The 62,096-nt window shown below is 41.5% G+C and overlaps 1 protein-coding gene and 1 non-coding gene across 2 annotated transcripts; both read right to left on the reverse strand.

Moving 5' to 3' along the window:
- Positions 1 to 2,009: 2,009 nt before the first annotated feature.
- Stam2 (signal transducing adaptor molecule 2) lies at positions 2,010 to 49,794 on the reverse strand. The gene is made up of 14 exons (XM_052182481.1): positions 49,436 to 49,794; positions 27,498 to 27,582; positions 26,295 to 26,370; positions 26,093 to 26,191; positions 24,926 to 25,072; positions 23,017 to 23,086; positions 22,152 to 22,341; positions 17,451 to 17,545; positions 15,231 to 15,313; positions 15,004 to 15,091; positions 13,534 to 13,588; positions 9,371 to 9,521; positions 6,253 to 6,419; positions 2,010 to 3,684 (listed from the first exon to the last, which is right to left on the reverse strand). The coding sequence occupies exons 1-14, from the start codon at positions 49,473 to 49,475 to the stop codon at positions 3,456 to 3,458; spliced, it is 1,575 nt and encodes a 524-aa protein (XP_052038441.1). The 5' UTR covers positions 49,476 to 49,794; the 3' UTR covers positions 2,010 to 3,455.
- Positions 42,241 to 42,347, reverse strand: LOC127686477 (U6 spliceosomal RNA). Its single transcript, XR_007978109.1, has one exon. It is a non-coding gene; the product is annotated as a U6 spliceosomal RNA (small nuclear RNA).
- Positions 49,795 to 62,096: the final 12,302 nt, after the last annotated feature.

The following is a 62,096-nucleotide window of genomic DNA, read 5'->3' on the forward strand; positions in this document are numbered from 1 at the left end:
TTCCAGCTTCTGAGGTCCCTGGCAGCCTTTTCTTTCCTCAGAGCAGTGCAGCCTGTCTCCTGCACGCAGCCTCACTCACTGAGTCCTGCCCTTTCATCTTCTTATGAAAAAGGCATCATTGCTTCAGACTCCATCCTTTGTGGGAATGGTTCTGCTCATTTACCTTCAGACCACTTCAAGTAAGGTCACATATGACATTCTAAGTGAGTATGAGTTTGGGACACTTCATTTCACTAAATCGTGCAAGCTACATAAAAACAAACAAACAAAAAAAAAAAAACTACTCAAATTCAAATTTAGCTTCACAAATTTACAACTTACAGTAATTTTTCCTCTGGGGAAAAACAAAAACCCAGAAACTTTATTAAGAAAACAATGAAGTCAAACAAAGCCACAAAATCAACCTGAGTCCTCCCTTTTATCTATGAGCCAAATTTGAAGTTAATTAAGAAAGAAATCAACCTTTTGGTGGAATCACTAAGTTGGTGCTGTGTTATTTATAATTTATTAGCCTTAAGAACAACATTGGTGTTACACTACAGCAACAATTCAACAAAGCCTGACCCAGGAGTAGACGGGAGTCTTACACTATGTCTTTCACTAAGAAAAGCTTTTAAAGAGATGCCAGAAGTGGAAAGGGGTTCAGCGGTCAGTACACAGGCACCCACAATCGGCCCTAACTCTAGTCCCAGGGGAACTGATGCCCTCTTCTGGCCTGAGTGATATGCATGCAGACAAAACACCTATATACCGGAGACACATAAAACGTCTTTAAAAGTCAGAAAGCTCCCTAAGGCCATCTTCCCCCATCTTGCAGTGTTGAAGGATGAAGAACAAACTCTATCACTGAGTTATATCCCTAAACCAGCCATATTTACAATTTTTCAAAATGTAGATGAAACTTTATTATCATCTTCAGTATACAGTACAATCATTAGTCAAATATCAAGTACTTGAAATAGCATAATGGAAATACATATTTAAATGCTAAGCAAAAAGATAACATGTAGATAATTTTGTAAGCAAATTACCAAAAAAAAAAAAAAAAAAAGACAATGTTGGCAGACTGTTGACTTTTCAAACATATTTCTCTTAACATCCAAGGAAATGTTTTTTACTATAAAATTCTATATATTTTTGGAATTTTTCTAATATATCAAGATTTATATGAAAAATGAAATTAAAAAAATTTTGTTAGAAAACATTAAATATGAACCCAATGTAGAAATCTGAAGGTAGACTATTCCTTTGGCAGAAAATAAATAGCTACAAACATCTTAAAATAAGTATAGTTCAATAGGATCATGGGAAAATATATATCTTTACATTTCCTATTAATACTGAAATCAGATCAATACAGATTTAATATCATTTTAGGCTAACAATAACTCTGCAACACAAATTTATGAATGGAAAAAAATAAAATGTAGGAGGAAGAAATTTCTGCATATATTAAACTTCACAGACACCAATATACACTATTTATATACAGGTCACGCGGCATGTTTTATTATTCCAAAACAGCTGAGCTTTACTGGCTGGTCCCCACTTGACGAGCACGCAGTATTTACACTGACTACACAAAGCTTTTATAATTTAGACAGTAAGTGAACATGAGACTCACAAACACCAGCACGAGCTTAGTAAACACAGTTGGGAAGCGGAGGGAAGACATGTTCATCTTACAAACGTTATTAAGAGCAGCTCTGGACTTTTATGTTTATTTACTTAATTTTTAAAGAGCAGGAGGTTGTTCTCCAAACAGTAAGGTGCCGGGCTGCAGTCCATCCTCGTAAGTACATCGCTGAGTTCAGCTGAAAGGAAAAGGCTGCAGGAAAAACAGAACATGAGGGCTAAGGACTGAAAAACCTTCCAGTGTCCTGTATCTGAAAACCAGATACTCACAAAACACAGGCTTGCAGGGAGGGACTGCCTACTCTTTCTTCTGTGCCGACTATTTTATGCAGTAGTAGGTTCTAAAACAAAGAACCTTTCTTTGAAAAAAAAAATAGCATACTTATAACCAAGTATCTATAAATAGATGAATGACAAGATTTCCAAATTGTCTCCCAATGGATTTTTAATAAAAATTAAGGGCTTAAAAAATATATAGAAGTGCAAAATTTTTAAATTTTAAAAAATTAAGTTTAGAACATTTCCCAGTGTAAATATCACAGATCTGAAACATGTGCATCTATGTTTTCTAGTTTGTGTTGTGTAAAAAGTTGATACAATAAAGTAGTGTGCAAAGTTTTAAGAGAAAATCCCTATGGTTTACCACCAATTCTTACAGTCTGTGGGACCTTGTACTATGAACTAATTTAAAACAGGAGCTTTGGAAAAGCGGCCTGACCTGTCCTGTCAGCCCGTGTCCACAAACCCCTGACCTGTCCTGTCAGGTCCATGTCCACCAAACTGCTGCCTGCTGTTTCTGCAAAGGCTCAGAATTACTTCTGAGGGGATGCACGATCCCTTCATGATGACACGTGAAAGCTTGGCACCATGACAACTTTCCAATGGAGTGTCAATCACTTCAGTAAGAGAGTTAACGCCCACCTCACACTTAACACCCATGATGGTTTCTATCACATCAGATTATGGGAAGTGTCTCCTGGCTCAGATTCACTGAGAATCCCTAAGAAGTAAGTGCAGTGTCTGCATATGTGGCAGGCAAGATCCAAAGCACAGCACCTTCATTAGACATCCACCAGCGTCACTAGAAAACAATTCTGAATACCAGGGACACGAGTAGAGAGAATGCCCTTCCTGGGGAAGGCTAACATCTCATGGCGTTCCTTGGCCTTCAGCTGAGAGGACTGGCTAACTGCTTTGCAATATTCGCATTTATATGGTTTTCACTATTAATAACAGAAAACATTTTTGTACCTTCTAAATTGTTCTTTCTTCTGTACACAGTATATTCTAATTACTACTCAGCATTACACTGAGAACAAACCTGACAGCACTGCAAACACAACTGTAATTTAAGGAGCCGACAGGAAATAATGCTGGCAAGCTAAAGGCTTGCACTAAAAGATGTTCGCCTTTTAAAATTACAGAGTGTGGGAAATTAGGGGTGGGGGTCGGGGGAGTGCAGACAAAAATGTTAAAGGTCTTCAGTGCTCCTCAAAAATCACATCTTGGAGGAAACAATAGTTTCTTTAGAGAAAAACTCCACACTCCTATCTCATGCCATGTAGTGTCATACAGCTCCTCAGTAAGGACCCAGACAGAACAGCAGACTAACTCACAACATCCAAGCAGCCTTTGCCCAAAAGATCAGCTTCAAGACAACTGGACTGGAAAAAAACCCTTTTTACGGCCTTCCAGGATAAGGTTGGGTTTTGTGCTTTATTTATTCATGGTTCTTTTTGAGTGAACTTTTAATTTCAGATTAGAATCCCCAGGGTTGAGTGGCACACCCACGAAGACGGTCAGCAGGTCCTGGTGTGTCTCTAAAGGAGTGGCTGCTGGTGGTAACTTGCTTGTGGCTGTGCAGCTGGAGGCGCAGGAACTGCCACTGGAAAGCCAGCCAGCTGAGGCAAACCGGATGCCATGTTCTGGAAAGAAGACACATCTGCAGACATCCCCATGGGCTGTGGGTAGGCAGCCAGACCAGCAGCTGCCTGAGGACGAGCACTCTGGTTCATGTAAGAAGGATTGGAAACAGGGTCCTGTCCAGTGCTGCAAATAAAGTTTCACAAAGAAAATCAAGTCGCAGCAACAGATTATCATGACAAACATGCATTCCCCATTTTCTTTTCAAGTGTATATAGCCATCAGACTAGTCACTTAATTTTTTTGTTTGTTGGGTGGTAGGTTTTTTGAGACAGTGTTTCTCTATGTAGCCCCAACTGTGTTAGAACTCACTGTGTAGACCAGGCTGGCCTTGAACTCAGAAAGATCTGCCTGCCTCTGCCTCCTGAGTATTGAGATCAAAGGCATCTATCACCACTGCCTGGCACGATTTCTCACATCTACACAGGAGAACAGAACTGGACGCTGCTCACTGTGGAAGCATGGAGAGTAAATCTGGGTCTCTAGCTGACCCCAAGACAGGGAGACAGATACGAGCTCTTTGTCAGACCAGTGCAGCCAAACAGAGTGTTTCAGAGAAGTGAGAGACTATACTGAGAACACTGGAGGGGTGGCTCAGCAGCTAAGGGCATTGGTTGCTCCTGCAGAAGAACAGGCCATCTCTAACTCTACCTCCAGGGGACCTCAGATCCTATTTTGACAAGCAGTATCCAGACTGAGACTGAAGAAGACATCCTGACCTCTGGCTGCCACACATACTCATATGGGCAACAAACCAGCAAGGCAAAGGCGCCCACAGAAGCATCCCTAGACAGCACACAAAATTACAGAAAAAAGCTAGGGGAGGGAGCAAGCAGCCAGGACACAGAAGCGGCTAGAGGAGCACCTGAGACTAGCCGAGGAGACGGTGAGGAGGGTAAGGCCTCCACACAAGCACCCCGAGGAAGGCCGGGGGTAACAATGGAGAAATGCCTAGCTCCAAGTGAAAGTCAGAAATCTGACAGAAAGAAAACTGTTTCTTCTACCTAAGATGATGGTGAGCATCTGTCTGTCTGTCTGTCTGTCTGTCTGTCTGTCTATACATCCATCTATCCATAAAGACAGGGTCTCACTTTATAGTACTATGTAGACCAGACAGGCTTTGCGTGCCTCTTCATTCGAAGCACTAAAATTTTGCAATTTTTTTTTTTTCATTTAAACCTCGAGGTTCCATGCAGTGAGATGCCATCTTGTAGCAATGAGATGCTATCTTGTAGTCTCTCGTACATTAACATAGACTTTCAATAATAAGCTAAGGGAAAAGGAATGTTCACAAAGCAACAGCTGTAAGATTAGAAGGCTTATTTAACTTGCTCTCTCCAAAACCTCTTGCTCAAAGTACTGAAGGCACTGAGGATGCAAACTGCACGTGCCTGTGACTCCTGTGGCCAGTGACTGAGAAAGCAGAGTCCTGCTCAAGAGGCACCCCACACCCCCACACTTCCCTCTGACGAGAGCTTAGCACTTTCAAAAGCAGAACAGTGTGGTCTGAATTAGACCCCTGCACAGAGTGCTTTGGGATTGATTACGCATCTCTGCATTAAGCTCCTGCACAGAATGCTTTGGGATTGACCACATCTTTATATTAGACTTCGGCACAGAATGCTTTGGGACTGACCACATCTTTACATTAGACTACGGCATAGAATACTTTGGGATTGACCATATCTCTGCATCAGATCCCTGCAAAGAACACTTTGGGACTGACCACATAGACAGACTCACTGACACTTAAGAGGAAAACAAATCACACCAAACAGAAGGACTGTGCTTTTCTCCTATTTCTACTATGACACAAATATATTCAAAACATTTAATTTTAAATCACACCAAATATGTTGCTTACAAGAAGATTAATGTAGATATACCAGATTTTCCTCCATAATACCTACTGGTACTCAGAATAACAAACTGTTGTCATGTAACCCACAGATACAGGCCCACTTACTTTTTGGATAGTCCTTACACCTATCTACTCATGGACTTAAGATGAAAAGGGACCTTAAAGGGCAATTGCATATAACACTGAATATATATTCTGTAATAACGTAAATAGGAAAATTTAAACTATGATTTCCAGAGAATACTTGTACAGAAATATTAAACCAAGTCCACTGTCCAATCTTACTTCCTTTTACAGGTGACGGCAGTAATTTTTTTTAATATTTAGGAGTACGTACAGGCAAGCGTCCATAGCATAGCTTCATTAGGCTAGCTTACCACAGCACAGTTCTAAGAGCACTGTGGCATCAGTCCCTAGGAAGGACCACTACAAGATACAGACAGACTTCTTCCTAGGGTCTTAACTGTGGGTTTAAATCTTAACAACTAGCAAGGTTTAGTTGAAGTAAAGCAGCACCACTGCACCCAGTGAGAGCAGTAACGGCCAAGTTAGCTCTCCACTTAGGAGTGAGAATGGGAGCACTGGCTCGCCTCAGCAGCACCCACCTTTGAGTCAGTACTCAGGAGGCAGAGGCAGATTCATCTCTAAGAGTTTGAGGCCAGTCTGGTCTATACAGTGAATTCTAGGACACATAGGGCTATGTAGAGATGCCATCTCAAACAAACAAGCAAGCAACAACAAAAGTAAAGATTGGAAATGTTACTGTAAGGAGAAGAGTCTGTAGGTTCTTGTTCTAAAACTAGGGAAAATTAACACAGATCTCCAATACTTACCTTAAATATGGAGGTTGGATGGTGTGTGCTGTTACTGAGTTCATATTTGGAGGCAGAGATCTCAGCGAGCCCATAGGATCAGGCCCTAGGTTATAGTTCTGGGCAACAGATACTTGGTGAATGCTATGACCCAGGTAGTTTCCACCATGCGACTGGACTGGATATGTCTATTAAGCAAAGAGAAAAACTTTGCTTGTTATTTCAATGATTTAACTAAGCACACCCAAAACTTTTAAGTCATAAAAATAAAATAAAATAAATGTTTAACTACTTGGGGAACAATCTGATTCTACCGATCTTTCCACACTGGAACAAAAAGTGGAGAGTCTCCAACTTATGATATCTAATCAATGGACTTTGGCAATGTGTTTGCTGATTTTCCAGGAGTTTGAAGAAAAATAGTGGGAGCTGTATTTTTAAGTAGAAGGTTGGAATCTATCAAGAGTGCCTATTAACATACATCTTGCCACAGAACCTTCCTTTGAAGGGAAACCCATGGTTACTCCAGATCACCACAAGAATGACTACCCCAACTCCCCCCTATTGGAGAGAAGGTTGAAAGAGAGGACAGGGTGCTAAGCCCTCTCCTGCTGTGGAGTGGTACTAGCAGGTATGGTCTTGTTGTAGAACTGTGTCACTACGGGGGTGGGTTTTGAGATCTTAGATGCTCAAACCAGTGTGTGAGTGTGCGGGTGTTTTCCTGTTGCCTGCCAATCCAGATATCAAACTCTTGGCTCCTTCTCCAGCCATGCCTTCCATGATGACAACAGACTACACCTCTGAACCTGTAAGGCAGCCCCAAGTAAACGCCTGCCTTTATAAGAGTTGCTGTGGTCATGTGTCTCTTCACAGCAGTGACTAAGACACCTGCCTTCAGAAGATGACAAAGATGGAGCTACAAAATAAGACAAAGTGCATCCCGAGGAAATTTCATAAAATCACTGGATTCTTATGTAACCTATGTAATCTTCACAGTAACAGCTCGGTAAGGACACGTCTATCAGCTTACTCACAACAGCATTCAAAAGCAATCCCTATGTGTAATAACTATTATACAGTAGTAATCATTGCTCAAGTTTTATTTAAAGCAAAGATCACATAAAATCTAGGATAATAGGAATACCAAATAAACTACACTTAATGTAATGATATTCTCTTTAGCAATGACTGGCATCCATGGCTGACACAGAAGGGGTTCTGCCGCTCACCATCTGTAGCTGCACTTCCCATGCGTATCCCCTCTACTCTTAGTTCACATGGTTTTCAAAGCAGAACAGCAAGTTTTGAAATTTCAAACATTTCAAACCAACTCACACATGAGCTAATGTGTTAAGAGGCTGTGTGAGAAAAGTAAGCGTCAGAAAGCCTAACAGGAGGAAAAACCAGCTATACAGACTGCGGCCCCAAAGCCTGGCCAGGACCGCCCGCTACAGACCTGAGGCAGACATACACAGCTTCTTCAAAACAGAAGGAATCATGAAAAAACTTAAGGAATCTTTTTTTTTTAACCCAGAAGTCTAAGCTCCTATGTAGTTTTCAAGAAGTTCATAGCATGGCATATTTGATAAATGCTTCTTCTCTGGTGTGACAGTTACCACAGTAACCATTTAAAAAACTTAGCAATGATATTGTGTTACATCATCTAACTTATGCACCCACATTCTAGTCGCTCTCCTTGGTGTCTCCTTCACACACTTCACTGCAAACCAGTTCTTATAAATTAACACGAATTTTGCTCATCAGCACTTACTTTAAATTTAATTGGCCAAAATTTGACAAATGCTTTGGAATGGGGATGCTGGAAACCTTAAGTCCTAAGGTCAGCTGGAGGCACAAAAGCATGCTAAGTACTGGGAAGGCGCTGCTGCTCACGGGCAGCTTCTGGAAGTGACGGTTCACAGCCCAGAGCTAAGCTCCAGTGCACAGACTTCAGCCAGGAATCAAGAGCACGCTCTGAGGATAAAAGACGCTCACTAGCTGATCTGTAAGTAATTACTTAAGGCATCTTTGAAAGGTTTTGAAAGAAATATTTGATCTCCTGTTAAATAGTATCAAGAGGATTTTCACAGAGGGCTCTATGTAAAAGGATCCGTACTTGGGGCTGGACAGATGGCTCAAAGGCACTGGCTGCTCTTTCAGAGGACCCAGGTTCAATTCTCAGCACCCACATAGCAGTTCACAACTGTATGTAACTCCTTTCCAGAAGATCTGACACCCACATACAGACATATCCAGGTAACACGTCAATGTACATAAAAATAAAAATAAACTATATGTATGTATGTATGTATGTATGTATGTATGTATGTATGTATATATATATGTGTGTGTGTGTGTGTGTGTGTGTGTATGTGTGAGTGAGTGAGTGTGTGATCCATGCTTGATAACACAGGATTTACATCTACAACAAAAATTTATACCCCACACTTACTTGCTTACAGAGGCATACAAAGAACCAGAAACCGTCCTAATGTGTTAAAAATGAACTGGAATGCATTTGTGAAATACCATATCTAATCTTTATGGCAAACAGTATTTAGACAATCCTTCCTGAAACCATCAAAGTTCAGTGTCAAGGTCTGAACCAGAGGCCCATGTGCTGGGAAGTGTGGATGTCAACAATTTGGTATTCAAGAGCTAACTTCACCAATGAAGCAGTTCATGGTTGAGGCTGTAAGAAGGCGAGGACTTGATGGAGAAAACAGGTCCCTGGGGCTTTGGAAGGCTGACTTTGTCCCCAGATCCATACCACTCTCGCCCCAGCAGCTGTGAGGATGGAGAGCCTGTGTTCTTCCACACTACTCCTTTGACCCGAGGACAATGGAGCCAGCTGACTATGAACTGGGACATCTGAAATCACTAGGCCAGCCCAATAAACTTCTTCCTTTTAGTTGACTTTTCTCAGGTACTTTGTCACAGTGAAGGAAAATACACACGGTTCCTAGTTTAGTACATTTTTTTTTGGTTGTGAGCCTAGTCTTTAGCGGCTAAGCCATCTCTTCACATCTTTCCAGTCCTAGTTTCACAATTTTAGTCACGGGTAACAAATCTTTAATATGCTCTCAAACATTTAATTTTTTTAAAAAAAATTGAGTACTTTCTCAAAAGCAACGCTCACCTGCACTGGAAGCCCAGCTACTGTGGATGGGTAATGTGCTGGATGCAGCTTTGAGTAGACAGAGTACACAGGAGCTTCGTTCACCAATTTGTTGTATAGGTCCAGAGCTTCCAGAACCTTTACGTTCAACTCGGACAGTTCTGAATGCCTCCTGATACACAAGACAAGTATTTTCACAATAATGTGATGACCATTTAAGTTTAGTTCATTTCAATTCACGCGTCAGAAGGCTCTTTTCATATGCAATGAAAGGAATTCAGAGGGAAACTGAGAGGAGAAACTGTTGAATTCTGTCAACAGGCTAGTACTGCTTCCTAGTAACATGGAAAAGTCAGATCTACACCTCATAAACTGCAATCAATTTATAATTTGGGTGCTAGAATTTAGCTTAATATATTATAGATTTATGTCAAAAAATTTAATTACAAAGAAAAATAGTCTATGTTTCAGTAAAACTCTATGCCTTAATTATAAATCTCACTAACACAGTATATAGATGAAGACCCAGAACTCCTGAAGTCTATTATGACTTAAATAAGATTATAATGGGGGGGGAAAAGACATACACATCTTAATTAGGTCCTTGAAGGACCAACTAAATTTTTAAAAAAATATGATCAAGAAAGCACAAGTAAAGTCAATATATATACAAGCTAACAAGCTAGTCTCCACCCACTGTTCTTTTGTGTTTGTTTGTTTTGTTTCATTTTGTTTTTTGAGACAGAGTTTCTCTGTATAGCCCTGGCTGCCCTGAAACTCACTCTGTAGACCAGGCTAGCCTTGAACTCAGCAATCCTCCTGCCTCTGCCTCCCAAGTGCTGGGATTAAAGGCGTGCACTACCTGGCCTCCCAGTTCTTTATTTACTGAATGGCTTTGGGGAAGTAAATAAAACCAGGCACCTTATTGTATAACAACAAATCCAAGTAAGCATTTCCATATTCACCCAGGAAACAAACATAAAAATCCTTCTGCTTGGATACAACATCTGTCCCAACACCAGGAGTTACTGGGACCCAGGGCACAGAGGAACTCTGCCCGATCAGTGGCACCAGTTCCTTCCCTCAGTCTGAGCCAGTGGCACCAGTTCCTTCCCTCAGTCTGAGCCAGTGCCCTGAACAGACCTTGAGCGCAAACTCCATAGCCAGTCCCACAACACCCAGAGGAAGCTCCACTTCAAGGTGCTCTAACACGCCCAGAATCCCAGGATCCCAGGAGCTTGGTCACACCAGGATCTCAGGGTCCCAGAGGCAGCTTGACTCCCAGGAGCTCGGACACACCTGGGATCTCAGGATCCCAGGATCCCAGAATCCCAGGATCACAGAGACAGCTGGACTCTGAGGAGTTTTGACACAACCAGGATCACAGGAAGGACAGGCTCAGATATAGCAAGGGCAGGTAGCACTAGATATAACCAGATGGTGGGAGGCAAGCATAAGAACATAAACAACAGAAACCAAGGTTACATGGCATCATCAGAACCCAGTTCTTCCACCAAGTCCTGGATGCACCATGACACCAGAAAAGCAAGATTCGGATCATGATGATGATAGAGGACTTTAAGAAGGACATAAATAAACTCCCTTAAAGAAACACAGGAGAACATAGGTGAACAGTTAGAAGCCCTTAAAGAGGAAACACAAAAATCCCTTAAAGAATTACAGGAAAACACAATCAAATAGGCGAAGGAAATGAACAAAACCATCCAGGATCTAAAAATGGAACTAGAAACAATAAAGAACTAGAAACAAAGGGAGACAACTCTGGAGATAGAAAACCTAGGAAAGAAGTTAGGAGTCATAGATGCAAGCATCAGCAACAGAATATGAGAGAGAAGAGAGAATCTCAGGTGCAGAAGAAGATACCATAGAAAACACTGACACAACAGTCAAAGAAAACACAAAAACCAAAAAGCTCCTAATCCAAAACATCCAGGAAATCCAGGACACAAAGAGAAGACCAAATCTAAGGATAATAGGTATAGAAGAGAGTGAAGATCCCCATCTTAAAGGGCCAATAAATATCTTCAACAAAATTACAGAAGAAAACTTCCCTAACCTAAAGAAAGAGATGGCCATGAACGTAAAAAAAGTCTACACAACTCCAAATAGACTGGACCAGAAAAGAAATTCCTCCCGGCACATAATAATCAAAACACCAAATGTACTAAACAAAAAAAGAATATTAAAAGCAGTAAGAGAAAAAGGGCAAGTAACATATAAAGGCAGGCCTATCAGAATTATACCAGACTACTCATCAGAGACTATGAAAGCTAGAAGATCCTGGGCAGATATCATACAGATCCTAAGAGAACACAAATGCCGGCCCAGGCTACTATACCAAGCAAAACTCTCAGTTACCATAGACGGAGAAAACTAAATATTCTATGACAAAATCAAATTTACACAATATCTGTCCACAAATCCATCCCTACAAAGGATAATACATAGAAAACACCAACACAAGGAGGGAAATTACACCCTAATAAAAGCAAGAAATTAATCTTTCAACAAACCCACACAAACATAATTCCACCTCTAACAACAAAAACAACAACAACAACAAAAACCAGAAAGTAACAATCACTTTTCCTTAATATCATAATATGAAAATTAATATTACCAACACTTCCTAATTGATTGAAATTCAAAAGAATGAGGATTTAGAAATTTGTTGGCTGTTACCCAGTAGTCTCTCTAATTTGGTAACTGGAGAAATATGTCCAACGGACTGTTATAAGTTAAACAGCTACTTCTGTGTGGCCTGAAACATCTCTAAGTGTGTAGTGGATGTGAGAAGAGGAAGAAACAGCCCACCACAAAAATGGCCGTCTCTCCTTTAATAACATGTTATCTGAGCAAATAACAGGTGCTGTTCCTTTTCCTGCAATGATCACAAGCCAACTCTATCTTCAGAAGCATCTATCTACTGCAAAGCATTCAAATCTACAGAAATTAGGTGCGCATAGTAACAAATGTGTGACTAAGAACTGACCATAAGAACCCAGCTTGCCGATGAAACACTGACACAACCGTAGAAGGCGATAACCGCCATGCAAAAACCATCTTTCAAGATCCGATAACCCAGAGCAAAGGCTAGCTTTTACGGAATTACACTCAGGACTGGGCTACAACAAGTAAGGATAGCTGAGTCTCTGTTCCTTGGAAGACAAGGTCAAGAGCACAAAAGAAAATCCAGCAAATGAAGTTTCATATAACCAAGTACAAACTTGTAAGACATGGGGAGAGAACACAGAACTTGGAGGTTAATGTGAGTTGGAGACTGCAGAGACAAGACTGAGGAAGGATGGACCAAACGACCAAGGACAACCAGAGCACACAGAGGAAGAGTGGAAGGGCCAGCCTGACGGGGAAGGCAGTCGAAAATCAGATTTCAACAGTCTGGAACACAGTCAGAACCCGACAGCAGTGTGAAATCTCATGCTTTGTGATGGCAAAATGGAATGTACAATTTAATTTTCTAACATGGCAGTTTTATTCTCATTCCCATCCCCCATAGGAATAGCAAACTGTTACTGATTTATTCAAGAAGAGATGATTTATATTTACATTTGAGTTTGTGAGAGGAGCAAACAATCCATGAGACTAAAAGGCACCGTCCAGCTGGAAGCCGCCTGCGTGCCCTGCTCTAAGACACTGCATCAGCCAGTGACTCACTGCTTCAGAGCCAGCTTCTGCTGATACCAGAAGTGGGTACTCTTTGAGTTTTAATTCCCTTAGATAATTTTTTAGTAAAATTCTTACTTAATAAAAGCAATATTATGCTGTCATATCTTCCACTATATACATGACACCATTCCATATCAGCAAGTATTTTTCATTGGCAATGATTTCTACTATAAGATCAGAATGTTTAATTTTGAAAGTCAATTTCACATTGAAAGGCATTTCAGCTAGCTGCATTTTTATGGTCATAAATAGCATTGTGTTGAATACCACATCATCTGGTCATTGTATAGCTCCCCAGATTTCGTATACACTTCAAATGGCTACTGCCATTGATGAAAATAGTGTTCCCGAAATAAATAGCATTACCAGAACCCAGCTCTAAGAGTCTAGCAACTGAACAGGAATTGCAGTACATGTTCGATCCCACAGGCACTTTTCCCAGCTGCAAGCCTGGTCAAAACACGTGAAGAGCTTACCTATCAATCTCTTCAAGCTTTTCATCTATCATCGGACCCATCTGTTGGCAAATATCTGTAATACAGAAATAATTACCAATGCAGACAGAGACAGTGCAGCTTAAGTCACTTCCACAATCTTTAAACAAGAGACCATGCATCATCATACAAAATATAGAGAGAAGCTTCTGGCAGGGAAGAGATGATGAAAGATTTATTTATAGTACCTTTACTATCGTATATTACTATCACAGACCAGAGGCAAGGTCAACATGAGAATAAAAATTTTATCATGATCCCGGAGCCATTAGCCAAGTTGATGGGCTGTGACAGTTACCTCAAAGTCTGAAGAGTTTCTACAGAACTCTTAGCTAAGTGAGGCGAACCTGATCTGTATGTGTAAAGTGTGCACACACGTGCACAAACATTAAACAGTAAGACTTAAGATGCCTAAGCAGAAAAAGGAGCTTGCCAGACAGGCCTGGTGACCTGAATTGGATCCTAGGAACACTCACGTGGAACAGAGTCAGCTCCACAAAGATGTACTCTGGCTTTCACGTGTACACAGGGCATGCCTACCCACACATACACGATACATGTTCATGGGTGTGTGTATGCACACACACTAAACACTTCATATAACCACTTAAACACTTCATATATTCCCAAATGTAAAAATATAATAAATGCTTCATATATTCATAACCAAGCTTTTATTTATAAAAAAAAATTAACATTTACCTACTTACTGTATTTTTTTTTTTTTACAAAGGTAATCATTGGGTTTTATAGGGCTTTTTTTTTTTGACAGGGTCTCAGTCCATAGTCTAGACTGGCCTTGAATTCTAAACTTAGCCTCTTCATGCATGAATAAGTATAATCCCCCTATGCCCAGAAGCACAAAGGACTGGCATTTTTTTGTTTCTCTGGTTTATTGCTGGTTAGTTATTTGGTTAGAAACCCAAGAAGGATTCTTAAAACACAAAAGAATATCTGTTTTTGCTTTAAACTCTTAGAGACAAAAATGACACACAATCAAAAGACAGTTAATAAACTTTTACACTTTGATTTGATTTAATATGATGTGATTTTGTTTGTTTGTTTGTTTTGTTTTCAAGACAGGGTTTCTCTGTGTAGCTCTGACTGTCCTGGAACTCGTTCTAAGATCTGCCTCTCTGCCTCCTGAGTGTTAAGATTAAAGGCCTGAGCCATCACCACCTGTCTATGCTGTTTATTTCTAATTATGCCTTTTCTTTGGCCTATTTCACCAGTTTATCTTACAGAAATACAAAGACTTCTTTCGTGAAATGGATATAGGCTGTTACAATATCTTCCAAGTGACACTTCTATTATTTTATTATACAAGTCTGTTTCTCACAAGAATTTCAAATCTCAAAAAGCAAACAGGAAGCAGAAAGAACTTCAAAACACTATAAACAGGTAATATATATGTTAAGCAACATTAACGTGAGTTCAATATTAACTAAATACCTTCTAAGTCCAAGAGGTCTTGGGAGTCGGGTTTTGAATCCTTTGGATCTATGCTCTGGAGAATCTGCAGGGCTCTATCCATTTTACCCTAGAAAAGCAAACCAGGAGATGCTGAGAAGTCCAAAGAGTTACCTGCAGTAAGTGGAAAAGCACTGTTCCCAAATATTCCAAAAAGATAGTACATTTTTTTAAAAATCTTGGTAGTTTATTAAACAAAAGGTCAATACCTCGTCTATATAAACAGGCTCAGGTTCTGATTTCTTAATCTCCTCCACATCATCATCAATTACATTCAATTTGTCTGCCGTTGCTACAGAAACAAAATAAGTTCTTTTAAGTTTTTCAACATTACAACGTAGTCATTACATTTCTAAGTGGCCTATTATTATCCATAGGAAACAAGTAGGCGCTCCTTAGTCTTCACACTTCATAATCGATACATTACACAGTCATCCCTTTACACCACAATATTTACTCAGCACTCAGTCAGAGTGCCAATCCTCCTTCCCAGTGCTTAGATACATGCAGGGAGTGAACAGAATCATCCAGGGTTCGTAGGACTCACATCAAGTGGGACAGAGAACAGTATCCATGGGCACTGTCACTATTGCTGCGACTTTCTTGAAAACTGACTGTTACTACTGAGATGAATAATATACAAGGAAATAGATTTTTATCACTAAGCCGGTTTCACTGATAACTGTATGTTCCATCTACACTCTAACCTTCTATATTTATAAATAAAAATAAAACTCAACCTATATTTCCTGTTTGAACAAAATATAGACCCGACTTAGCCTAATTCTGAGTTACAATAGTATAAAGCTACAAAAAAAGTATTTCATAAAGAGGATGTTTTAAAAATAATTTATAAATATGTATATCCTGAAAACTACTTATTACAAGTTCTCTGGAGCACTGTTAGAATTTACTCAATTTTAATTAAACTTTGATGGAAACAAAATTACTACTAAAAAACAAAGTAACTAAAGGATGAGGTCCAGCAGACTCCTCCCTTAAGTATTTGTCTAGCTTTGAATTAATTACATGTAAAGAGAGCTCAACAAGACACACAGTGAGAGTCAAGACACCTTCCATGCCAGGCATGGTGGCCCAGGCCTCTAATTTCAGCACTGGGAGGCACTGGGTAGGTGGATGTCTGTGAGTTCAAGGCCAGCATGCTCTACAAAGAGAGTCCAGGACAGCTAGGACTGTTACACAGAGAATCTCTATCTCAAAAAAACAAAACGTCAAGATTGCCTTTACTATTTAAAAATGCTACAGAAGAGAGGCTGGACTCTCACTTAGGGTATTGCACATACTAGGAAGTCATTTTACTAAACAACAGACCAGTCTCTTCCAACCATGCCAAGAGGAAAATCACTGAATAGGATGTCTTCTATGCTTTATAAAGCTACCTGAAAAGTTCCCAAGGCTCCTATCAACTAAGAAAGCCAGAGAGAAAGCAATGCACTCTATATCTACGTGAGTAAGTCTCCCCTCACCAAACCTCATTTCTCCGTGTGCTTCACTCTACACTACGAACAGTGTGCATGACGCATGACATTTTCACCATATGCTCTTTCTATAGAACGGGGAGGTTCAGCTCTGCCTCAGCAATAGTCTGAGTGCACTCTGAAGCCAGGCTGGAGGCCTTTAGAATTCTGGCTCTGTCCCTTACTAGACAAGCTCCTCCACCTCGGCCTCCTTTATCAGGACAGCAAGCTTCCTGACTCCACAGGTAGGAGAGCAACAGGAGAGCACTGTCGGGTTAACCAGCTGGCTGTCATCGTCAGCACTACTCTAAGCTCTCCCACAGCACGCCTGGGCGACAAATGCCTATGTTCTCAGGAGGCTGACTACACAATTCATAGTCGCAGGTGCAGGTCAGTGACCACAGTCACACCAAGGTGGAATACAATGTAAAACTTAAGGACTCACAAGGCTTGTCATCTCGCTCAGCACTTTCTGACTTGGGCCTATGATGTCCTCACCTTCACTACAGTTCCAAAAACATTTTGTACAGATCAGATACAAACTGCTTCTCAGGCTTTGATTTAAATACTTATTTTACATAAACATCACTACACATATCAACACCAGAAAGATATGAAATACAAAGTTAAGAGCTCCTGGGTCTGACAGGAGATAAATTAGTTCCTTCATCTAGCTAAGAAGTAAGTTAAGTTGCAAAGCTATAGACACACAATTACAAAGAAAGCAAATGACAATTTTTTTTTGGTCCTGGATGGCCAGAAACTCACTCTGTAGACTAGGAAAGTCAGGAACTCCCAGACATCAGCCTGCCGATGCCTCCCAAGTGCTGGGATTAAAGGTGTGTGCTGCCACGCCCAATTCCACCCACTCAGGTGTCAATAATAAATTCAAGGGAAGCTAACTTCAATAGGCTGAGGCTTCTCTGGGAACCAATACCTCTGTCAACTTACCAGTCTCAACCTCTGTGCTTAAGTCAGTCGTTACAAAGTTGGAGGGGAAGAGTCCTGTCCCTCTGTGATTTTCTCCTTCCCACCAGTTGGCGTCACTGCAAACAGCATGAGAAAGGTCATTTGCCAAAACAATGAAACTATCTCTGGAAAAATTGAGGGACAGGGGTTAGGAGGAAGGATAGACACACAGACAAAACTACTTGCTGGCTCAAGCATGCTTAGTTTTACAGATATTGTCAAATATTCATTAGCAGACTGGTAGGTCCGATTCCTTCCACCACCACCACCACCACCCCCAGCATGGGCAGTCGTGTTCCCCACACTTGGTACCTGCCCATACCTCATCCATACCACAGAAGGCGAGCCGCTTCCTCAAGCTCAGCAGCGCTCTCCAGGGCCCACTAGGAGTACACTGCCCCTCCTGCAAACTGCTTTGTTTTTTTCTTTTTCCGAGACAGTTCAGTTTCTCTGTGTAACCTTGGCTGTACTGGAACTTGCTCTGTAAACTGCTTATTCTCTCTCTCTCTCTCTCTCTCTCTCTCTCTCTCTCTCTCTCTCTCTCTCTCAGATTTATTTATTTATTTTATATGAGTACACTGTAGCTGTCTTCAGACACACCAGAAGAGAGCATCTGATCCCATTACACACGGCTGTGAGCTAGCTACCCTGTGGTTGCTGGGAATTGAACAAGAGCTCTGGAAGAGCAGTCAGTGCTCTTAACCACTGAGGCATCTCTCCAGCCCCAAACTGTTCATTCTTACCTTTCCCTGTTTAGTTTTTCCTACTGGATCTCAGGTATTTTTTGCATGGACTTTAGTTCTTTTCTGCATTTAGAATGGCAACCGCCTATCTGAATTAAGACCACTCCTGCTTTCAGGCCAATTCAGTAAATTTTCTCTGTTGTAGATCTTTCTCTGCCCTAAATTACTGTCGATTAACCCACAGACTTGTCTAATAATTCAGATTTTCTTTTTTGTCCATTTCCCATGTTTAGGTTACTAAATCACAAAAGCTGTTTGTGCTGTGTGAAGCAAACATTATATAAAGAGCTAATCGATGCAGCGAAAATCACTAAAAGTTCACTAAAGAATGCTCCTAGCCTCACAGACTCGATTTAACAGTGCAGGGGTGGGGTGAGGTGGGATACCCGGAGGTCCCATCTGCTCAGAGGAGAAGGGGAAGAGGGGATAAGGGTAAGGATTATGGGAGAAGATGACCAAAAAATGGGCAATGAGCAGAATGCAAAGTGATTAAGTAAAAAATAAATGTAATAAAAACAAATAAAAAAAAACCAACAAACCTAACGCCTGCCCTCAGCTGTCCCAGCAAGCTATGTCTGCTCTCAGGCCTCTCAGTGTCCCACTCTAGTCCAACAGTCTAGAGGAGCTCTTCAGCTGCAGTTTTGTTCTCTGTGGAGTCCATTACTTGCAGTCCATCATCACGCTCCAAAGAGAAAAAGCCTGCAGACGTCAGCACTGCCTAAGTTTTAGACATGTCATCTGCCTAGGAAGTAAATCCTATGTGCAATACATCTGTGAGGAGTCTGCGTCCTCATGCTGGCTAGGTATTTTACTTTCTGGACACCATCACATTTCCAAAATTTTTTGGGAAAATGAATTTCAAGAATAGTTTAAGTGGAACTTTATTAGCAGTTAATTTATGTGATATGAGAAAACCTAAATCTTTACAATATTAAGATTTATCACTCTATCTGTATGTTTGTAAATATAATGCATACCCTTACCTCTTAACTTCCCAAGAGTTACATGGTTTCTCCATAGAGGCCTTGCCTGTCTTTGCAGGTTATTCATTACTAGATCATTTGTTACTTTGTTACATGTAAGTATATGTGCTTAGGTGTGTATTTATGCACCACATGCATGCAGGCGCTGAGGCATCAGAAGAGGCATTGCATCCCCTGAAACTGGAGTCACAGATGGCTATGAACTGCCATGTTGATCCAGTAAGCCAGTCCGTGCTCTCTAAGTCCTCAAAACTGCTCAGGAAAATTTCCCTAACTATTGTGAATGACATCTTTCCTACTACTATATCTAATAGCTGGGCTGTGGTGGTGCACACCTGTAATCCCAGCACTCTGGGAGGCAGAGGCAAGTAGATTTCTGAGTTTGAGGCCAGCCTGGTCTACAGAGTGAGTTTCAGCACAGTCAGGGCTATACAGAGAAACCCTGTCTCGAAAAAACCAAATCCAAAAAACCAAGAAAAAAAAAAGTTTATATCTAATAACCCTAACTTAAACTTAGCTGTTTACCAATATCATTGATTCTCTTGGACTTTCCAATTGGACAGTCATAGTTATCTGGAAAGAGCCCCTTTTCTCAACTTCCTAGAAATTTCATGTGACAAACTGAATCTTAAGGGTGTTTTTGGTTTTGTTTTTCTTTTCTTTTTCATTTTGGTAGGACTAGGAAGTACATCCAAAGTTTCCTCAGGCCAGGTTCCCATCTTAGCCCTTAGTTGTCTACTAAAGTAGACTCCCAGGGTTAATGATAAAGCTGTCTCTGTGACTGAAGCCTCTCCTTTACTGAGTTCCACGAAGATGAGAAAGAGCTATCCGTCACCTAAATTCTTAAGATGGGGAATGATGTGTCAGTAGCCTGCAGACATTCTTTATGCTAATTTCTACACCAGCCAGGACTCTCCGTGAAAACACAGCCTCCTCACTGGCGTCTGTCACACGGGGCCTGCCTGCAGCTGAGGCAGGTGACTCCTGAGCAGTGAGGCTCGCTTGGAGATGGAAAGGCAGTTAGGCTGCTAGAATAAACATGGCATTTTCCTGCATTCCTTATGGAAAACTAAGACAATAAAACAAACAAAAACCGACCTTTTGTATTCTAAGACTTCAAAAGGGAGACGAAGTTTCTCCCATCTAGTTTTAGGTCTTGGGCTGGCAATGCAAGCAACTCAGTTAAAGCCACTGCCCAAGCCTGACAACCTGAGTGTGACCCCTAGGACCCAACGGAAGGAAAGAACTGCAAGTTGTCCTCTGACCATCACATGTATGTCACGGCACACATGTGCACCCTCCCCATAAATAAATGGGTTTAAGTCTCAGAACCAAAGAAAACTTGAGCTGTTCTCTCCAGCTATGAGCTCTAACTAGAACAACTCCCTGACGACTCTTGTTAACGACAGTGGCAAAAGGACAGCAATGCCTCGAGGGGTAAGGTCATCCCGTAAGAAAACTTCGGCTACCATAGGCAGCGAAGCGCAGACCTCAGACACTGCGCAGACACTGTCCCAGTCGTTTCCTTACAGCTTCTTTCTCACTTTCTCATCAGCCCTTCTCTTCAGTGCTTAGACGCTTTTTAGTTTCTTACTTGTAATTTGTCAAAGTCAACCCCAGGGGTTAGGGACATTACTCAGAGTCAAAGCACTACCCTGAATGTACAAGGCCTGGGTTCAGTCGTTAGCAGTGAAAAACACAGAACAAAAACCACTCCATCAAGATTCATCTGAAAAGCAGCCCTGGGGCAAGCCTCCCATATACCCCGCCTATGCCAAATGTGAACTGGTTCTTCGAGGCCTTAGGCAGCCTCTCTCATGATCTCACCATGCTCTGTCTTGCATGTCACTGTCTACACAGTCATTTTAACTCTCCTACTTAAATTTCACAAAACCAGAACTGTGTCCTCATTCATTTTTTTTATTATAAATAGTATATTATATAACATTTTCTCTATAAATACAACAGCAAAGCAAAACCATATGTATATAGCCACTTAAAAATAGGCTAGCCTGGGGCCAGCAAGACGGCTCAGCTGGTTAAGGTGAAGCCTAACAGCTAGAATCTGACCTCCAAAACCCTCGTGGTATGAGGTTAACACCTGCAAGATGTCCTCTGACTTCCATACCACACAGTGGTTGTGTAGGCATACACACATTCATACATGCATGTGTGTACACAAATAAATAAATGTACCTAATAAATTAAAACTACCCACCTTTACATCACTAGTATAGAACAACAGGTGCATGTGCCATCTTTGGTCATAGCAACAAGCTGTCTGGTCTCACTACTGCAAAGTTTCATCAACTTAAAAAAAGTAGTAAACTCATTTATCTATTTGTGTGGAAGGGATGGCAGAGAACAACTTCCAAGGTGTGTGTGTGTGTGTGTGTGTGTGTGTGTAGGGGAGAGAACAACTTGCAAGGGACAGTGCTCCCCTGCCAGTATGTGGGTCCCAAGGACTGAACTCAGGTGCTCAGACTTAAAGACAAGAGTTCTGATCCAGGGTCAGCTCGACAGACCATATCCACTTCTTTTAAAAGTAGAAACTTTATGCAGAAATCTCAATTCTCTATAACCTCACTATTTGGGAAACTGGGACAGAAGGCTTTAAAGGCCTTGTCTCTAAAAACAAACAAAACAAAAAAAGAATACAGAACAGAATTAGGATCAAAACACATCAATCTAGTTTGTTTCTTAGAACTGTAAAAGATAAAGGAATTGTGAGGGAACTGGGTATCTGTGGAGGACCCAAACATGGCTTTATTCATAGCCATTTTTTGATTGCTTTGATCAGGGGTCTTACTGCCTAGTTTAATCTTCAAGAAAATAGTAAGAGAATATTATATTATTTGACTAAAAGTCAAAAGCATGAGTATTCCTTATCCTCACCTACAGATACTATATATTTTCAGACTAGTCCACACAGACACACAAAAAAGTATAAAACATACCTGTCATCCAGAACAGTAATAATTTCGCCATGTTTAAAGGTGAGTTCGTTGTCCTCGACAGCTTCAAAGTCGTACAAAGCCCTGACTCTCCTTGTGGCCTTGTTATTTAACTGGCTCTCTGCAGGGGGGTACAAAGCCTTTGTCTCCACCTGCTGCTGCTGCTTCTGCTCTTGCAGCGATAACTCAATAGCTAGTTGGAAAAATTAAAATGTAAGGATATCAGAATTAATTTTAACATCTAAAAGCCTTTTTAAAATACTAGATAACAATATTATATTTAAGAATAAGTCAAGTGTATTTTTCTAAGACAGGGTCTCATGTAGCTTTGAGCTCCCTGAGGAGTTGAGGTAACCTTTAACTCCTGATCTCATTCCCACCTCTCACGTTGTTGGGACTTGAGGCATATGCCAGTAAGCCTGTCCAAACAAATACTAAATGGTTAAATTCATGAGGGGACAGGGACACATGACATTTTTTAAAATAACATTTTTGCTCATCCCTTATTATCATCACAGTCTGTAATATACAGCAATTATTTTTATAGCAAACAGATTGTGACATTATAATATGGGTAGCTTTCCATATAGGACACTGTGAACATATTTCTGTGCTTGAGTCATAACTTTGGCATTATGAAAAGGTGAAATGTAATCTCCCCAAAGGTAGAACATTAAATATATATTACTAAAAAATTAAATGAATTGGGTTCATCTTATGTCTTTGCTTCTCCTGACTTTTAAGACCCTACAGCTTTTAGACTTGAGGTAAAATTAAAAGCCTGCCCATCTTTCTTCTAATTGTCCTTTCAATAAAACCTCCTAGTGAGACTATTTTCAGCAGCACCAAATGATGCTTGGTCACTTACCTTTAGCTATGTCCTCATCCTCCTTGCTTTTGTTCAGTGATGGCCCGTTTTTGGCAGCAGCCGAGACAGTCTGTAAGCATGAGTAACATGAGCACAACTATTCTTTCAAAGGAAGCGCAAGCTGTATAATTACACGTAGATGCTAATTAAAACATACTGGTAACTCAACTCATTTAAAAACTGAGGTTCTTCATGATCATTTAAGTAGCTGTTCTGAAATACTAACACTAAACATCAGTTTTCAAAAAAACATACAAGAAAGGCACACACGGACTAATATTTTACATAAATCTAAGTATCTGACACAGAAGTTGGCATAAAGAAAGTACTGAAATTTTTACAGACTGAACAGAACTTGAATCTCGACTGTTGAAGGTCTTTTATGCGGGAGAAGCACTCAGAAGCTACTGGCTCAGAGCTTGGACAGAAAGAGGGCACATCTCCTGGGGTACAACTCAAGTTCTCGGCTGCTACTCCAGCTGGAGAGTAGCTGCCTCTGGTGCACACAAGATCCTCCTCAGTTTGATGGCCCCAGGACAGGTGTCCAGGACTCGGAGCCATCAACAGCTCTTTAACAGCCACCTCGGAGAACGGGGAGCAGGAAGGACAGCTAGGCTGCTCTTTATTACTTATTAGAGTGCTGACCCTTCCTCACACCTACTAAAGCTGGCCTCACATCTCCAAATGACTCTCTGGTCTCACACTCCTACAGCACATTGGTTTCCTACCTCTGCCATATTCACTTTCTCAGGCAATTCTCAACTCCATGACTCCTTCACATCAGCCCTTTCCCACCATCTCTTCATTCCACTCTACCTAACATAACACATTCAAGTCTCAATGTGTTCCTTCTCTCTGCTCTCACCATTGCAATCTGTGATCCTTTTTGATTCTTGGTACAAAGACAGACAGCATCTTATCTTCAACCATCAGCCCTTATCACTGATAATTTAAATTAGTAATTTGTTTCATATATATGACCATCTTTCAAATTTATCATCATTTTCTTAAAATTTTTAACTTATTTCAGAGGGAGAAGGGGATATCTAACAATGTATATGAGATCAGAAGACTTTCTGAGCTGGTTCTCATCTTCCATTTTTACATAGGTTCCTGGAACTGAGCTCAGGTCATATCAGATTTGTGTAGCAAGTACTTTTACCCACAGAACCATCTCACCAGCCCCTTATCATTAATCACTTAAACATAAGGCGGTGGGCTGGAGAGATGGCTCAGTGGTTAAGAGCACTGACTGCTCTTCCAAAGGCCCTGAGTTCAAATCCCAGCAACCACATGGTGGCTCATAACCATCCGTAACGAGATCTGAGGCCCTCTTCTGGAGTGTCTGAAGACAGCTACAGTGTACTCACATATAATAAATAAATAGATCTTTAAAAACAAACAAACAAAAACCCATAAGGTTGACTTCAACATCCTATGCTTTTCATATGATTCTACACTTTAGAGTAGCGTTTGATACATTATTTATATCTGGTTCACTTTTCAAGTTTTTGGTATTTAGAAGAAAAATACCAAACAACTAGATGTCTCTATTAAATGGAATCTATCTAAGTACTACATTAGACTCTCAGGAATGCAGATGGGACCGGTCAGACACTCCCTGCTAAGAGCAAGTTGGCCACTCCGCATGAACGTCCCTGCTGCCCAGCCTGATGGCTTGAGTTACATCCTCAGGACACACAAAGCAGGAGGAAACCAACTTCCACAAGTTGTCCTCTGACCATCACTCTCTTGCTTTGACACATGTGTGCACATGCACACACACGCAGATATACAAACACACGTACACACATGAGCGCACGGAAATAAAACCCACATCCCTTGCTAGCTTTTGTATTAGTACCTTCAGACAGTAGAGGGACGACCATGATCTGAATAAATCTCTCACCTGGGAACCTGCCGAAGGAAAAGTGACTCCTTCTTCTTTCATGGACTTAATAGTTGCAGATATCAGACTAAATTGGGGGTCCTTCTGGAATTCTTCTGACCATTCAACCATTAGAGATTTTAGTTTCTCACATACTTTAGGATGAGCCTTTTAAGGAAGTGGTAAAGAAAAGGGAACAAAAACAAAACAAAAATAATCCTGAGTTAAAGTAAATAAAAGTGCACGGTGCCAAGTCTGCCTGCCACCCTGAGTTTGGCCCCCAGAAGCATCCATTTAAGAGAGAAGTGACTCCCCATAAGCTGTCCTTTAACCCCCAAACCTGCCCTGTGCATGTGTGCACTCACAAAATAGAGGAAAATGGTTTCAATTTATTAACAGAGAATCACCACCAAAATCCTGGCTAAGATAAACAGAGACATGGCAGGCATCTCGAGATTAGCCCGGCAACTGACAGATGCTTAACTTATTCACAGTCAGGTACAGCTGCTTCATGAAAAAAAAAATCACCCCTCCAGAAACACTTGTTGTTTGAATGACTAGAAATATTTTATACCAAAGGCTATTTGCTCTGTTGTCTTAATATTCTCATCATGAGATTGGGATTTTCACATCAACTTGAACAGCATCACAAGAATGTTGCTTCACAGTTTGGGTTTCAAAGAACACAGAAGGGGCCTCCACTCTGCTCTAATACAAAGGCCTCTGAGCACTGACTCTAGCAGAAGTCAATATAGAACGACGGTAATGTCTGCAGTCAAGACTCACAGACACCTAGATCTGAATCTCAGTCAGAGATAGCCAGACACCCGTATCAACTATACCACTTTCTAGCTATGTGACCTTGGCAAAGCCAAGTTTCAATAGTGGTTGTTAAAAATAAACAAGGCAGTCTACATAAAATGGCCAAAGCAGTGACCAGACCTTAACCAAGAGGAGTTCTTACCAATAATATATATACACACAATTATATATATTACACATGCACACTCACACATACATACAAGGAAGAAAACAGCCAGAATGCTATTAACTATCAAAAATCAAGGACAAGAAGTTTTAACTTATTTAAAAGTGGTTTCATTGGTAATGCAACTTTATTATACATATTATACATTTAAATTAATGCACAGCACAATGACTTAAACTTCTTTTCAGTTTAGAATTTACCTTATTTTTTATCACAGCACGCACTTCTGTTGCAAAATCACGAGAACACACTTCTAAATGAAATATCTTTCCACAGTTTGCCACACAAGCTCCAAGAAGCTAGCAATTAAGATAAAAACAAATATATAAACATCAAGATGGTCTCTGGCTTAAGTTGCTGAATTGATGTATTTTTCACAGGGTCAGGTGAACTTTTACTCACGGTTAACGCCTGCAGAGCAACATGAGGGACCTTATGGTTTACCCTTTTCATGATGGCTTTCAGGCAATCTTTCGCTCTAAAAAAATAGGAGAAAGTTAAAAACTTTTTAAGTGTTTCAATTCAAATGTTAAAAATACAACATATTTCCTAATTAAAAGCTTTAAAAATAAAATTCTACAAACATCTTTGTTAAGTAAGAGTGTGGTTTTTCATACTATCGTTCACGGATGTTATAAAGCTGCATATTCTAATATCAAGAGAAAAATCACTTTACCAAAAAGCTAGTCAACACAGAGGACTATACTGTGCAAATGTTTCTTTTCCACAGTCTGACCTTCCCATCAGCCTCATCCTGAAAAAGAGCTAGCCCAGCACACAGTGGCAGAAGGCTCCCCACCCGTGATATGCTGACAGCCGGGGGCAGCACACGCTACACATCCTCCTCCCAGAGCAGCCTGACAGCTGGGTCCTATCGAACACCTTCAGGGTTTACTTTCACTCTTCCGTTATGTCAATGATTGTGTTTAGAAAGGCTCTCACAAAAGTCTGCTTCACAGACATGACTCCTCCAATAGCCAATGTATATGCACCCCTGCTATAAAGCCTTTAGTTATCTGTCTAAACACAGATCAGATTTCTTTTTGGGGGGCTGTGCGGTGGGGAGCTGGGGATTCAAGACAGGGTTTCTTTTTACAAAAAAAAAAAAAAAAAAAAAATTTTCTTATTTTACTTATGTAAGCGCACTGAAGCTATCTTCAGACACACCAGAAGAGGGCAACAGATCTTATTACACATGGTTATGAACTACCATGTGGTTGCTGGGAATTGAACTCAGGACCTCTGGAAGAGCAAGCAGTGCTTTCAACCACTGAACCATCTCTCCAGTCTAAGACATGGCTTCTTCGTACAGCTCTAGCTGTCCTGGAACTCAGAGATCCACCTGCTTCTGCCTCCTGAGTGCTGGGATTGACGGCGTACGCCAGCTCCACCGGGGGAACAGATCAGGGTTTCAGTGAACACTGTCTTTGTTTCTCAGGATAAGATCAATACAAAACCTAGCCTTCTGGAACTCTCTACTTCTATCTTCTAAACCAAACAGCTAGTTAAGTAAGCAGTTACATAGCAAATGTAAAGAAATGCTTCCAAAAAATCTTCATGTCAACGCCCTTTCACATGGAGACACGGGCCAAGCAGGCTCCTTACCCATTGGGAGTGCTTCCAACCCTGTCACAGATGTCCATGATCAGACTCCAGTCTTCTGTGGTGTTGTACTCATTTGTGGCTTTTTCTGTAAGATGTATTAACATACATAAAAATTACAACAGCTCTTTTAAAAAGCATTAAGATAGCAATGAAAGCCAACAATTAAGAATCTACCTTTTCTCTAGATAAAGACGGAGAACTGAGGATGAATTTCAGAAAAGAGTGCACTTCTACTATCTTCAGTTTTTCTTTTATGTGCTTTCAAGGTTTGGCTTTTTTGTTTGGTTGGCTTGGTTTTTACGGCAGGGCCTCTAACTCTAACACAAGTTGGCCTGGAACTCATAAAGGCCTCACCCTGCTGGTCTGGAGAGATGGATTGGTGAGTAAGAGCACTCACTGCTCTTGCACAGGACCTGGGTTCAATTCCCAGCACCCACATGGTGGTTCACAACTGTCTGTAACTCCAGTCCTAGCATACACATAATATATGGACATACATGCATACAAAATGCTCATATACATAAAATAAATGAAACTAAGCAAAAAAAAATTATATATATATATATTTTAAAAAGTCTTATCCTACCAAGAGCTGGGAATACAAACATGAGCTACTAGGGCCAACTTCAATTCAGTTTTAAACTGTATCCTATAATAACATGAACTAAAACTAAGTGTTCTCAGATATACCAGAAAAATACCTTCTAAAATTAATTATCACAACTGCAATCATCCATAATTTGCAACAAGTTTTTAAAATGTATCATCAAAGAAATGTGCATTAAATAATTATCTTTCTTTTTATTTTACATTTATCCGGAGTGTATGCATGTGTATGCACATCCATGCGCATGTAAGCATGGATGTCTCTGCTCACGGTGGAGGTGGGAGTCATTCTCTCCCACGTGAGTCTCAGGGACTGAACCCAGCTTGCAGGGCTTTACTACCTGACCCACAATGGCGCATTACACATTCGGTGAAATGCTATTCTCACCAGCGAGGAGGGAAACTGATGAGTAAGATATTAAGTACAGAGACTCCACTGTGATAAGAGAACGACACACATGAATGAAGGCCCAGAGCAGCGCGAGTCTCCTGCTGTGCTGTTTTGTTTTGTGCCTAGAATGCTGAGTGGAAGGGAAGCTAAGAACTGAAGGCCTTGCCATACCTGCATAAAGGTTTAAAGTATCTTTATAGAAGTGTAACTCCCATTCTAATGCAGTTCACACATTTGGCAATGAATGGCAGTATAGCTGGTGTAACTATAGGCTTATGTAACTATCAACACTAATTTTAAAGCATTTCATTTTCTCCAAGGAAATCTGTCCTGGGGGCTAGTAAGGTGGCTCAGCAGTGAAGAGCTCTGCTTTCTCTTCCAGAAGTGCAGGTTCAATTCCTGGCACCCACACTCCACGCTGGCTCCCAGCTGTTTTCAACTTCAATTCCAGGGAATCCATTGCCCTTTTATGGCCCCTATTAAGTACCACACAAGTAGTGCACAGACATAGCAGGTAAGTGACCATACACACACACACACACACACACACACACAATTTTTTTAAGTCCTTAAAAATAAATCAAACAAAAACCCTGAAGAAATCTGTTCTCAGGACAGATACCTCCATCTCTTCCCGTGTCAAGTTCCTGTCAGTTACCTAGTTTGTCTTTTCACACAAGTACAATCCTAAAAGTTTCTGTTGTTTAGTATGATGTTTTCCAGTTTATCCCTGTCATAGCTGAGCTGACACTCTATTGAACAGATATACCAATTCTATTCTTCTCATCAGTTTATTGAATTTGCTTTTTTGGTTAACAGAAATAATGATTTTTGCAATCAACATTCATGTGTGCGTCTTAGGTTGATACATGTTTGCATTCCTCTTTGACATGTGGTTAACAAAACCCCTGGGCCATATGGCAATGTTAACTTTCAAAGTTTTTCACAATAGGTATAATAGTGTACATTTCCATGGTTATTTATACACAAGGGCTTTTTGCTTTGTTTTTTGAGACACTTTTTGAGGCAGTTCTCTTTACATAGTCTAGGTTAATCTCAAACTCACTATGATGCCCTAGCTGGTCTCAAAATTACAACGTGTAATTTTCTGTGTGTCCTGCTTTAGTCTCGCCTCACTGCCCCACTCCCCACAAAAAGGCAAAAACAGAAACAACGCTAAGACAGCATTAGGGATATAATACAGACAGCATTCCCCCATTCTGGGACCCTATCTTATACCAGTATTTATGTGTGTGCAGAGTTACAAGAGAGTGGGCAAGTACAGGAGGGGAGGCGGGGAAGCGGGGAAGGAGGGAATGCAACAGATACCATGCATGGAGTCCCTGAAACAGATGTGAGGCAAGGCTAGAACCCAGGCTTGCCAACTCACCTGGAATCCCAGCCTTTGAGAGGCTAGAGCCAAAGGGGAAAAGCCCAGACCATCATGGCCACAGAGGGAGCTCCATGCCAGCTGGGTACTGCTCATTTCCACGTCCACATAAACCCAGCATGACAATGAGGAGGATTAAGATTTGTCCAGGATGGCAGAACATGTAACTCCAACACGCTGGAGGCCGAGGCAGGAGGATCAGCAAGTCTAGGTCAGCCTGGACTACATAGTGAAATCCTACCTCAAAAAGATGAGTAGGACTTCACACACTGGCCATCCTGTAGCTGTGTTGAGAATAATTCTTATTTACTGCCTCTTCTCCTGCCTCTTCCCTCACCTCCTACTATCACGGCAGGATCTTCACAACTGCTGTGTAGAGCACACCAAACAGTCCCGAAAGCCCTTGGTAAGCACCACTACCATTCCACGAATGAACGCATGGTGTGCTGGATGTACTTCTGTATTATCCTGTGATGCTCGTGCAATGGCTGCAACACGCTGCAACGCAGCCCAGGTGACATCTCAGGCGAGCCTGGGTCTTACTGCGTGAGCACCTACCACAGAGCTTCAACTGCAATACCCCGTGGCAACAAGAGGCAGCAGGCAGAGAGCTATGGCTCCAGCAGCCTTTGCCAGATCCCGAGGAGGCAAAGCCTCGGAGGGCTGCAAAGCGCTTACTTCTCCTATGCGTAGCTTTATCCTCTGGGTCCAAAGAACAAAGCACAGCTATTATTGTGGCTTTGTGCTTATCCTTCCTCTGCTGTGACAGAACCTACTATTTTCCCTTTTTATAATATATCACACTATAAAGTGTGAACTTCAAAATTAAAGGGCTGGAGGGGGTGGCTCAGCAGTTAAGAGCGTTGACTGCTCTTCCAAAGGTCCTGAGTTCAAACCCCAGCAACCACATGGTGGCCCACAACCATCTGTAACCGAGATCTGACGCCCTCTCTTCTAGAGTGTCTAAAGACGACTATAGTGTACTTACATATAATAAATAAATAAATGTATGTCACTTCTTATATGTAAGCCTAAAGATGTATATGTACATTCATATGCATATCTGACCCTTGTTTAGTATATAGTATAAACCAGGAACAGAAAAATATTTTCACAAAACTTACTAAGCAGTACCAACATTTAAAGATCTGCCCTGAGGCTGGAGAGATGGTGAGGTGATTAGGAGCACTTACTGTTCTAGCCCAGGACCTGGGTTTGATTCCCAGTACCCACATACTGGCACATACTGTTGCATACCCACAACCATCCATAACCCGTTTCAGGGGATCCAACAGGCATACACAGTGCAGATATGTGCATATGAACAAAATATTCATATACACAAGGTAAATCAATAAAAACTTTAGAAAAAAAAATCTGTCCTTTCTCAAGGCCAGGCATGGTAACTCACATCTTGAACCCTAGGACTCTGGAGACGGAGGCAGGAGGGTATCTGAGCTCAAGTCCAACCTGTTCTAAGTCAGCACTATACAGAGAAACCCTGTCTCAAAAAACAAGCAACAAAAGGACCTGTCCTTCCCCACCAACCTGAAATGTTAGCCCCTTCACTACCAACCTTGTTGACTACACCTATGTCCAATACACAAACAGTGCTCCATCAACCAGTCTGTCAGGCCTAATCTTGGATCTTCTAACTACTTCTGCTAGAACACAACTTTTCATGATTATTTTTTTCAGTTTTGGCTACATAATATAAACAGGTACAGAGTCTATTCTGGTAATCCCAAAAACCTACCAATAATACAAAAATACAGAAAGAAAATACTCTTTACTTGATTTGAGTCCCACAGAAAATGGAAGTATTCCGATTTGAATATCCCATCAACCCTAGTTTACTCTGTATAAATATAGGGCTCACAATTATTCTCTTAAGAATGTTTAAAATGTGAAGACTTTATAATGGCCTTCCAAAAAGGACTTCATTTTTCAAGTGAACGAAGTAACAGTTAAATTATGTACTTAGGAATATTTAAATTCCTGGAAAAGTTTAAATATTATAATTAAGGCCCTTTCTTTTACAGCACGTCACTCTGCCCAGTACTGGAACTGCATCTCACAGTTACCCAGTGTCAAAAGCAGAGAGGGGACAGAGCTCCAAAAGCCCGCCTGGGGCCTAACTGTGAAACTTCCAGAGTGTGGTGGGTGTAAGTCACAACACTGCATCACTAGGCTTTGATTACTGTATAGAGAGAACCTCAAATACACCACGAAACAGTTCAGAAAGTCTCTAACAATATCCTTAGACTCACTCCTTCAGTACCTACAAGGAACAAAAAGTCTCCTCTACATGGTCCATTATGTTCACAGCACGGCTTTGAAAAGCATCCAAGTCTACCCATAAAACTTTTAATACAACAGGCTGTATCAGTAATAGAACTCGAACTGCATAAAACCAGAGCTTTGCCAAGAAATCATTAAAGCTCCTCCTCCTGTTTGCAAATGAGAACTTTGTGACTAGTCTTTGGCTTCCATGCAGGACGGAGAATCTTGCATTAATTTGTTGTTCTTTCAAAACCAGCTGTAAGTAGGACAGAATGTATGAGGCAACTACTGTGGAAAGTGAGGAACAGGCTGGGCAGCTCTGGGGTCTTTGAAGGCAGAGAAATGATGGCCCCCAACTTTCTACATGGAAATGCTAGGCCAAGACTAGCCCAAGTGGAGAAGTCAAGAGACAAGGCACCAAAGGCACAGGTGCTCAGGGAGGCTTGGCTGGGCGCAGGTGAGGTGATAGTCCATGACATGCAGTAGAGATCTAGTACAGGTTTTAATGTACTGCACTGGCCTGCCTTTAAAACTGAGGGCCAAGTCACTCCCAAAATCTGAATGCTGAAGCCTTAAGCCCAGGACGGCAGGATGGGAGATGGGGCCGCTAATGCAGCTAACTGAAGTCATAGGATGGGGCCCTGGTGCTACAGTTAAGTGTCCTCTTATGGATAGTCACTCCAAGAGCTAAAAGGAGCTGTCTGCAACCCAAGGACAGCTCTCACCAGACACCAACCCTACTGGCCCTGTGACCGTGTATGTCCCCAGAACTGAGAAAATAATTTCTGCTATGTAAGCCACCCAGACTATGGCACTGCTACGGAAGCCTACACAGATTAACAAACAGGGAAGAGACCATTTCAGACATTCAGATGGAAGCCCCAAAGGGCAGATCTTAAAACAGACCTTTAGAATGTATAAAAATCAAAATAATGACCAAGCTAACAGGACTTTCAAGATTATTCATTAATGTAACTGCTAGACAGAACAAAGAGTAAACACAATATCTAGCATAATATTAAAAAGTACCACATCCATGATGCTTACTCCACAGATGCAGCTAAAGTTGGTTCAAGGAGATGCTAGCGCAATTCAGAGAAGTAGTTATTATAGGCATCTCTAAGGACGGAAAGCAAAGGTGACCATAATAAAGCATGTGTCTGGCAGGATCCAGGGACTATAAGAAATGGAATTTCTTGGGCTGGAGAGATAGCTCAGTGGTTAAGAGCACTGACTGCTCTTCCAAACGTCCTGAGTTCAATTCCCAGCAACCACATGGTGGCTCACAACATCTGTAATGGGATCTGATGCCCTCTTCTGGTGTCTGAAGACAACTATAGTATACATAAAATAAATAAATAAATCCTTTAAAAAATGGAATTTCTTAAGTAAAAAGTAAAGTGTATCAACTGGAAATCTTACAAGGGCTGGGACTATAGCTCAGTGGTAGAGCATTTGCCCAGCACACGTGAGGCCCTACCGTCAAGTGCAAGCCGTACCAAACAAACAAACAACAAAGCCCTCAGACCTAGAAAGCAGATATAGTAATGCAAATACAGGTTTAGGAAATAAGAATGGGAGTTATAATATTTTTTAAACAAGCAAATAATCAGCCTCAGCTGTGTTTGGCTTTAAAGCGTACTGTGGAACACTGACAGAAAATGAACAACTTAAAACACTACAGGCAGAAAATGAACAACTTAAAACACTACAGGCAGAAAATAAACAACTTAAAACACTACAGGCAGAAAATAAACAACTTAAAACACTACAGGCAGAAAATAAACAACTTAAAACACTACAGGCAGAAAATAAACAACTTAAAACACTATAGGCAGAAAATGAACAACTTAAAACACTACAGGCAGAAAATAAACAACTTAAAACACTATAGGCAGAAAATGAACAACTTAAAACACTACAGGCAGAAAATAAACAACTTAAAACACTACAGGCAGAAAATAAACAACTTAAAACACTACAGGCAGAAAATGAACAACTTAAAACACTACAGGCAGAAAATGAACAACTTAAAACACTACAGGCAGAAAATGAACAACTTAAAACACTACAGGCAGAAAATAAACAACTTAAAACACTACAGGCAGAAAATAAACAACTTAAAACACTACAGGCAGAAAAGGAACAACTTAAAACACTACAGGCAGAGGCAGGGAGATGCATGTGAGTTCAGTGCAGAAACAAATGAAGGTGGGGCTGCAGGGCAGGGAAGAGAACCCTTACAGTGCCAGCTAAAGGTTTTGCAGTCTGAAATCTCGGCAAATTCTTCTAAATTTTTTGCCCAGAGTAGCACAAGGCTTATTGTTATGTTATTGTTATTGTTAGGTATTACTAAATTAAATCATTATAATTAAATACAAATGTGTTAAAAAGAAATGATAAGGACTGCTTATAAGTTAATTCATAGTTTAAATCTTTCATTAAGTGAGTATGAACTATTAAAACTGGAAACCATACACAGTACACACAGTTAGCTCCCTTAATGAACTTAGAGGAAGGGTCTCAGCCTAAACGGGCCCTAACCCTGCTACATGGCCAAGAATGACCCTCAGCCTCATTTTTCTGCCCCTACTTCCCAAGTGGGAGGATCACAGGTGCATACCACCACACCCAGTTTGTGCACCACTGGGGGGATTGAACCCAGAGCTTTACACGCTTGCTACTCAAGCATTTTACAAATGGACCTAAACCCACAGCCAAATCACAAATACCTTACAATCGTCAATCATATGGTAAATAATGGCAGGGATTTATATAGATAAAAGACAGTTACAGAAAGCAACAAAATTGCATCATGATTAAAATGCTAGACATGAGTGCCAGGCATGGTGGTACACATCTTTAATCCCAGCACAAGGCAAACACTGACTGGACTGCTGAGCCCCAGGCCAGCCAGGACTACATAGCAAGTTCCAGCCAGCTACACTAGTCCCTGACAAGCTCTCCTGCTTGCTGGGGTTGGATCTTGGACTTCTCTTCGATTATATCCGAGTCAGCTTTCTGCTATGGATGGTTTCCTCCACGGGTTAAGCTTATCTTCAATTCCTTAGGACAAGTTGGAGGCTTAACTGGGTGGGGTCTTAGGCTGAAGGGACCACTCTATTTCATTTAGCAACAAGCTTTTCTTTTTTTTTTTTTTAAAGATTTATTTATTATATGTAAGTACACTGTAGCTGTCTTCAGACACCCCAGAAAAGGGCATCAGATCTCATTACAGATGGTTGTGAGCCACCATGTGGTTGCTGGAATTTGAACTCTGGACCTTCGGAAGAGAGGTCAATGCTCTTAACCCCTGAGCCATCTCTCCAGCCCCCCAAGCTTTTCTCTAAACATAAACTCCCAGAGCACAGAACTTAGCTCCATTGCACTTCCTGGTGGTCCTTTTCTCCTCAAACTTTACATTTTGCATTTCTGTTTGTCGAGCTGGCTCCTTTTCTTTATAGATCTGCATCAGAGTGATTACTAGCAACCCCATGACTAAGTCAATACAAGGCTGTCTTTAAAATCTCCTCTGCTAACACGATTAATCCAAAACTCTTCAATAAGCCTCTGGCATATCTTTTAGACAAGAGCAAAAAGCAGCCTCATTCTTTGCCCAGCTGTCCCAAGGATGGTATCTAGGCCACTGACTCATGTAGCTGGTCTGTCATCAGTCACACCGCTCTTAGCACCGTGCTTCTACTAGTATAGCCCCCTAAACCCCACTTACAGCATTTAACCGCTTTTCTACTCCAGAGTCCCAAAGTCCACAACAAGCAGCATGGTCAAGCTATCACAGTACTGGTACCAACTTGTTCTTAGTCACTGTTGTACTGCTGCAAAGAGACACCATGACCAAGGCAATGCTTATGAAAGAAAGCATTTAACTGGGGGCTTGCTTAGTTTCAGAGGGTTAGTCTATTATCATCAAAGTGGGAAGCACGGTAGCATGCAGGCAGGTACTGGGGCAGAACTGAGACCATGATCCACAGGTAGAGTAGGGGCTTCTGGTGTGGGCTTTATTTATTATTTATTTGTTGGTCGGTTGGTTGGTTGGTTGGTTTTTTTAGACAGGACTTCACTATGAAGCATTTTGGTTGGTTGGTTGGCTGGCTGGCGGGCAGGCTGGCTGGGTTTTTAAACAGGACTTCACTATGAAGCCTTGGTCGTCTAGGAACTCACTCTGTAGACCAGGCTGGTTGGTTGGCTGGTTGTTTTTTTTTTTTTAAGAAAGGACTTCACTATGAAGCTTGATTGTTGGAAACCAGGCTGGCCTCTAAGCTCAAACTCACAGAGACCTGTCTGCCTCTGCCCCTCAAGTGCTGGGATTAGAGGTGTATGCCACCACTACCTGGCTACTGCAGGCTGGACTTTGCTGGAAGCGTAAAGTTGGCCAGGCGGTGGTAGCGCATGCCTTTAATCCCAGCATTTGGGAGGCAGAGGCAGGAGAATTTCTGAGTTCGAGGTCAGCCTGGTCTACATAGTGAGTTCTAGGACAGCCAGGGCTACATAGAGAAAACCTGTTCAGGAAAAAACAACAACAACAACAACAAAAAAAACAAAAACAAAAAAAAACAAAAAAAGAAAAGAAACCACAAAGTCTAACCCCAGTGACTTCCTCCAACAAGGACACACCTCCAAATCCTTCTAATGCTTCTCAAGTAGAGCTACTCCCAGGTAACTAAGCACAGCCTAAGGGGGCCACTCTTATTCAAACCACCACACATAGTGACACTCGGTTTCAATACATCAAACTGACCAAAAAAGAAATATTTATCAATATCTTTGGACCTGATCAGAGTAATGTTAGTGCATTTTGTGTTACTACACACAGCAACTAAGGTTATTAGATTAACTAATAACAAACAGAATCTTGTATCTCACACTCTCAGAGGCTGGGAATTCCAAGTCCAAGGTGTGAACATGTGAAGAACACCTTCTTGTTGCTTCTCTGCATGCAGAAGGTAGAAGCCCAAGAGAGCAAGTCCATCCTGATGTCCAATGTCTCGAAAATACGTAGTTATGTATTTACCTGTGTGTGTGAGACAGAACAGACAAACACACACACACACACACACACACACACACACACACACACGACAGGGAGAAAGGGGGTGGCATCCACGTAACAGCCTTCAGTCAATTCTGGAATCCCACTTTGCTGAGCAGGTCTCTCTTGCATTTGCTGATGAACCCCCTGCATACTCCAGACTGTAAGCCAGGCCCGTAAGCCACGGAAACCTTTAAAGAATTTCCTTTTTGTTACGTGTGTACAGGATGCATGAACTACAGTGCATACACAGAGGTCAGAGGTCAACTCTGAAGAACTGGTTTTCTCCATCCACCTTTACATCAGTTCCAGGGATCAAACTCGGTTTGGTAAGCTTCAAGAGCAAGAACCTTTACCCAACGAGCCATTGCGCCAGCCTGTGAGGCTTTGGAATTTGTTTTAAAGATATACTTTATGTGTATTTTGCCTTCATATACATATGTTATATATAACCACATGCATGTATGGTATCCACAGAGGCCCAAAGAAGGCAATGAATCCTCTGGAACTGGAATAGAGCAGCTGTGAGCTGCCAAACTGATGCTGGAAACTGAGCCTGGGACCTCAGGAAAAGTAGTAAATTATCTTAGTGGCTGAACCATCTCTCCAGCCCCAGGGCTGTTTTTTTCTATGAAAAACGAGCATTAATTCTTTCAGGCAGTAGAGCCCCAAACAAGAGAAATACTTCCCTAAAGGCCCACCTTCCAATGTCATTACACTTAATTTAATCTTATTAAAGTAAAGGGAGCATTCAGTCACTGCAATCTTGAACCGAAAATATAAGTTTCCTATGTGTTAATAAAATCAATAATTTTTATCTTAAAATTTTTAAGGAAAAAGAAAATGCAAATATATTATTTCCAAAGCAGAAATGAATTGGAAACTGAAAGACAAAGGCCACGGCTGCCGACCTCCACTAAGAACACATGTCCTTTCCTTGCAAACGGCTCACTACAATTATCTGAAATAGTGAGACAAACGTATCTTCCTGATTTATGACTAAATGGTGCATGCTTGTGCTATTATGATTATTTGGTATAATTAGGTTTCCAGACTACACAATTCTTTCCTTTCCTTATGAGGTAGCTGTGGACGAGCACCTCTGCTTCCACCTCCAATGTGCTCACCTGACAGGCATGTGCCGCCATGTCTGATTTATGCAGTGTTGGGGATCAAAACCAGGGCTTCAGTCACGCCAGAAAAAAAAAAAAAAAGAAAGAAAGAAAAAAAGAAAGAAGCACTAACGTGAGTTACATCCCCAGTCCTGCACCACGCAGTCCTTATAGTTAAATTTAGGGGCTGGAGAGACAGTATAGCGGTTAAGAGCTTGCTGCTCTTCAGAGGGTCCGCGTTTGTTTCCCAGAACCCAGGCCAGATGACTCACCGTGGCACACAACTACATACAGTTGCTAGGAGAGGGGATCTGACGGCTCTCCTACCTCAAACCATAATCCCACCTGGAACATGTATGCATGCATGCACTCACGCACACATACAATTAAAGCATATCTTTTTAAAAACTAAATTAAAAACAAAACTGCACTGTGTATCCACAAGTTGACGACAGTACTTATAGCAGAGCTCTGACCAGATGGTGACAATCCAGTAACAGCTTCGCGGCACTGTATATGCTAAGTCACTCACTCCTCAGCCAGAAAACATCTGCACTTTGTGGACAGAGACTCTGAGACATGGAAAAGCAACTAGGTTATACAGCGAAACCCTTCTGTATGTAGGGCAGTGTCTGAGACAAGGCCGCATTTAACCCTGACTGTCCAGGAACCTGCCACGTAGAAGGCCTGCCTGCCTCTGTCTCCAAAGTGCTAGGATCAGGGATGTGCACCACCATGCCTGGTTCTGAAGCACTAACATTAAGCTGACTTCCGCATACAGCCTGTGTTCAAAATTGCCAAACAGGTTCTTCCCAAGTTATTTTTCAATTTTTCTACACATAAACATCCTAGAAATGCAGGATAGGACAAATCCTACAACACAGAATCCAGCAAAACACCATGATTAACTCCACTTGCTCTTCACACTGACTCCAGTTTTCCTGACACTGGGCAGACGCCTCAGTGGTAGTCATGCGCTTTAGCAATGTGCTCACGTGCACACGCGCGCGCACAGACCTAAATTCAGACGTGCAGCACGCACACCCACTGCTGAGTGCTGGGGAAGTGGAGGTAGGCAGACCCCTGGGCTTGCTGCACACGAGTGACACACACTCCTCGCTTTGCTGCTCTTCCTTTCAGTTGTCACACTATCACCTCTTTTAAAAGACAAGTTCTCATTGTTGGGAGCAGACAAAAGGAACTTGTCTTAGTACTGCCATTTTGACCTCAGACTCCATTTTACCTAGCTGACCAGCCACCTCTAAGCAATAATACCCCAAACATAATGCCTGTTCTAACAACAGAAAGAAGAAATTAATTTGATTGGCTGGGCAAAACAGATACATTAATGTCAGCTGACAATGATGGAACACTTGGGAGAGTCCCTAATCCCTGAGTTGTGACAGGTAAAGACTACACCTGTAACTGGGCCCAGGTGCTTGAGGCTTGTGCACTTATCAACGCTATTTCAGCCCCTACTTAAGAATACCAGAGGAAATCAGGCTCCAGAGTCTTTGTCTGGTGGTCCTGATTGATCAGCGACTCTGCTACGTGCTGGGAAGAACAACAGATTGTGCTATCACGAGAGCCCACTGGTGTATTCTCTCCTCTTCCTTGTGGTATGCACAACAGACAAGGTGTAACACTCATGGCATGAGTGTTTAAAAGTGACCTGGAACTCACTTTTAAATTCAAGAGATCCATCTGCCTCTGCCACCTGAGACCAGGCACTAAAGGCCTCCATCCTCCTCCACATCCACTGACCACCAACATTTTTTTCAAGAGACTAAGGAGTTTGGCAGATAAAAGAGAAATCAGCGGAAATCAAAGTCATTTGCTTGCCTTTTATTTCTTTAAATCACTTACCAAAAGGGTAAAGACAAAAGAGAACCCAAAGACAGATCTTACATTCCTGAAAAATCACTGTGGGCTGGCCAATTCTGCCAGAATGCCCTCTGTAATATTCTTAGGTGAGGACCCTAGAAAACAAACACGCTCATTTCTACAGCCAGCACCTGTGGGCAGGAGCATCAAGAGTTCAAGGTTAGCCTCAACTACACAGCAGAACAGCCTTGAGACTCTCTGAGAAACCGAAGAAACGAGGGAGGGGACATGGTTCGGCTGGTAAGCTGCTTGCAATACAAGAGTAAGTACCCGAGTCCTCAGCATCCACACAGAAGCCAAGTGCATCGCTGGGAGGCAGGAGGGAGAACAGCCAGGCCCTGCTGGCCAGTATAGTCCTGTCAAGGCATTCTACGTACAGTCCGAGATGCCATTTCAAAGCTTAAGGTGGCAAAGGACAGTTGAGGTTACTTAACATTAATCTCTTCCTTCCAAACACATATGTAGATGTGTATGTGAGCATACACATACATGTGAAATAAGCAAAAATTATAATCAGTTTCAAGGATAAATAAAACAATGAGATGCTACTTGAATAGCTAAGAAAGCAAAAACCATACCATTGGGCCCTAACAAGTTTCTGACATGAAACCGATATTAATGAGCTTAAATTAAGTAAATGCACATTTTAGAATATCAATAAATTACAGGGGCAAAGGTCTATGACCTGTGTTCAGTCACAATGACCTTCATTTCCTATATTAAATATGAACGTTTATTAATTATTAGGCAATATTTATGAACTAATCAAACAGTAATTTTAGAAAAGTCAGGGCTGAAGAAAGATGAAGATCTGTGTGCAGATGCCCAGTGCCTACAAAAGATGTAGGGTGTGGCCACATGTGCACCTGTGATGTTGGGGGTAAAAGGACAGGAAGATGGCTGGGATTTGTTGGGCACCGGACAGTTCCAGTGGAGACCACCCAAGGGAGTAAGTAATGGAACAGGATACCTGATGTGCCTACCTGAGCACGGCCCACCCATATACACACCGAATATTCATGCACTTGCCCCTACCCCACCCCCCACTTCACTTCAAGTCCTCAAATGTTACTAGTATTTCTAATACTCCAGGTTTTATAAGAGTTACACTAACACATCTCAGGACATATGAAGGTTCTCAAAAGAAGCTTCCCCACATAAGTTTTCACCTTTACTTATACTCATTGGGGGAGGGGCATGCATGGACCACAGTAGGTCTGGGCTTGTCAGAGGACAATTTGAGGGACGTGGCTATCTGCTTTCACTAGGTACATTCCAGGAATGTAACTTAGGTTACCAGGCTTGCTGGCAAACACCTTTACCAGCTGAGCCACCTTGCTGGTTCTGTAGTCTCCTTATTCAATATAATTTTGGTGGGGGCATATCATCTTGCTGTATTTTAGCCTGGGGCTAACCCTGAACTCATGGGTTAACTTCTTAAGGAATAGTGATGTTGCTTCCTATTTTTCTTTATGTTATTTTTATGTTTGTGTGGATATCTTCTTTTTAGATTTGTTGGAAGATTACTTTCTTACTTTTTCTAGGGTGTAGTTTCCCTCCTTGTGTTGGTGTTTTCCATCTATTATCCTTTGTTGGGCTGGATTTGTAGGAAGATATTGTATAAATTTGGTTTTGTCATGGAATATCTTGGTTTCTCCATCTATGGTGATTGAGAGTTTTGCTGGGTATAGTAGCCTGGGCTGGCATTTGTGTTCTCTTAGGGTTTGTATGAGGTCTTCTGGCTTTCATAGTCTCTGGTGAGAAGTCTGGTGTAATTCTGATAGGTCTGCCTTTATATGTTACTTGCCCTTTTCCCTTACTGCTTTTAATAGTCTTTCTGTGTTTAGTGCATTTGCTGTTTTGATTATTATGTGACAGGAGGAATTTCTTTTCTGGTCCAATCTATTTGGAGTTCTGTAGGCTTCTTGTATGTGAATAGGCATCTCTTTCTTTAGGTTAGGGAAGTTTTCTTCTATAATTTTGTTGAAGATATTTACTGGCCCTTTAAGCTGGAAATCTTCACTCTCAAAAATATGGAACACTTCATGAATTTGAGTGTCATACTTGCACAGGGGCCATGCTAATCTTCTCTGTATCGTTCCCATTTTTGTACATGTGCTGCCGAAGCGAGCACGTGGGTTAACTTCTTAAGCCTCCTAAGTATGTGTCACTAACTCGTTTGAACATTATACTGAAAGTTGAAGTGGCACCTATCTATAATCCTGGAAGCCAGGAGGGCTAGCCAGGAGAAGCCAGAGTCTGAAGTCAGCCTGGGCTACACTGCAAGACCCTGTCTCAAAATAAGTGAAAATCATATTAAACATGCAAGGCACAGTGGTACATGCCTATAGCCTGAGCTACTTGGGAGGCTTTGGCAAGAAGATAGTTTGAGGTCAGCAACATGGTAAGCCCCTACCTCAAAATACACCCTGCTGCTGCCTCCTTCCCATAATGCTAGGCGCTCTGCCATTGACCTGGAGTCCCAGCATTCAGGAAGTTAGGAAAGGAAGATCACTTGACCCTGGAATTCAAAGCTAGCCTAGGCTAAAACACAGTGAGATGAGTCAGGAATGACAGGGGATTAAGGAGACAGCAGAACAGAGCGTCAGAAGCCTGTATCGGCACTGCTTCCTTCAAGCCTTTTATTTTGTTGTAGTGCAGTGCATTAAATGTAGGACATACCTGTGCTAACTAACTAAGGAAGCAGTATCTTGCTGGGTCATAAGTTCAGGTCCACGCCTTCTGAACTGTCACACCGATGAGTAAGCAACCTGAGTTGCATCAACAGTCAGTCTCAACTACAACTGCGTTCCAGAATACTCCATTTTCACATTGCCTCAACTGCAAACCAAATGAAGGCCCTCTGAAACTAACAGTGCTGGCTGAAAGGTCTCTACACTAAAGAGCTGTCTCCACAGGATAGCACGGGACACAGGTGCTTGTCTGTCCAGCACTGGAATTACAAATCCATTAAGGAAACGCTAAGGGTGCTTTACGAGATGGAAGCAATATTTACAATGCCTGGGTGATCTGAAGATGCCACCGGCAATGTGAAATTCAAACAGGCAAACAAATAAGAAAAAGAAAGTAGCAGGGCGGTGGTGGCGCACGCCTTTAATCCCAGCACTTGGGAGGCAGAGGCAGGTGGATTTCTGAGTTCGAGGCCAGCCTGGTCTACAGAATAAGTTCCAGGACAGCCAGGGCTATACAGAGAAACCCTGTCTCGAAAAAAACCAAATCAAAAAAACCAAAGAAAAAGAAAGTACACTACTCTAACAGAGGACTAGAGTTCAGTTCCCAGCATCCAGGACTGCAACTGCTGTAACTGCAGCACCAAGGCTGATCCAACGCTGTCTTCTTGCCTCTGAGAGCACAGGTCCTCAAGTGCACCAATCCACACACAGACCCACACAAATACACACGATTAGAAATGTATAAACTATACATTTTTAAAAGACTGCAACTGAATAGTGTACTCCTTGCGCTGGAGAATCTGATATAGGTGTGTTCCAAGTTCAAGAGCAGCAAGGAGGCTCTGAGGGCAGCCTGTCTCTGAGGGCAGCCTGTCTCAGAGGGCGGCCTGTCTCTGAAGGCAGCCTGTCTCTGAAGGCAGCCTGTCTCTGAAGGCAGCCTGTCTCTGAGGGCAGTCTGTCTCTGAGAGCAGCCTGTCTCTGAAGGCAGCCTGTCTCTGAGGGCAGCCTGTCTCTGAGGGCAGCCTGTCTCTGAGGGCAGCCTGTCTCTGAGGGCAGCCTGTCTCTGAGGGTGGCCTGGCTATCCAAAACCACATTGTAACTGGAAATACATTGAAAAATCATTAGTGGCTCTTGCCTCCAGCTTACCTGGGAGGGTGAGGCAGGAGGATCCCTTGAGCTCAGGAGTTTTGGAAGAGAGAGACACCATCTCTTTAAGCAGATGTCAGAATTGGGGACAGCAGGCAACAGAGGAAAGAGGGCAGGGATGTAGTGAAGTGGGAGAGAGCTTTTCTGGCACACGAGAGACTGTCAGATCCACAGCAGAAAGGAAAGGAGAAGGACAAAGAAAGAAGGCAAATAAAATAGGAAAGAAAGAAAAGAGGAAACAAACCCTTAAGTTTTATTTTGGTGTACAGACGGCCAATGGCTGGAGCTAGGGGTTGCCCCTTAGCCAGGGTGTGACATTCTACATCACACACCTGCCAAGTCTATTCTTAATGATAAAAAGGATGCCTCTACAGGTCTTCCTTGTTTGTTTTAAAGACAGAGGTCACCATGTACCTTTAGTTGGTGCCATACTTCCTATATAGACCACGCTGCCCTCACATTAGTGATCTTCCAGCCTCTGCCTCCCAAGGGCTGGTATCACAGACATGCACTGCATGCCCATCTTAAGGTCTTTATTTAAACAAGAAAGCAAAGTGTGATAAATCAAACACTGCTACTATAACCTGCTCACGTGTAGAAAACCTTCATTTCAACTCCGGCCTTAATTTCAAATTATAAGCATGCCCATATGTAGGAGACTACATAAAAGTGTGGTGTCATCATACAGAAGACTATCATATAGCCGATGCCCCCAAAATGTAAAAATGTAAAAAATGCCTATGACAAAAGATGCAGGCAAAAAGTACTCTTATGAAATTTGAATACACACAAAAAAGTATATAGTGTACTTCTATATTATATAATGTACATGTTTATCAAACAGAACTTTCTTTTGGAAAGTGTTGAACTCTGTGAAGGAAGAAGAGTGAAAGAGACAGCTGCCAGGAATATACTCAACAGTATCTTGAATGTTTTCTTCTTTAAAAAGATCAAACGTGTCATGGTATTAGGAACTGACAGAGCTGGCTGGCAGTTGTTGTGTTTTATACATTATGCTCAAAGTAGCTCACATTTTAAAGAAAACATCAAAGATATTAATTAAACTTTCAAACTATCTGAAAGTACTAGCATTTCTGGAACCATGCAAGCAAAACAAGGTATGGAGGAAAAATTATATTACCAACAAATAAATAAATAAATACATACATACATACATACATACATACATAAAACCATGTGCATTCATAACCAAAACTTTTTAAAAATTAAAGATTATAACAACCATATATGTTCAAGGGCTAAATTAGGTGACTGTTGTGACTGCACAAAATCCATTTTTATTATTAGAATGCTTCTATCTTTACATCGAGGAACCTTGTTAATTTTTGTTGGAATAAGATTGATTGAAAGCGCTAAGTTACTTTTGTCAAGGTCTTGTAGCAACCAAAGCAAAGAGAGGGATATTCACATATCAGCCCACCTTCTTGGAAGACACTTTTCTGGAGTAAGATTAAAATCCAGCTTTCTGGGGTACAAACACATATATCTTTAAGAATGGGTGGAGACAAAGCCAGGCAGTGGTGGCGCATGCCTTTGATCCCAGCACCTGGGAGGCAGAGGCAGGGAGATTTCTGAGTTTGAGGCCAGCCTGGTCTACAGAGTGAGTTCCAGGACAGCCAGGGCTACACAGAGAAACCCTGTCTCGAAAAACAAAAAAACAAAACAAAACAAAACAAAAGAGTGGGTAGAGATGGCAAATGAAAAGACAAATAGTTAGACATGATGGCGTATACCCAAGTACCCAGGATTCAGAAAGCTAAGGCAAGATCTCGCGTTCAATCCAGGGCAGACCAAGACACACACTATGACCCCATCTCAAAAATAAAATAAAACAATGACCAGAGGGCTGGTTCAGCAGATAAAAAGAGTCGCCTCGCACACCTGAGGACCAGATGCAGTGTACTCAACCCAGCACTCCTTTGGAAAATTGTCCCAGGAACTCAGAAGCTCACTGGCTAGCTAGGAGAGCACAGGACGGTAGAAACAAGAGACTCTGCCTCAACAAGGGAGCGCCCTCTGCCACAGGTTCCCCGTGGCACATATACATCCAAACATGCAATAATACATAAATTTTGAAAATAGGACAACATTTAGCAATGAGTGATAAACAGCCCAGAGCACAGACTACTAGACAAAAAAGTGCCTGGCTTGAGCAAGAGGGAGTGGGCTTGGGGCATAAAGCAGCCAAGCGATGACTCTGCACTGAAGGTAACAAGCCTGGCACTGATCTAAGCACACAGCGCACACCCGCCCTGCCTATTTAAGCCGTCTTTAAAGTAAGCTGTACATGACGTTCCTCTACCCCTGCATCTTTTCAATATTTTCTTCCCTGTATTTGGCTTTCTCCTTTCCTATTGGCTAGACTTGGCTTTCCGCTGCAGGATTTTTGTTTCTGATTTATATTTCTGCAGACTTTTTTCCAGCTTTGCCTTGGTGACAATCACCTTGCAGGGTGGATGCTCACATGGACAGCTGTGCCATCAGCCTTTTCTCCCATTCATCGGAGGAGATTCATGCATCTTCCTGCACACCTGGACCACTCTGCCAATCGGCTGACCTTTGCACTGTCCTCGCGTGACCTGAACTCCATCATCCCTTCCACTGTGAACAGACCACGCATTATCCTTCCGTCTCGGCTCTTTGGAAACCAGAGGAAACACGAGCTTCCTCCGAATGTGAGAAGGCGCACCGAAGTGCCTCTCACGGGCTGCTGCAGTTGGACGTCACAAAGGGACTGATCTTCACTTTGGCAGCTGCCTCTCTGGCGGTGGCTACAAGAGGGAAGGGGGTCAGGTCGACGACATGGCATACCAGTGCCGTCCCCTTCTAATGTCAGCCGCTCCATCTTCCCGCCCCCCCAAGTCTTCCATGTTTACTTTCTCTCCTTGGAAGCCTCCAGTGTGTGCTCTGTTGTACACAGTGTAAGACGTGGCTGCTTCCTACTGAAGCAGTGCTGACTGGGGGTGGGGGGTGGGGAGACAATGGTGACCTTTACCTTGGGAACTGCCTACCTACCTGACACTGTTGCTTGTCTTGCCCTCAGAGACGATCGGTAACTTTAGGCAAAAGGGGGGATAGATACCATCTTCTCTATCTTCCCAGTATCTATCAAGCTATATTAACAGTACAACCATCTACTGAGCATATGTCCTTCCTTAGACCTGAGTGTCTTGCAAGCCAAGAATTCAGTATATGTGTTAAGTTTTGCTCTGTAGAGCACAATACAATGCCTGATCCACAGTAATCATCCCATGCATTTCTGTTGACTGGAGAGTGAACACAGTTAACGCACACATACTACACTAATAAAGATAATTCTGGAAAAAAAAAACCGACATGTAATATTGCTGTAAAATGCTCAGTCAGCTAATGACTTGCTTTATATTATTTAACCCTTTCAGAATCCTTTAACCCTTAAGAGTCCTTAAGGTCTGAAAAATACAACATATAATTTCCTGATACCTGTTTCAGAGCAATCTGAGCTCCTCAGAATTTCGTTCCTTTTTTTTTTTTCTAGTTGCATTCGTCTAAGTGGCCTCAACCAGTTTCATAGCTCATGAAATAATGGTCTACATTGGGTTTTTGTTGTTGTTGTTCGTTGTTTATGTCTGAAGATCAGAACCTAAGAAAACTACACTAAGCTGTGATGCAAAGATTTCAGAACCTACTGAGGAGAAAGTGAAGAAAACTAAGCCAGGCAGAGCAACTCATAATATTGCTATCAAAAAGAGTTTTCGATTTGAAAACAGCAGGCTCCTAGGAAATTTTTTTTTGAAGAAAGAGTTTACAGGTTTTAAGCTAGGTGTGGTGGCACACACCTTTAACCCCAACACCTGGGAGGCAAAGGCAGGTAGATCTCTGAATTCAAGGCCAGCCTGATCTACTCCTGAGTTCAAGGGCAGCCAGGACTACACAGAGAACTCCATTCTCTAAAAAATAAAATAATAAAAAAAGTTTACAGGTTTTATATTTTAAATAATCTGTCTTGGACTGGAGAGATGGCTCAGTTTAACAACACTCCCTGTTGTCCCCCCCCCCCCCCCGCCCCCCATCCTCCCAGCACCCACACGGTGGCTCACAGCTGTAACTCCAGTGGCAGGTACCTGTCATCTGACACTGTCTTCTGGCCTCCTGAGGCATAATACATGTGACAAATATAACACGTAGGCAAAATGCCCATGCACGCAAATAACAAATAAAGAAAAAAAACCTCTTCTATTTACATAAATAACAAACTAATAAAGAAAAAATAACCTCTTCTATTTAAATAAATAACAAACTAATAATGAAAAACTAACCTCTTCTATTTGGCCTTTTTCACACATATTTCATTAGAGCAAAATCAAAGTGTTTACAGTCACTGTAAGAAGCACAGGTCTCAATCAGTGAGGAGGCCCATCCAGACCTGACATCCCACAATTCTCCATACGAAGACTGAGGTTTTAGGAATTTGAAGCCAGCCTAGATTATATAGAGATTCCAACTCTGTCTCGATTAATCCAATAACAATTAAAAAGTGCAATGTCTCACATAAGTATTGTTACCAAAGAACAATTAATTATTCCTTAAACAGTGACTAAGCCTCAACATGCTTCCTATATAATTAGACACTCACTTGATTTGAGCATGATTTTTGAGATTTGTAACCAGATAAAGCACTTTCTAGTCTTAAGTGAAGAGAAATTTTAACTTGAACAAACTGGTGGCATTTTACATTTCTAAACCCTAAAACCTCGCTAGGAGCCAGTTAACGACTACTACAAAAAATGATGTTAGGCTGTGTTTTTATTGTTTATATTTTGCTTAAGCTGTACCCTTTTTTTCTCATTCTGAAAGACATGCGCTACCAGAGTAAACTTTGACCCCAACAAACATCCCTATTTAAAGATCCTGGGAGTTTTCATTCTCTGAGCCTGGCTCTCGCAGCACCTTCAAAACTGTCAATAAATACTGAAACTGCAACCACCCAGGGCTTAGATGTGTGCCTACGAAAGCGATGCAAGTTAAACCTGGTAAGTCCAGGTCTCTAGTTCGAGACTGCCCTAGGCGGCAAACAGGGTGTCCACTACGGCACTATTTTCCAAAGGGAAAGGGTGTTAACGAGCTCGGGAAAAAGAAGGAAGTTTGTATCAGCAACTTAAGCCTCCAACGAACCGGGCTTTTCCCTCTGTTTTGGGTGACAGAACAACCCTGCTAGGTACTCCCATCTCGGGCAGGCAGGAGCTGGCCCAGCCGGAGACGCACCGAGGCTGCCCCCCGCCGTCGAGAGCGGCGCCGCCCCTTCGCTCTCTGCCCGGGTTTCTAGGCACCCGGGCCGACGCCCACTTTCTCCTGCACCCAGCGCGCAGGGCACCGCACTCACCCACATCCTGCTCGAACGGGTTGGCAGCGAACAGAGGCATCGCGCCGGCAACCGGAGCCGAATCCCGACGGTCTGGCGGGGCTCCGACTGCCCCGACTGGGCGACCCGCCGCGGCTTCCTAGACGGCTTGGCCGATCCGTGCCTTCACTTCCGCCGCCGTGCCTGCCCCGCGCGCGCCTGCGTGCCCCGCACCCGGCCGCCGCTGCTCCAGCCCCGCCGGCGGGCCCACACGACGCTTGGCTGAGCCCTGTCACCCTGTAATGGCCTCTCTGCTGTCCCAAAGACGAGGCGGCCCTTGGCCCGACGCCTGATCAGGCACGGCAGCCGCCACAGTCACCTTTCCGCAGTGAGGACCCGAGAGAGCCAGGGAGCGGGGGGGAGGGGCTTCGGGGCCGGAAGTTGTGGCAGCTGGAGTTGCCCGAGAGCCGGAGAGCTTGCCGGTCCAGAGAGGCGAGGTCGGGTGCGATGCTCCGGAATGTCGTTTCCTCCGCCCCAGGCTATGACAACAACTCTTCTCTTACCCGAGTACTTCCCGGGTACCAGGTCAGGTCTTGCCACTCGGACCCCGCGCCCGCTCCGCGTCGTGGTTACTATGGAAACAGAGCTGCTGCCCTATGAAAGGCACAGAGATTTGCCGCCCCAGTTGCTGATGCTCAGAGGATCCTTCGGTGATACTAGCCTAAAGAGTCACCCTGGAAAGCGGTTGTGGAAACACTCTTTGCTTCTCATTTCTCCTGCATAAAACACAGTTTGGACCATGGAATATGAAAACGAGTGAAGGGGCTGGAGAGAGTTGGCTCAGCAATTAAGAGCACTTGCTGCTTAGGTTTTCGTATCCTCGCGGAGGCAAAGTTTAAAGAAACCTGTAATGCCTAGTTCCAGGGAACCTGACACCCTCTTCTGGCTTCCGTAGGCATCTACACTCATCATCCCATACCCACATGTAGACACATAAAATTAAAAATCTAATGCCTGGCGTTGCGTCCCACGCCATTAATCCCAGAACGTAGTAGGCAGAGGCAGGCGGGTCTCTGAGTAATCTTTAAAGATGAGTGAAGTACACTCAAGCATTATAGTGCAAAAACGTTTATTTTTTATTCACTTTTATTTATTTACTTATTTATTTTTGTTTTGGTTTGGTTTGGTTTTTGAGACAGGATTTCTCTGTGTAGCCCTGGCTGTCCTGGAATTCACTCTGTAAACCAGGCTGGCCTCGAACTCAGAAATCTGCCTGCCTCTGCCTCCCAAGTGCTGGGGTTAAAGGCGTATGCCACCACTGCCTGGTGCAAAAACATTTATAATGTCTTGGTTATTTATAAGAATCATAAACCTGGGTTCCCAGTGGATCCAGCCAGACATTTGAATAAGTATAAGTGTGCAAACACTCTTCCTGCAATACATTGTCCTGCACTTCTCCACCTGCTTCATATCTATTCATATCACTTATCACTCTCTATGGTTCAGATAATTGTAGTATTTTTATTCATTAGAATATAAATTCCATGAGTTTTGTTCACTATGTGAACCCAGGATCTAAAAAACAGTATCTGGAAGAAGGTGCTCAATAAATCCTTTGAGAATGTTGCCCTGGCTTTTGAATTGAAAAACACCTATCTAAGCTGGCACCTTGTGCCAATGAAATGGCTTGGCTGTAAAAGCCCTTCTAGCCCAAGCCTGAAGAATGATGTTCAATACCCAGAAGCCAGGACAGAAGAAACCAACTCCAGAAAGGTCTTCTGCCCATGCCCTTGGGCAGTATCCTAACATTCCGTCCAATTCGCACAAATCATAAACACATAATTTCTGTTTTTAAGTTAAAAGATTTTTATAACCAGACATGGTGGTACAAACAGGTGGATCTATATAGTTATCCACCTATATAGAGTACAGGCCAGACAGGGCTGCATAGTGAGGCCTGGTCCCAAGTAATTAATTAAATATTTTTAAACTAAAGCTGGCAGCCACTAGTCAATTTCAGCCATTTGTTGAAGGATGAGCCCTTCTAAGACTTGAGGGTTTTTGATGATTTTTTAAAAATTTTGAGAATTACTTCAACGTTTAATTATTTACATATGGATTCTCGTTTTGGTTTTGAGATAGGATCTTCTGTAGCCCAGGCTGATCACAAATTCACTGTGTAGTGGAGGCTTACCCTACACATCTACAATGAACAAGCAGAAATTATTTTCCAACCTCTAGTATAAGGAAATGATAATAGATTCTTCCTGTGTGAAATCATCTGAGTTGAACACATTATCTGCTCTAAAGTTAGGTTCACAAATGAGGTGAAACCATTTTCAGGTTAATGGACTAGTTTTTTAGAAGCATTTTTTTGGGGGGGGGGGATTTGGTTTCTTCGAGACAAGTTTCTCTGTATAGCCCTGGCTGTCCTGGAACTCACTCTGTAGACCAGGCTGGCCTTGAACTCAGAAATCTGCCTGCCTCTGCCTCCCAGAGTGCTGGGATTATAGGCGCGCCCTGCCGCCACCGCCGCCCGCCACCGCCACCACCGTTTAGAAGCATCTTAACCTAGGGTGTTCAGGATATGTTTGGACACTTTCTAGGATTAATACCCAGTGTTAGAATGGAAAACAAGTTACCTAGAAACTTGGCAGAACCTGTTAATTTTTAATTCTAGCATATAAGACACATGGCATTCATTTAGGGATGTTCAGGTAATGGGGATATTTTAGAATATAATCTGATATCAATCCACAGTTGAATAAGGAGTCACAAACAGCCAGGATGCTATCAAATCACTCAAGATAACTTAAAAGTGAATGTATTAAAAGGAAAGGGTTGAGGGATAGCCTTTGAAAATATCATTTTACAGGCTTCTTGCTCCTAGTGTTTTATGGTGAGCATGCTCAAATATCTGTATTTATCTGCAAGCATTCATGCCTAGTCAGTTAGTGAGTTCCCCTAATTAAGAACAGTTTCAAAAAAAAAAAAAAAAAAAAAAAAACCTAGCTGGGCAGTGGTGGTGCATGCCTGTAATTCCAGCACTTGGGAGGCAGAGGCAGATATAGGCAGATTTCAGAGTTCAAGGCCAGCCTGGTCTACAGAGTGAGTTCCAGGTCACCCAGAACTATACAGAGAAACCCTGTCTCAAAAAAAAAACAAAAAAAAAAAAAAAACAACAAAAAAAAAAAAAAAAACAAAAAAAAAAACAAAACCAAAACCAAAAGAACAGTTTCAGTAGTGACCAGGAGCAAACCCTGTGTTAACCACAAGGATATTCGGGTCTTGCTACTTTGCCTATGGAAGGAATTGAGCATTTCAAAGATGTGTTTAAGATAACCTGCAATTTCAGATGTGCAAAGTAATTTGACCTGTTCATTTTTCTTAATGCAGTCTCTTGTGTACTTATCTCCATGGTGACAGGAAATACGATCAATTTGAGATAATCCAGTTTCTGTGTTTTCCTCAGTTACTTGGGTTTACGATCAACAAATGGGATACCTTTACCTTAGGTCACTCACTCATGTATGCACCAAGATGCATCTTCAGGTATGTTCTGATGCTGCCAGCACACGCTTTTTGAGATACCCTTATCATTCCACAATAGGGACAGTGTTTTCCAGACACAAGTGACAAAGTTGGGTCTACTTGTTGGTGAAGAGACACCAAAGGCAGTGCGCTAAATCTTGAAAGAGGAAAAGCATATTAGAAGATGGCTTTCTCAGGTGCGAATTCTGCATGGCAGAGGAGGCCACTGTCTTCTAGCTAGGTGCAGTAGGTCACTTGTATTCACAGCATCAAGGGATATCTGTCAGCTCAAAGGACTAAATAAAGCTTATCCATCCAATGAGCTCCTTCCTTCCCTATCTGAAGCTGAGCTAAATGGGTTTCATCTTATTAAATGTAAATACCCACATAGAATTAGTGACTGGTATAGTAAACTGGCAGACACACACAGGAGGAGCAGCAGTGGTCAGCTGAGCTTCATGGAGACTGCACACCGTTTTGTATGCTGGGATGGGTGAATCCTGGAGAGGCGTGGCCCTGGGAGTTTGGTGCCTTCTCGTGTTCGTCATTGCTGTATTCATGATTTTTCTGATATGCTGCGATGAGACAAAGGAAGTCCGTTTTCTGCCTAAAGTCTGTTATTGATTCCTGAGCCTTGGCAACCCTACTGTAGGACAAACTTCCTACAGATCACCATGAAGATAAAGTTACGTGAAGTAATGCTGTTTAGATGAATTAATGGTTTTATAGAATTCCTAATTTGATTGAAATAATTTTGAGAAGTTAAGACGGTTAATAGAAAAGTTTAAATTTAGAATCAAAAGTATAGTGTGCCTCTCCCTTGTAGAAGAGTAAAGGATGCATGGGGAAGGGAACAGTGAGCTTCCTTATGTTATAAGTACATACATTAGACTAGGAAGAAAAAGAGGCTTGGAACAAACTAACGATCAAAGAAAACATTCATCCGAGGTCAGGTTCAAGGATAAGGCCACAGGTGTGCCCCAAGATAAAGTAAGGCCATGAACAGGGAGTGGGTAATTCTATTGCATAAAAAGTATAGGCTTAGATTTTTCAAACTCTACCTTTAATAAGGGTTCTTAAATGCTTTAACCTCCCTTCTGGCCCACGGCCCACCACCCACCAGAGGTAGTGGAAAAGAAAGAATCATAGAGCAAAGCAGGACATGGACTTGTTTAGAAATTCAGTCTGCATAGCCAGGATATCAGCAGTTCAGGTCACTTGAGCAAGCAGGAGCAGCTCAATCCACTTACAAACACCGTTCATGAATCAGCAACAGCAGGTCGAAACACAAGAAACAGCGAGGCTCCTCCAATTGGCTAGAGTCTGCAGAAATGGAAACAGCAAGAAGCTGCAAGATGCTACCTGAACACCACCAGAAGTGTTTTTGATGAGTTTCTCTCTATAAAGTCACAGACGAAGATGACCAGCAAGGAGAGTAAAGGCATACCAATGCCACACAGCATCATCCACTGTCTGTTGTGTTACACTTATACCCTTTCCAAATATCACATGTTCTCTCAAGCGTCCGCTCTAGCAAAACATCACACGCCCTTTTTCCAGACTGTTCCCAGAAAAACACCACAAGTCTGTTCTCAGCAAACCATCCTCCCACATATCTACTTCAGCAAAAACAGCCTTTCATAAGACAGTTTCTAGGAAAACATCACATGACCCAACTGAATCGCCAAAGAAACCAGAAATTTCCACTTCATATTCTGCTGGGGCCCAGCCCTAGTGCTTGTTCTTTCTTGTTTGGTTCTTTGCAGTGGAGGGGGAAGAGCATCAGTGGAGGGTAAGACTTGGTCTTACGAGATATTTAGGGTTGCAGTATAATAATAAACTGTTTACCTATCTAAGTCTAAGTTACTGTAGCTGAGCTGCCTAAATCCCTTTGAGACCAGAAACTGCACTCTCTGGCACTTAGCACCTCATCCTAAAACAACAGGAGATTAAAGTTTTAATGGCTAGAGCATTTTCCCTTTTGCCCAAATGCCTCTTGCTTGTCAGGCTAGTGGGAAGTTTGGAGCAGTAAACTTCTATTGAATCAGGAGAAGAAAATCACACTTGTGAAGAAAAACCATTTACACAAGCAAATATAGATTAAACTCAAAAATTCATGTACAATTCATGCATACATATTTGTTAAATCTCCATTCGAACCAGTTGGGCCCAGTTTTCATGCTATCTCATAATTGCATACTTACACACTCCTCCATACTTAAATATGTATGTGGAGCATAAGACCAAAGCACCAGTGCAGAAAGAACTCACTCATTCTGGATGAAAATGAGCTCCAGTCTTTATTGCATAGAGAAAGAAAAAGGTTCTACCCTTTTATTGCTAAATGAATGAAACCCAAGTCTATGAGAAGAAAGCATTTTAACTTCAATAAGCCTGCCTTGCTAGCTGCTAAGAAAAGACTTGTTCTGTCCCATGGTAAGGAGAAGCCTGCCCGCTCCTTCTGTTCTCTCTGCAGCTTTTTCTTTTTTCTCCCCCTTAGCATTCTGCATATTGCTCTTAGTATTTTAAGTTGCTTTATAGTTTCTAAGTCATCCCACTGTGCATTCTCCTTATAATCTTGTTCTCTCTGCCTGCTCTGATGTCACAATAATGCTCTTACCCTCAATACCATTTCTCCCAATGCTGTGCCTTTACTTCTAAGTTGTTCTTGACTTCAGTTCTATCTTTAAAAGGTAGTTCAGCTCAATTCTGTTCTGTATAAAATGTTCTGTCTGAAAAAGTGTCTTCAGCTCAGTTCTGGTTCCTCTCTTTGTCCTCAGCACTTACATGTCTTTCAGAATACATGACCACATGGTAAAAAGTTCATCACAAGTATACACATAAATCCAAATCATAAATCGAAGAAGAAGTTTACAACAGAGAATGTTTACATGCATATCCATTAGGAGTAATTATCTAGCTAGACTTTCATTACTTGACACCAGCTTTGCAGATTCCTGGGGAGTTAAAAAACATAACTTATGTGACCAAGGTATTTGTGAAATTTTGTATAGATAAACCCACTCAGTATTTTTATCTTCTGTCATAACCTATGATAAATTGTTAGTTTCCTTTTTTTGTTGGTTAATGGATCTACAGCCTCTTGGACTCTGAGTGGTAGATGCCTGCTTGCTAACACAGAGACAATTAACTCATGACACTAAAGACTGGCAGGGTTCTCATTGCAGTTTTGACTATCAAAAAGGATTTAATAGCAGTGTTATTAAAAGAGCTTAATAATTACTAAAAACTTAGGAATTCATATAGGATCATCATTAAGGATTAAGAAATCATCTATGTGTCTATATAACATTACTACATGACAGTACACCTTTGTTGTTCTTCAGGGATCTGCTCAAAAGTGTGGGACACCTAGTGATTGTTATATACATTTGATAATAACAGGAAAGCATTTTACTAGCAGGAGTCTTTCTTAAGATGGATTTCTTGTGGGCCTTGTCTACCAGAGCAAAATCCATCATAGATTTTAATCCAAGGCGGACCCATCTCAGGAAGACCACGTGCTACTTTTGCTTGTTGGCTTCTGATGATGTCCCCCTCTCTGTTTAAAACAAAACAAAAAATGTCTTTTTTCTCTAACATCAATTTATACACATTAGAAACAATTATAAGAACTATAAAACTAGAACTTTAGGCTGGAGAGATGGCTCAGCAGTTAAGAGCATTGACTGTTCTTCCAGAGGTCCTGAGTTCAATTCCCAGCAACCACATGGTAGCTCACAACCATCTGTAATGGGATCCAATGCCCTCTTCTGCTGTGTGTCTGAAGACAGCGACAGTGTACTCACATACATAAAATAAAACTAGAACTTTACATCACACCTTAAACAGCTTATTACAATATAGTCAAATAATAGCCTAACAAAACAACCTAAAATATCTATCACTATAAATTAATTAAGCAACACATCTTAAATTTCTATCAATATACAATAATTAAATAAAACAACCTGCCACCCTAGATAGTATCAACCGGAACAAAACCATCCTGCTGAATTGAGGCGAAGAATTCCTGTTTGGAGACTGAGGGTGAAAAATGGTTAAGTTTTTAAAAAGCTAGCTGTAGCATTTATCCAGGTTCTGTGTTATCCAGTCTGAGTGTCGTCTGTCCAGCCTATGTGTCGTCTGTCCAGTCTCTGTGTTCTCTGTCCAGGCTCTATGTTGTCTCTCCAGTCTGTGTACTATCTGTCAAGTCTCTGTGTGATTGATCATTTGGGCTAGCCTCTTTGAAGTTGATTTTTATGCATATTGTGGAGAAACCAGTAACAGATACAGTCTGTGAGAGTGAATCACTTGGGCTGTTTGCTTTGTGAAGACATTCGTGTCTCAGCTGACAAGAGTTTTTTCCCTGTTCAGATCTAATTTTTATAAGTTTTGCTAGTAACCATATTTTTTTCTTTCCCTGTAGATTTATAAGCATAACCACGTACCCATCTTAAAGTCATTGCAGGTTTCCACTGTAATGTCAACACATCCCTATAGTGTACTGGCTGGCCTAGTTCCTCAATTTTTTCAATAACCCAGTGTCTCTCATTGGCTGTTGTTTCTTTTTCACCAACTTTAAGAAAATTTAGAGTTAACAAAGCATTTTTAGCCTGTCCCTGGGGGTTTTGCTCTCCTTTTTTTTTTGTTTAATAAACATCTCTTTTAAAGTACAATTGGCTCTTTCTATAACTACTTGTCCTGTGGGGTTATGTGGTATACTGGTAACATGCTTTATCATATAATCTGCAAAGAATTGCATCATCTTACTGGATACATATGTGGGAGCATTGTCAGTTTTACTTTTTCAGGCATCCCCATAATTGCCATTATTTCAAATAGCCTTTTTGGAACTCAAAGCAATTGCCCATTGACACCCTGAGTATGAGTCAATGGTATGGTGTATATATCTTTTCTTCCCCAAATCCTGCAAAATAAAAAATGCCCATCTGCCAGAAATCATTTTTTTTTTTTTTGGTACTGCTAGGGTTACTGCCAGCAGGCAACAGAGTTTGGTTGTATAAAAAACAAATGAGACATTTTTTAAATTATTTCTTCAGCTTGTGATAGAAAAATTTGTTTCTTTTAAATCACTCCCATTAATATGTTGTTGCTCATGAAATTTGGAGGCTTCTAACGCATTTCCTATTAGTAATTGATCAATTTCCTCATTTTCTTGAGCTAATGGACTGGGAAAACCTGTACCATATATGAGTAATATATGATGGATAGTATCTACTTCTGGTGGCTTACAATTCTATAAATAACAAAGTTAATTCCGAGTTATCAGGTACAAATTCAGCAGTCTCTATATGCAAAACATCTCTTTCTACAAATAAAGGGTCAGTAGTTAAGAGATTCAGTCTAATAATACCATAAGGGTTGCATACAATTCTAATTATTTAACTTATGTATATGGACTTTTGATCACTTTGCTTATTTCACCTGACTTACTACCTGCCATCCCCATCTTATTTTCAACAGTATAAAATGTCGGTGCCTCTGGAATGGGTGTTCTCTTTACTATACGTGGAAGAATCCAATTAGTTCTTTTTATATACTGCATACTTTTGCTTTTTGTTATTAATTTTACCCAAGTAGTTACTGAAAGCTCTTTGCCAATCATCATTGATCACCCAGAATGACATAATCTCAGCATTTTGTTTTTGTTACGGTTTTTGTTTTGGTGAAGGGTACTACAATTTCTACCAGATCAGTTCCTGACAACTGACATAATTGTATTCTACCTTTTATAATTAATTCAGAAATATTTTCTATATGTGTCTTAAATTTTCTACTTTATGAACTAAAAAAACTAAAATGAACTAAAATGGATTAAAAAATCCATTCCACAATACTATTTTCTCTTTGTATAATGAGCCCAGTAGGAGAATGAGTTGAAGGTAAGATGACCAGAATACAATCAAGTTTAGGATCAATTCTATCCAATTATGCCTCCTGCAGTCTCTGTTTTACAAGAGTTAATTCTTTTTCTGCTCCAGCTGTTAGACATCTTGGACTGTTAATTTGAATCTCCTTGTAATGTTAGAAACAAATTACTTAATTTATTTGTACTTAATCCAATTGTAAACTTCAACCAGTTAATATTTCCCATTAATTTTTAAAAATCATTTAGAGTTTGTAATTGGTCCCTATGGGTCTGTACCTTTTATGGTCAAATTTTTTTGTTGACTGATTTTATAACCCAAATAACTAAGTGAATCTTCTCTTTGTATCTTTTGGGAGCAATCTCTAACCCCCAGCATAGGAGAATTCTTTATGTTACCTTAAACATACTCTCTAAAACTTGTCAGAATCAGCCAACAGAGTATCATCCATATAATGATAAATGATAGATTGCAGAAATTGCTCACAAATTATTTCTAATGGTTGTTACACAAAATGCTGACATAAAGTTGGACTATTTAACATTACCCATGGAAGTGCCTTCCGGTGCATCTCTTTAGTGCATGACTATTATTCAAAGTAGGTACTGAGAAAACAAACCCTTCCCTCTCCTGCTCATGCAAAGGTACTGTAAAGAAGCAGTCTTTTAAGTCAATTATTATAGGCCATGATCTTGGTAACAAAGATGGTAAAGGAGGCCCAGAATATAAAGGACTCCTTGGTTTAATTACCTTATTAACTGCTCTTAAATCTCTTTATGATCCTCATTTTCCTGATTTTATTTTTTCAACAAACACTGGAATCCCATGAGCTGGTAGACTCTTCTATATGTCGAGTCTCCAGCTGTTCTTATACCAGTTGTTTAAGTGCCTGCAAATTTCTTTTGTTATGGGACACTGCTCTTGCCATACAAGTAGGTTTGGCAACCATTTTAAGATCAAGACTGTTGGTATGTCACCAGTTGCCCCTTTTATAAATTCAGAAACTCGATCCATGATATGTGCTGTGTTTGGACAACAGGCATAGCTTGTGGTTATTCTCGATCACCCATATCACTACCTTCCCCAGGAGCATGGGCTAAATCACACCTAATGTCCTCATTTGCTGTCCCTGGAATTGGAGGATTACCACTTTGAGTATCCTATTGCTGTAAAAGATCCCTTCCCCATAAGTTTATGGGTATGTCAGCCACGTAAGGTCACAACTTCCCTGTTTGCCTTTCTAGTCCCACACAGGTAACCTATCTGACACTTTGTATTAATTGTAATAATTTACCAATTCCTATAAATTGTGTGTAAATCTTATTAAGTGGCCAATCTGCATTCCAAGACTTTTGGGAAAGTATACTAACATCAGTTCCTGTATTCACCAAACCTTCTATGTCACCACCATTCATTTATACCAATAATTTGGGTCTCTGATCATTAACTACTATTTGCTAGAACACATGTTTTCCTGTACTCCCAGAAGCTCCTGTCCTTTCCACTGGAGCAGTCTTGCCCATGATATAGAGAAACAACAACAGTTGAGCAATTATATTCCCTGCATCAATTTGCATGTCCTTTCTCATGTATGCCATATTTTTTAATTTCTTCCTTGCTGTCCCTTGGATGTGCAATAAATCCTTGAGGACTTGATCCGATTCTTCTCAAGATTATTCCCACTGTCCCTGAGGGTAAAAGACCATAAACACCAGCGGTTAACATGTAACATTCAACTTTGAGGGGATAATACAAGAGGTATATCCGTGGTCAGATCCAAAACCACGCTTCCTTCTGTAGCATGTATAAGATCAGAAATACTCAGTTTTTATTTTCTTGCCTCCTTGATGCCACCTGGTTGACCAAAGGAAGAAGGCTCACATCATTTGCTGTGGGGCTTTGAGCTGAGAGGGCCCTCAGTTTGTTTCCCATGGCAAGAGGTTACCCTGTATGTCTTTCTTGGACCAGCAATCCTTAAACCAATGTTTGCCCTTTCCACCATGGCTACAATACCCTGGAAGCTTTTGTGCTCCTCGCAACCAAAACCTACTTGTTCTCTTCTATGAATACCATATTCTCTAGAGTCAAAGTACCTGCTAGTTTGAACTCTAAATCTTCTAACCTTATAATCTCTTTGGAAATGACCAAATTCACCAAAATTCAGGCATTTTGATTCCTGAAATTTCTAGCTATGATTTGCCCTATGATATTGGTGTTATGCTCCTGAGAACTAACACCAGTTGTCTCCCTTATCAATTCATCTATAAGTGTTAATCATGCTTTCAGTAGTCTGATTTCTCTCTTATATTTGGTATTTGCTTTTTTAAATGCTAATGTTTCTGTCAATGCTGTCTGGTTTCAGGGCTAATATGGTTCTGTTCACAGCTGAACCCAATCTCTGTAAGAACAATCTCTAAAGGCTTCTCCAGTACTGTGTATCATCTTAGTAAATGAGGTGAGTAAATTGTTCCCCAGGCTCCTCGGTCACATCCTAAGCTCTTAATGCTGTAAGGCAAGATTGTCCAATTACGCCATCATCAGATCAGATTTGTCCTTGTAAATCAGCAGTCAGCATAATGCCCTTCACCAAGTAATTGGTCTTTAGTAACATTTATCCCCCTTGCCACATTTTGTTGTTATATCTTTGTAGCTCAGTGCCTCCACCAAGACAACCATTATAATTGCTGTCCAGCTCCTAGTATATCTAACACCAGTCCCTTTCAATCTTGGGGGATAACCCTATGCTGCATAGCCCAGTTATTTAGCATTTCTTTAACAAATGGAGAGTGCAAGCCATACAACACAATAGACTCTTTAAAATGCATTAGATTTAGTATTTCTATTGGATGCCAGGCCAATCCATCATAAGCAGGAATATCATCATAAGCAGGCATATGCTGCACAAAGTCTAAGAAGACTGACAATGCTTGTATAAGCCCAAGCAATACTACCCCACTGCACCTGTACCATTTCCTGCTCTTCCCAGCCCCTAATTTCACTGAGGCGCTCTGGGGCCCCGGCAGTGATAGTGCTTGGAACAAGGTGAGGAGGCATTTTAACTTCCAGCCTAGTTTGCTTCCCACTTTCATCATGCAGTAAATTCCCAGTCTCAGACACCAAGCCCTAAGTGTGTTGTTCTTCTGCTGGTCCTTTTTGTTTTCCAAGCAAGTTCCACCTCTGTCTGCAAACTCTAAGGGCATAGCCAACTCTGTCATCTTCTCTAACAAAAGAGAACTGTCAGGTTTCCTCCCTAAACTTTTTCAAAATAGTATACATGATAA

The sequence above is a fragment of the Apodemus sylvaticus genome, chromosome 5, assembly GCF_947179515.1.
Source record: "Apodemus sylvaticus chromosome 5, mApoSyl1.1, whole genome shotgun sequence".
Lineage (NCBI taxonomy): Eukaryota > Metazoa > Chordata > Mammalia > Rodentia > Muridae > Apodemus > Apodemus sylvaticus.

Coding starts and splice junctions, on each gene's coding strand:
- Stam2 (XM_052182481.1), bottom strand. CDS start 49,475: ATGCCTCTGTTCGCTGCCAACCCGTTCGAGCAGGATGTGG. Junction 22,342..23,016: donor GGATGAGGACATAGCTAAAG/GTAAGTGACCAA, acceptor TTTTCCAACTAG/CTATTGAGTTATCGCTGCAA. Junction 6,420..9,370: donor TAGCTGGGCTTCCAGTGCAG/GTGAGCGTTGCT, acceptor TTTGCTTAATAG/ACATATCCAGTCCAGTCGCA.